Source organism: Phyllostomus discolor, chromosome 7 (assembly GCF_004126475.2).
Source record: "Phyllostomus discolor isolate MPI-MPIP mPhyDis1 chromosome 7, mPhyDis1.pri.v3, whole genome shotgun sequence".
Classification (NCBI taxonomy): Eukaryota; Metazoa; Chordata; class Mammalia; order Chiroptera; family Phyllostomidae; genus Phyllostomus; species Phyllostomus discolor.
This window is the reverse complement of record NC_040909.2, coordinates 107,457,296-107,529,384: the sequence shown is the minus strand read 5'-3', so window position 1 is coordinate 107,529,384 and position 72,089 is coordinate 107,457,296. Positions and strand designations below refer to the sequence as shown.

Below are 72,089 nucleotides of genomic sequence, written 5' to 3'. Positions count from 1 at the left end.
GGAAGGTGGGGGGTGGGGAGAGAGAAACATCAATGTGCGGTTGCTGGGGGTCATGGCCTGCAACCCAGGCATGTACCCTGACTGGGAATCGAACCTGCAACACTTTGGTTCGCAGCCTGTGCTCAATCCACTGAGCTACACCAGCCAGGGCGGTTATCATTATTTATTCATTCATTCATTCTTTTTCAAACAATGAATGTTAAGGTATTAATAATAAGAGCCCACTGTGTACTAGATTCTGGGATACAATGGCAAACAAGTAATACCTTTTCTTTACCCTAATGGAGCTTACAAGAAGATCTGTTTGGGGTACAACACAGACAATTAAACAGGCAATAACACCACAACAGGAAAAGGAGGAAGGGCAATGTGCCTTGAAGCATTCAACAGGGACATCTAATTGCTTATAGGTGCAGATAGCACTTATTAATACAGGAAGGAAAATTCTGATGGTGGCATTTCAGGCAATGCAATAGACTACTGTGGGAGAGGTTCGTGCTCTGAACCATGGGTTCCTGGCCCAACCTTGTTCCTAACTAGTGGAGTGGCTTTAGAAAGTCACTTTACTTCTTCACCTTGTTCTCCTTCTCAGTACAAGGGCACTGGTCTCAGTGGTTGCTAAGGTCGCTGCGAATGCTAAAAAATTTGGTAGGGCCTGGTAGCATCTGATGTTTCTTTAGGAGGCTGATACTTTGTAAATTTTATTTTATTTTTAATTTTATTGAGGAATAATTTACAAAATAATTTTATATATTTCAAGTGTGCAATATAACATGATATATATACATATACATATATATTTACATTATAGAATGATTACAAAGATCAAGATAATCAATACATCATCTCATATAGTTAACTCTTGTGTGCGAAAATGCTTAAGATCTACTCTCAGGTGTACAATACCATTTTATTAACTATAATGGATGTGCTGTACATTAGATCCTCAAAACTTATTCTTATAACTGCAGACCAGTACCCCATTTTCCCCTTCCCTCAGCCCCTGGCTACTACCATTCTATTTTCTGTATCTACGAAGTTGGCCTTTTTTTTTTTTTAGATTTCATATACAGGTAGTACCATCCAGGTTCATCCATTCATCATGCTGTAGCAAATGACAGGAGTTCCTTCTTTTTATGACTAAGTAATATTCTGTTATGGTGTATAGATACAGATATATCACGTAGTTTTTATCCATTCATTTATTGCAGGACGTTTAGGTCGTTTCCATGTCTTGGCTATTGAGAATAATGCTACAGTGAACATGGGTGTGAGGAGGCTGGTTCTTTCCCTTTTGGATAACAAGATCTCATGGAAAACTGTTGTGTTTATCCCAGGGAAAAAGTCCTGAAGCTATACAATATTTTGCATATAATTTCAAGGAACTCTCTTAGCGTCAGGCAATACCTGGTGAATTTCCAGTGACTTTGACACAAGGGCAGTAGAAGCACGTGAGTTTGACTCCATGGAATGTAGACACCAGCCCTTGGGCAGCCAGAGGGGTGCTGGAGCCTCTCAGGAATAACCCTGGGGACTGCTTAGAAGGACCCTCCCTACCTGTGTGCTGGGGAGCTTCTTGGCTTTCCAGGGCTCTTGAAATTCTCCGAGGAGTTGAGTGGCAGTGTAGAGGAGTCATTGAAATGTGGGCACTGCTGTGACCCGGGGCGGGGATGCAGAGCCCGCCTCTGCCGAGAACTGGCTGAGCGATCTTGGGCGAGCTGTTTAACTTTTCTGTGCTTTGGTTTTCCCATCTGTAAACTATTGAGGATAATAACGCCACTCACGGGGTTGTTAGGAGAATTAAATAAAGTGAACCCAGGGTCTGGCACATAATAAGAGCTCAGTAAATCAGAGTGACCGTCTACATTAAAGCAAGCCTTGTGTGTTACTCTTCTGTCTCATAGATGGAGGAAAAAACCTTGACTGAGACGTGGAGGATAGATCTAGAATTGTCACCTCCATATTGACTCTATCAGTATGGAAAGACCATATGAAAGTGTGGAAAGACTCAACAAAGAAAATGACTTACACAAATAAGGACATTCAGTATTTCATAGGAGCAGAGGTTTGGAGTTGGTCGTTCCAGGGCTGGTTAATTTGGAGCAGGATGGGGTTAACTGTGACCTGGTCTCCACCATCTATGTTCTCAGGGGTCTTGGGACATTGGCCTGTTGTTGAGTCTGTCTCTTCAGAGTCAGAAGATCCTGCTGCTGCCTTAGGCACCAGGTGTTCTGGGTTGCCTACCTGACAAAGAAGGTATTTCCTTCTGTGGATCTCTTTTAATTGGAGAGGAAACACCCTCCCACGAAACCCCTCAGGCCCTACTTCCCTCAGCAGAGTTCCCTTCAGGACCCTCTGGCCAAGTCTGGACCCCAGGCCAGTGCTTGTATTCCAAGGGAGGCTGCGAGGGTCTCTGTAACCTGCAGCCGCTCCCTCGGGTAGAGGCAAGGCTGTGTGTGAGCTTTCAGTGCCATCCGCTTCACTGACACGGGGGTGGCCTTGGCCCAGACGTCTCTCACATCAGCATTCCAACCCCATCTCTGCATGTCTCTTCCACAGCAAACCTGTCTTTTTTTTAGTGTAAAATGTATTAAAAATGAATAGCATCCAGCGAAACCAATGCTTTGGGAAGATGCACCTGGGGTAGCCTGTAGTTTCCAAGTCAGTAGGTCCATGTGGACCCCAGTTTGAGAAACCCAGAGGTAATAAATTTTGGTTAAAATACACTGCAAAATTCACTGAAAAGCTTTTCAAAAAATGGAGGGATTCCAAGAGAAAACTGTGAACCCTCAGATGTCTAGGTTCCACGCTCCTTGGATAGAGTTGGTGGTAGAAAGTGTGGTGATGGCAGCAGGGGCAGGACTTGGTCTGGATGTGGAGAGTGGTGGGCACGGTCAGCCCCGGCCTGGGAGGCCAGAGTCTGTGTCACAGAGCCCCAGTCCTACTGCAGTGCAAGTGTGGCAGCTCAGCGGCCCAGGGGCATGGGTGCGGGTGGCATGCTGGGAAGGCCTCTTTTTTGCTGACCGGAGAAGGCTACAGTGCACATCTGGATTTACTCAGCTGTCAAGTGGGTAATAAATACTAAAGTGCCCACAGAAGATGTCTTTGGTTTACCAGTTTACAGCTGCGTTAGAGCTGCACGTGTTTTGCCACCCCGGGGCATGACATTTGATCACGAGGGCTTTGTTTTTCATTCCAGAGATTGGCTGGAGCCGGCTTTCCAGGGGATTACATTTTTTTGACTTTGAACCAAGTGGTTCTTTTCATAAAAGTACCTCCTCATGGCCAGGATTTCTCTCCTCTTGCCAAGGGAATGTCTCCTTCCAGGGTTCCTGACAGGCCCCTCCTGTATATGCTGGGGATGAGTCACGGGAGGGTCTGGCTCCAGGGCCAGGAGTTTGGGAGTGTGCGGCCAGGGGAGCTGGGCTGGCAGCTCTCGGGAGACAGGCCAGGCTTCACCCTTCTGCTGCTAAAGGGCCTCTGTCTTGTGGGGGTTTTTTTCCCTCTAGATACCTTGTGCGTGTGTGTAGCTGAGAGGGGCCTGATTGCCCAAGAATGTGCCATTTCTCAGTTGTCTTCCTCTCAGTGTTTTCTAGAGTGTGTACAGGTGCAATGCTGCATGCCGTGGGGATACTGGGAAGCAGAGGACTGAATCCCTGCCCTCTAGAATGGGATAATCCAGTCCCGAGGACAAGACATACACATCTACAGTAAACAGACAAGACTTAGAGCTAGAGCCATCCCCTGCTGGGACACACTTCACGGAGGAGAAGCCGGCAACTCTAGAAGGGAGGCTGTGCTGACTGTGGGTAGTGAGAAGCAGGGAGGTGGAACAGGGAGGGCTTTCGCAAAGGGACCAGCTGTGCTGGGCTTGAAAGACTTGCAGAATTTGGACAGCTGGGTAGAGTAGTAGTAATGATGGCAGCCGATGAGTGAGCCCCCACAGGTGCAAGCATTCTGCTCAGCATTAAACAGATACTATTAGTTCAGTCTACAACAACTTTATGGTAGATACTACTGTATCTATTTAATGGATGAGAAAACTAGTTCAGAGAAATTAAGAAATATGTCCAAAGTCACACAACTAGTAGGACAGGGCTCTAGGATTTGAACAGAAGTGAGTCTATCGCCAAAATATCTTGGTATCTTAGGAGGTTAGTGGGAGTTCCTTATGTATCTCCTGTGTTTCTGCATGTCTTGTGAGTGGGGACTACTCACTCTTTGTTTGGCACTATCTTTTCAAAGCTGTCTGTACAGCAAACAGTCCTGGAAGGTAACAGTGATGCCTCCTTGCAGAACAAGACATGGCCATGCTCACTGCTCCCTGTAAAAGTTTCAGGGTCTTGAAGCATTGGGTTCCTTTCCTGGAGCGCAGTCCCTGTGTGAGCAAGTGGCCCACTTCACGTTGCCCTCTGGGAGCTGGGCTTGGGAAACCTGTGCCGAATATGCACATGGTGCCACTTGCTGCACCATGAGTGGTAACGTCCTTTGTCTCTGACCCAGGAGTCTTGTGTCTTGTGCTAGCATCCATGAATCTGCGGTAGAGTCAGTTGTTAGTTTGCAAGTAGGACACAATCTCAGGTACTTCGTAGTTCTTGATAGTGGGGTGTGTGTGTGTGTGTGTGTGTGTGTGTACGTGTGTGTGTGTTCTTGCCTGATGCACGGGAGTAAAGGAAAGCGCTGGGTAGAACTTTGCAGGTCAAGCTGTGGAGGCAGGAAATGGAAACCTTTGTTGAGGACCAGGATGCACGTGAGTGTGCCCAGCATGGAGAGTTTATGTGAGGGAGAATGAGAGATAAAGCTGAAGGAATAAATACAGATAGCTTGTGAACTTCCTGCAAACTGAAAACACAAGCACATGAGGAAAAACTGCCAGAGACAAGGTTGGTGCTGGAAATGTCTTTTCAGCATCCCATAGGACTGAATTTTCGTGTAGCCTGGCAACAGTCACTGACAGGATACCCTGAGTACTGGCTACGAGGACACCAGCAGCCCATACCCAGTCCTGCCTTACTCAGCTGCCTCACAGCTTGTGGACCAGAGAAGGCCCTGATTTTTACAGCTTCCTGCTGGCCCATTTCTCTGTTCCCAGACAAATTTGGGCTTCAGCAGAAAGCACTGAAGCAGCCTCAGCTCCCCAGCTCCTAATGCAGGGTGAGTGTTCAAAAACCTTTGCTTTGTCTAGACGGCTGGTTTGCCTGAACTGTGTCTGGGGATGGTGGCCTGCCTGGTACACTTTCCCTGGTCAGCCAGGCTGTTCCTTGCCCCTCTGACTCCTTCTAGCTTTCCTCATCCTAGTTCACAGACCTAGTCAGACCCTGGTTATTCTCCTTGGGTGCCTTGTTTGCATGTAACCTGCCAAGCATCACTTGTCAGTACTGGGGAGGACAGTGACAAAAATGAAGAGGTCTTTGTGTGGCTGACCATCCAGTGGGAGTGGAAGGCAGCTAGGGCTATTTGTACAGTCACCTCCATGGCATAGCTGACCCCTAGGAATATGTCTTCCTTTTCCCTTTCTTCCTGATTTGTAGATGCATTCCTTCTGTCCCTGAACCTACTGAAGGCACGATTCTTGACCTCAGTGTGAAGATGCACTTGGTATCTCAATTGACTATGAAGTTGGTGTAGAAGCTGTGGCAGGATCTGGAACTAGTTAGTAGAAGGAAGTGTTGACACAGAGCAGCCATTGGGGCTCTGCCTGTATCTCCTTATGTCTGTCCATTTATGTCTGTCCTACTCCCAACAGCCAGCACCACATCTCTGGCCTGAGGACTGGCTTTGGCCACTAAGGCCTACTTTCCCCACTCACCAGGCAGCCTGAAAACCCCAGCACACTGGTACCTTCGGAAACACAGACAGGCAGGAGTGAGTATCAGTGAGTTATGGTACAACTCGAGCAGTGTATAAAATACATGTAATTGTAGTTTCTGAAAGAAGATGGGGCAGAAAAGCATTTGAAGAAATGGCTGCATCGTAGTTCATTGTATAGTTCAATGAATGATAATTTGTTCAATCATTTTCTATTGTTGGGCTTTTCAGTTCTTTCCAATTTTATATTATTAGAAGTGGAATTCTAATGAATATTTTTGTATGTAAATATTTTCATATGTTTCTATTTCCTTGGGATAAATGCTTACGAGTGTGTATGTTGGGCCAAAGAATATAAACATTTTAAAGGCTTTTGAGACTTATTTTCAGGTAACTCTGGGAAAACATGGATCCACTTTACTGGCCCACAGGAGCTCATGGGGGCTGTTCCCCTCTGCCCACACACATTGGCTGATCTTCACCCATCTGATAGGCAGTGGTGCTTCTGTTATTGCAAAACTACATTTCTTGGATTATTGCTGAAGCTGAGCACCACTTTTTTTTTTTACCATTTACAGAGCCGTGGCAGATGTCCTCTGCCCACTTGAGCATTGCATCCGTGCTGTTCTCACTGACGTGTGGTCTTTCTTTGTATGTTGACTTTTATCTGTCATATGCTTGCAAATATTTCAGTTTTTCATATTTGTTTTTGGCATTTTGGACCATTTGCCATTGCAGTTCATTTCTAGTCATCTTTTGGATGGGTAGCACCTGTTAAAAGATAAACTGAGGCATATTAAAAATTTTAAGAGTCCATTGAGCAAAAACTAATTCAGATGGGACAGCATCTGATCTGGCCCATAGTGGCTCTGAGAGCTGTACAAAATGAAAGACTTTTATAGGCAGAAGGGAGTGGAAACAAGGACGTTCTACCAGACAAAAAAAACAGGTGGTCATTGCAAGGTTGCCTTCCTGAGAAAATGGCGGAGCTCCATCAGGCAGGTGACCTAACCAGTTAGTGCTGATAGGGCGACTCCTGACTGACTGGTTTAAGGTTCCATTTCTGGGAGAACCAAAACTCAGTTCAGATTCAGTTTGGTGACATGAGAGTTAGCACATTTATCCATTTTGGGCCTGCTGTCTTATTATTTTTAAACAATATCTGTACGATTTAGGGGTAACTGTTTTTATTCATCTGTGTAGTTCCAGTACTTAGCATGGTTGGTGAGCCACAGATATTGAATGAATGAATAAATGAATGAGTGAGGGAAGATTCACTGAAGATGTTCAGATCCTATGGATGCCTGAATTAGGATCAGGATTTAACGTAATCCTCTGAATGCAAGCCCTGTGTGCTCTCTCCTGGATTTGTTACAATTTGGGTTTGTAGAGGTCGTCAGAAAGTTTGGTCATTCTGGAATTGTCCCCAGACCCGAGGCTGATTCCTTCCCAACCTGGCTCCCGATACCAGCCAGGCTCTAATTCCACTGTCTCAGGGCTGTTTACCAAGCCAAGTAGAATTATCCCTTAAACAATCTCTTCTTTAAAATCTTCCATAATTAACAATGGAGAGGCTACTGCTCGGGGAAGGACAAGAGTTCTCAAGGGCTGTGCTTTGGCTTGCCTGTCCCGAAGCCTGGTGGTGGAGAGAACGCCAGGAGGACATTGCCAAGAGCTGGGACCAAAACGAAGGTAATTAAATAAAATCTCAGAATCTCCCTCAGGAGCATCAACAAAAAAACCCAAACAAACCTTTCATAAGGGACTAATTGTTAGGAAATCTGTAGGTACTTTGCAAGTCTTAGCTTGGGCTCTTTAATTGTTTCCCTTTGAACATACTGACTGTTTGTACTCAGTCTCCTCTGCCTCCCTTCTTTTTCTTCACTCCGGTAGCTATAGTTGATTCAATTCACTTAAAATTTTTACTGAAAGTCTGCAGAATACTAGGCTCTTTGTGGGAACATAAATATAAGTTGTGGCCTTGCCCTCAGTGTAATGAGTATAATAGCAAATGACTTACAATGCTCCAGGCAATATGCTAATAACAGTTTTACATGCATTATTATATTTGCATTTCACAATGATTCTAGGAAGTAATAGTCTTACTGTTTTCACTTTACAGACAGGAACACTGGATATGGAGTTCCAATAACTCACCTCAGTCACACAACAGAATTCAAACCCACATGTGTACAGCCTCAAAGCCTGAGGTCTTAGCTGCTGCATTGCATTCCTCTCTCATGACCTGCCCGATCATTTATACAATGAGTGTTTATATATGAAATCTTAGAACATAAAAAGCCATAAAATAAAGTATTAAGTCATACCTCAATGCAGAACTATTAACAGATACATCTTTATAATCATGCATAGTTGTAGGTACAGAAGGTTTTCATTTTCAATTATTTGTATTTTTTTTTCAGTTACTGTTGACAATGTTATTTTATATTAGTTTCAGGTGTAGAGCACAGTGGTTAGACATTTATATAATTTATGAAGTGATCCCCTGATAAATCTAGTACCCACCTGACACCATATAGTTATTTCAGTGTTATTGACTGTATTCCCTATGCTGTACTTTACATCCTTGTGAGTATTTTGTAACTTCCATTCTGTACTTCTTAATCCCTTCAACATTTTCACACAGCCCCCAACCCTCCTCTCACCTGGTAGCCATCAGTTTGTTTTCTGTATCAGTGACCTTTGCTTCTGTTTTGTTTGTTTGTTTTGTTCTTAGACTCCACATATGAGTGAAATCATTAGGTATGTGTCTTTCTTTGACTTATTTCATTTAGCATATTATCTTCTAGGTCCATCCATGTTGTTGCAAATGGTAAGATTTCACTCCTTTTTTTGGCTGAGTAATATTCAATTGTGTATATGTACCACATCTTCTTTATACAATACCATTGTTATCAAGAAGATGCTCGATATGATTTCAATCTTCTTAAATTTATTGAGAACTGTTTTGTGGCCTAATATGTGGTCTGTGCTGTAAAATGTTCCATGTGCACTTGAAAAGAATGTATATTCTGCTGCTTTGGGATATGATACTCTAAAAATATCAATTAAATCCCTCTTGTTTAATGTGTCATTTAAGGCTGCTATTTTTTTCCTGATTTTTTTTTTTGTCTGGAAGATCTATCCATTGATGTCAATGGGTGTTAAAATCCCCTACTATGTATTATTGCCAACCTCTGTCTTTATGTCTGTCAATATTTGCTTTATATATTTAGGTACTCCTATGCTGGGTGAATATATGTTTACAAGGGTTTTATCATCTTGTTGCATTGATCCTATTATCATGATAAAATGTCCTTCTTTGCCTTCTATTATAGCCTTTGTTTGAAAATTTATTTTGTCTGATATAAATATTGTTGCCTCAGCTTTTTTTTCATTTGTATTAGCATAAAATATTTTTCCCCATTCCTTTACTTTCAGTCTATTTGTGTCTTTTGATCTGAAGAGGGTCTCTTGTAGACAGCCTAAGTATGGGTTTTATTTTCTTATTCATTCAACCAGCCTGTCTTTTGATGGGAACATTTAATCCATTTACATTTAAAGTAATTGTGGCTATTTTATTATGTAGTTATTGCTATTTTATTATTTTATTTATGTTCTTTTTTTCCTTCTTTTTCTTCCAGAAGAAGTCCCTTTAACATTTCCTGTAATACTGGTTTGGCAATGATGAAATCCTTTAGCTTTTTCTTGTGTGGGAAGCTCTTTACCACTCCTTTAATTTAATTTAATTAAAAAAATTTTTTAGATTTTATTTATTTATTTTAGAGAGATGGCAAGGGGGGAAGAAAGAGAGGGAGAGAAACATCAATGTGTGAGAGGCACATTGATTGGTTGCCTCTTGCATGCTCCCAACTGGGGACCTAGCCAGCAATCCAAGCATGTATCCTGACTGGGAACTGAGCAGGCAATGTTTTGGTTTGCAGGCCTGTGCTCAATCCACTGAGCCACACCAGCCAGGGCTCTCCTTTAATTTTAAATGATAGCCTTTCTGGGTAGGGTAGTCCTAGTTGTAGACTTTGGTTTTCATTACTTTGAATATTTCGTGCCAATCCCTACTGGCCTGCAAAGTTTCTGTTGAGAAATCAGCTGACAGTCTTATGGAGCTCCCTTGTAGGCAACTAACTGCCTTTCTTTTGCTGCATTTAAGATTCTTTCTTTGTATTTAACCTTTGGAATTTTAATTATGAGTGCCTTGGTGTGGGTCTCTTTGGGTTCAACTTGCTTGGGACTCTCTGTGCTCCTGGTTAGGAAATAGTGGTTTTCATCACTATTTCTTCAGATAGGTTCTCAATCCCTTGCATTCTCCCTTCTCCTTTTGGTATCACTAGATGCAAGTGTTGTTATGCTCTCTGTTGTCCCAGAGGCCCATTGAACTGCCCTCATTGAAAAAAATTTTTTTCTTTTTGCTTTTCCCATTGGGTGTTTTCTGCCACCTTTTCTAACAAATCACTGATTTTATCTTCGGCTTCATCTAATATGCTGTTGATTCCTTCTCAAGTTTTCTTCGTTTCAGATATTGTATACTTCATTTCCAACTGGCTCTTGTTTTTATGATTTCTTTGTCTTTTTAAACGCATACTATCCTTTTCTCTTTTTTTATCCTCACTAGAAGACATATTTTTATTGCTTTTAGATAGAGAGAAAGAGAGAGAGGGAGAGAGAGACAGAGAGAGGGAGGGAGAGAAAGAAACATCAATGTGTAAGAGAAGCATCAATTGGTTGCCTTCTCTTACATGGCCCTACTGGGGATCAAACTTGCCTCCTGGGTATGTGCTCTGACTGGGAATTGAATCCACGATTTTTCTGTCTATAAGTCGACACTCCAACCAGCTGAGTGACACCAGCCAGGGCTATGCTTTCTATCTCTTTGCTGAAGTTCTTACCACCTTTCTTGAGCATCCTTATAACTGTTTTGAGCTTTGTATGTGGTAGGTTGCTTACCTCAATTTTGTTTATTTTTTTCTGGAATTTTGTTCTTTCATTTGGGGCATGTTTCTTTGTCTCCTAACTTTGGCTGTCTCTTAGTGATTGTTTCTGTATATTAGGTAGATCTGTTATGTCTCCCAGCCTTAGCAGGGTGGCCTAACATAGTTTCTTATTTGGCCCAGTGCTTCAGTCTCCCTGATTACCTGAACCAAATGCCCTAGGAGTATTTCTTGTGTGGTGTTTGTGTGCCCTACTGATACCAAAACCAGACAAGGATACCATGGAATAAATTACAGGCACATATCTCTGATAGATATAGATGTAAAATTCCTTAACAATTTATTAGCAAACTGAATTCAACAACACATATAAAATGTTATACACTAAGAGCCTGACTGGTGTGGCTCAGTTGGTTGGGTGTCATCATGCAAAGTGAAAGATCACCTGTTTGATTCCTGGTCAGGGTACATACCCAGCTTGTAGGTTCTATCCCCGATCAGTGCATATACGAGAGGCAAGTAATTGATGTTTGTGTCTCACATCAATGTTTCTTTCCCTTTCCTTCTCCCTCCCTGCCCTTCTCTCTAAAAAGAAATAAATAATTAAAAAAAAACCTTACACACCATGACCTAGTGAAATTCATTCCAGGATGCAAGGATGTTTCAACATCTGCAAATCAACCTTCCAGATATACCAGATTAACAAAGTGAAGGCTAAGTATCATATAATCATATTATATATGCAGAAAAAGCATTTGACAAAATTTAATAACCATTAATGATAATACTCTCAACAAAGTGAATATAGAGGGAATGTACCTCAATATAATAAAGGACATATGTCATAAAACTCAGCTATCATCATACTTAATAGTGAAAAGCTGAAATCTTTTAAACTAAGATCAGAAACAAGACAAGGATGCACACTCTTGACACTTTTATTCAACATAGTATTGGAAATTTTAACTACAGCATTAGGTAAGAAAAAGAAATAAAGGTATTAAATAAAAAGAGAAATAAAAGTCTTCAAATTAAAGAAGTAAAATTGTCACTATTTGCAGAGGACATAAACCTATGTCCTCATAGAAAATCCTAAAAACTCTACCAAAAAAATGTTAGAACTAATAAATGAATTCAGTAGGGTTTTAGGATACAAAATTTATAACATAGAGAAATTTGTGGCATTTTATACACTAATAACAAACTGTTAGAAAGAGAAATTAATAAACCCATCCCATTTCTAATTGTATCAAAAGAATAAAATACCCAGGAATAAATTTAACCAAGGAGGTAAAACACCTGTTTCCTGAAAACTGTAAGACATGATGAAAGAAAGTGGAGGAGACACACACAAAAATGAAAGATATTCCATGCTCATGGACTGGAAGAATTAATATTGTTAAAATATCCATTCCACCCAAAGCAATCTACAGATTCATTGCAATCCTTATCAAAATTTCAATGTTGTTTTCCATAGAACTAGAATAAATAATTCTAAAATTTGTATGGAATCACAAAAGATCCTGAGTAGCTAAAGTAATACTGAGAAAGAAGAACAAAGCTGGAGGTATCATGCTCCTTGATTTCAAAGAGCACTACTAAGCTATAGTAATCAGAACATTATGGTATTGGCATAAAAACAAATGCACAGATCAATGGACTAGAATAGAGAACCCAGAAATAAATCCACACATACACATAAAACTAATGTATGACAAAGAAATAAAAAATATAAAGTGGGGAAAAGACAGTTTCTTCCATAAATGGTGTTGGGGAAATTAGATAGATAGAGGCAAAAGAATGAAACTGGGTCCCTATCTTACATCTTATGCAAAAATTAACTTAAAATGGATTAAAGAATTTAATGTAAGACCAGAAATCATAATATTACTGGAAGAAAACATAGGCAGTAAGCTCCTTGACCTTAGTCTTAGTGGTGTTTTTTTTTTTATCTGACTTTGGAGGTAATGAAAACAAAAGCAAAAATAAACAAATGGGACTACATCAAACTAAAAACCTTCTGCACAACACAGAAAACCATCAACAAAATGAAAAGGCAACCCATCAAATAGGAGAAGATATTTGAAAATCATACATCTGATAAAGGGTTAGTACCCAATATATGTAAAGAACTCATACAATCTAACACCAAAACCAAAGCAACCATACAACTAAAAAATGAGCAGGAGACTTGAATAGAACTTTCTCTAAAGAAGATGTGTAGATGGTCAACAGACATGAAAAGATGCTCAACATCACTAATCGTCAGGGAAATGCAAACTAAAGCCACAATGAGGTAGTACATCACCTCTGTCAAAATGGCTATCATCAATAAATCAATGAAGATCAAGTGCTGGTGGGAATGCGGAGAAAAGAGAACCCTCATACACTGTTGGTGGGAATGTAAATTAGTGTAGCCACTATGAAAAACAATTTAAAGATTTCTCAAAATCTAAAAATAAAAATACCATATGATCCAGCTATTTTACCTCTGAGTGTTTATCCAAATGCATCTAAAATACTAATCTGAAAAGATATATGCACCCCTATGTTCAGCATTATTTACAATAGAGAAGGTATGGAAACAACCTCAATGTCCATTGATGAATGAATAGGTAATAGATAAAGATAAGAGATGAATGAATAGATATATGTATATATGTGGTGATAAAGTGATATATATGTATATATATGGTGATAAAGTGATACATATATAATGATAAAGTGACATATATAAAGTGATATATGTAAATATAATGGACTACTACTCAACCATAAAAAAGAATAAAATCTTATAATTTGCAAAATCCTGAATAGACCTTGAGGACATTTTGCTAAGTGACGTCAATCAGACAGAGAAAAACTAAAAACAAATACCATATCATTACACTTATATGTAGAATCTAAAAAGAAAAATAAATGAACAAACAAAACAGAAACAAACTCATTGATATACACAACAAATTGGTGGTTTCCAGATGGGAAGGGGGTTAGAGGGATTTGCAAAAAAGGTAACAGGGATTAAGAAGTGCAAATTGCCAGTTATAAAAATAGTCATGGGGATGTAAGGTATAGCATAGGGAATATAATCAATAATATTGCAATAACTATGGGTGTCTAACCTGCAGCCCATGGGCTGCATATGGCCCAGAATGGCGATGAACGTGGCCCAACGCAAGATCATAAATTTACTTAAAACCTTTTTTTGCTCATCAGTTTTGTTAGTGTTTGTGTATTTAATGTGTGACCCAAGACAACTTTTCTTCCAGTGTGGCCCAGAGATGCCAAAAGGTTGGACACCCCTGGGTACTAGACTTGCTGGACTGATCACCTCATAAAGTACATAAATGTCTAGTCACTACGTTGCACACCTGAAACAAATATAACGTCAACTGCAATGGAAAAATCAATTTAAAAACAACAACAAGAACAGGGTCAGAGTGAGCGAGTATAAGCAAACAATTTTTAACTGTTTTCAATATCTGCGGCACAGGGTCATCACTGTTATTGGGAGATGTGTCAGAAGCACACAGGACACTGCTTGATGAGGCTCCCTCTGGCCGAAGAAGTATGATTTGAGCTTGAAAAAGATGGATAGATGAAATTAACCAAAACCTATCAAATATATTTAAATCCAAGATTTCTCAAAATCTAAAAATAAAAATACCACAAATAAGTAAAATATTATTTTATTAAAATATTATTTTATTATAAATAAAAATATTTACAAATGTATATATGTAAATGTCACTGATAACTGTTGGAAGGTGACAGAGAAATAACCTATGTTGAAAACTTGCAAAGGACAGGAATAAATTGAGCACTTATCCTGCCCACTCTGTTAGAACTGCACTGCCAGGAAACCATGTAGTGGGAGAGGGATAGAAGCTCTTTATGTACACACTAAAGCTGATCAGTTGAAAAAAGGACAAAATCAGATCACCATTTTTGCAATCATTGATGTATTAATAGCTCCAGGCATGGACCCCCAACATCCTTTGATATCAAAAAAGAGTGAAATCTGGACATTTTGGGTCTCCTGATGAAAGAATACATCACTGCCTTGGAACACATTATGCTAAGAAGCCAGTCACAAAAGACTACATATTGTTTAATTCCATTTATATGAAATGTCCAGGATAGGCAACTCAGCAGAGACAGAAAGTAGATTAGTAGCTGCCTCTGGATGGTGAGAAGATTGTGGGTTTAGAGGTGACGGCTAGAGGGCATAATGTTTCTTTCTGGAACTATGAAAAATGTTCCAAAATTAACTGGTTGCACAACTGTAAACATACTAACACCCACTAACATCCACTTTAAATGGGTGAACTGCATAGGGTGTGAATTTTATCTCAGAAAAGCTGTTACAAAAACAGAAAGGATGAAAAGAAAGAAAAAGAACACAGCACCACCTGTAGTCTTGCTAGAGCCAGGCTCTGGGCCAGTCTCCGGATCCAGGTGCCCATTTGCAGGATTACAGAGAGGATGAACAGCACGAGTTTGCATTCAGCGAAGTCCAGACTACATGTTCTTCAATAGACAGGGCAAGAAAAGGAAAGGAATGGAGGGGAAACCTTTCTAAATTTAAAATACCCTTAAATTTTTTTAAAATTATCAAGGTCAAACTGTAATGTTTAGGGATGTACTTTTGGGTGATAAAAATGATTAAGAAGCCAAGGAAATGATCACTTATGATTGCCAGGCGTGTTGAGATCCAGATGGGGAGAACCGAAGGGGTTCCTGTGGTTGGTGTAAAAGGTTTATTCCTTGAGCTGAGTGATGGTTAAATTGGTGGTGTTCTCTCAGGTATTCATGAAGCTGCTTTTGTTGGGTGGGTTTCCTGCCTCTTTCTTTACAATAGAATGGGACACTAGTGAAAAGTGTTTACAATATTTTGATTCATGTAAATATGACTTTGTGTAGGACACTGATATGCAGTTGAAAGGAAATGTAGTCAGCCCTGACCAGTGCGGCCCAGTTGGCTGGGCATTGTCTCATAAAACGAAGGGTCATGGGGCTGATTCCATAGGGCACATGCCTATGCTGTGGGTTCAGTCCCTCTGGTCAGGGCTTATACAAAAGGCAACCAATAAGTGCTTCTCTCTCAAATCGATGTTTCTCTCCCTCCCCTGTCTCTTCCCCTTTCTCTAAAAATAAATAAATAAAGTCTAAAAAAAGAAGAAAAGAAAGGAAATGTAGTTATATATCACAAAAACTGAGCTTCGTAATGTAGAATGTTTCAAACATCAAGGTCAATTAAAAAAACATTTTTTCTGCAATAGCTCAAAATCACCCTGCGTTTCAGTTAGCTTCATATTTGGGTTGTGCCTTTTTTATAACTTTCATACTCTCCTTGTTCCCCCACCTCCATTTTCTGTTTTTTTTTTTGTTTGTTTGTGAACAAAAGAAACACATAACTTCACATTATCACCAAGACATCAAGCTGCTTAATCAGACTATTAATGTGACTTCATTTCTTTTTGAAGTCTTATTCTTTGAGCTCTTGAATTTATTGTTTTAATTTGGGACTGATTGCTTCCTAAGCTTCTGCACAACTATTCTCCTGGGCGTTTTTTTTTTTTTTAATTGAACTTTTGGGTTAGGTTCTCTGTTTACTGTGCTCCATATTTTCCTTTTCCTTTTTCTTTTCTGGGTTCCTTTTTTATCTTTTTGATTACTGGTTATTTTTTTTAAAATTTAATTTCCAAAATGATTGTCTAGGAGGTCATTTTTTTTAGTTCTTGCATGACCAACAATATTATTTTGACCTCACACTTTACTGAGATTTTGGCTATGTACAGAATATTAGGCTCAAAACAATTTTTCCCTTAGAACTTTGAAAACTATTTTCTAACAACTATTGTTGCTGATAGGTGACATCAATCTAATTCTTATTTGTTTATAGTAAGTCTTTTCTTGGGTCTCGGGACAAAAGGATCTCCCCTTTGTCCTTGGTACTCAGAAATTCACAATGATGTGTGGGTCTTTTTATTTCTCTGCTCAGGACTTGCTGAGCCCTTTTAATCTGCAGCCATATATCTTTCCTCAGCTCTGAGAACTTCCTTCTGTTATTTTCTGTTTTCCACTCCTGTATCTTTCCTATTTCCTTTCTTAAATTCATATGGAGGATACTTCCTGGATAAGTCCTCAAGTATGACAACATTTTGCTTATATTTTCCATTTCTTTGACTTGTGGTTCATCTTCCAGGAAGTCTCTTAATTTTTTAAAGTTTATTTTTAATTGTTCCTTTTCTCGAACAAGCCTGCTCCAGGTGTTTTTTTTTTTTTTTGAATTCTTAAATCTCTCTGGGCATACTAATTAAAATTATTTTATGGTTGGGGACTTCCGGCAAGATGGAGGAATAGGTGGATGCACCGTACCTCCTTGCACAACCAAGAACAGAGCAACAATAATTTACAACAATGATTTGCAGTCATAATATCAGAACTGTCAGAGGATTTATCTAAATGGAAGTCGGACAGCCAAGAAGTTGAAGTAGACCCGTACATCCAGACTGGTAGGGGACGACGAGCCGAGCAGGCGCAGGGCTGGCGTGGGTTGCAGGCGCGCGTAGGTCGGGGGAAATTTGGCGCAAAATCGGCGCGACAGCCATCCAGGGCGCAGGAGCGCAGTGGTGCAGCGGTGATCCCTGAGTATGCAAGCAGTGGCTGGGGGAATCAGTGAGGCAGCAATTTTGGACCAGGGCAGAGCTCACGGCCCAGAAGCCCAGGGAAGTGTCTGACTCCAGGAGAACGGAACTGTCGCCATTGATCCCTCCTGTCCCCGCTCCCGCCCCTGCCCCCACATATAACGTCACAATCTAGCGACTGGGGCGCCAAGCCCCGGTGAACACCTAAGGCTCCGCCCCCCACCGTAACAAGAGTGACCAGACCGGAGAAAAATAAATAAATAAATAAAATAATAGGAGAGATAGGGAAAGACATAAGATATGTTTCCAGCAGAACAGATCAGTCCCCCAGGACTCATCCTTTTGAGTGACTAAGAAATAGCCAATCTATCAGATGCACAGTTCAAAACACTGGTGATCAGGAAGCTCACGGAACTGGCTGATTTTGGATGCAAATTACATGAAAAAATGCAGGTTACCATAAAAGAGATGCAGGAAGATATACGGAGGAGAGCCAATAGTGAAAGGAAGGAATCTGAGTCTCAAAACAATACAGTGGACCAGAAGGAAGATAGAATCAACCAAGCAGGAAAGCATGATGAAATAAGAATTCAAAAAATCGAAGAAAAGCTTGAGACCATCGAGGACACCTTTAAATGTTCCAACATCCGAATTATAGGGGTACCAGAAGGGGAGGACCAACAAGTGGAAAAGTTATTTGAACAAATAATAAAGGAGAACTTCCCCAAACTGGCAAAGGGAACAGTCTTTCAAGAAATCCAAGGAGCGCAGAGAGCCCCAAAGAAGTTGGACCCAAGAAGAAACACACCAAGGCACATCATAATTACATTAGCCAAGGTAAAAACAAAGGAGAGAATCCTAGAAGCAGCAAGAGATAAGGGGAAAGTCACCTACAAAGGAGTTCCCATCAGACTGTCAGCTGATTTCTCCAAAGAGACCTTACAGGCAAGAAGGGGCTGGAAAGAAATATTCCAAGTCATGAAAGACAAGGACCTACATCCCAGATTGCTCTATCCAGCAAAGCTCTCATTTAGAATGGAAGGGCAGATAAAGTGCTTTTCAGATAAGGTCAAATTAAAGGAGTTCATCATCACCAAGCCCTTATTTTATGAAATGCTAAAGGGACTTATCTAAGAAAAGAAGATAAAGAAAAGACATGTATAGTAAAAAGACAGCAAACTCACAATTATTAACAACCACACCTAAAGCAAAACCAAAAGAAACTAAGTAAACAACTAGAATAGGAACAGAACCACAGAAATGGAGGGCACATGGGGGGCTAGCAGTAGGGTGGGGGAGGAGGAGAGAGGGGGAAAAGGTATAGAGAATAAGTAGCATAGAATGTAGGTTGAAAATAGATAGGGGGAGGGCAAGAATAGTACGGGAAATGTAGAAGCTAAAGAACTCATAAGTATGACACATGGACATGGACTAAAGGGGGGGCACATGGGTGGGAGAGGGGGTACAGGGTGGAGGGGAGTGAAGGGGGAAATGGGACAACTGTAATAGCATAATCAATAAAATATAAAAAATTTATTTTATGGTTGTCTTCTTACTTATTTTTTTCCTTTGAGGTCTGATGTTTGGTCATCAAGGTTCTTCTAGTTTGTGCTTCTGTTTTCCCACTATTGTGTAGGTCTGTGGTTCCTTTAAATGGAAGCTCTCATCGCCAGCCTGAAACAAGTGTGTGTGGACTGGAAGCTTTTGCTATAGGGTAGATGGGCGAGGAGGCAGATGCTACCTGAGAAAAGCTGGATTCTGGGTTTATATATTAGCCATGGTTATCTGGATGCAAGGGAAGACATGGAGGAGCATATAAAGCCTAGGGTAAAGTGGAAGAACTAGGATCAGGAGAGGACAAGGGCTAGGACGCATAGGAACCGGAATACTTCTGAGGCTTTACTTTCAGACAAGAACCAAAGTTTAGGAACTGTGGACCCTGAGAAAGAAGGTACCTATGGAGAAAGGCTTTTTGTGGTGGACTGGGCTCAAATTTAAAAGCAGAGCCTAGCGGCATTTTCTAAACAGCGGCCTCTCATGCAAACTGCACTTTAGGGAGAAGCCTGCACTAACCTGCCTGCCTCCTGCACTGAGCTACCCACCTATGGTATTTCTGCCACCTGAGCCAGCCCTCCTAAAGGGGTTCCTAAAATCATATTTCAACCAATAGGATTGAGACTGTCTCTGTCCAATTGGAGCTGTGCCGCTATATCATCCCCCATGAGCATCTTCACTGACCAATCAGAGCAGTTCCATTCTGACCTATTAGGACAGTGCTTTTTGGACTAAACTGTGAGGATGGACCAGTCAATGACCAGGGGCAGGGACTTCTGTCTTTATAAGTCAGCTCTCCTCTGACTCTGAGCATGCCTTTTCCCTTCTCATAGAAGATTGTGTTTCCCTATTTGAAACACTAAAGACGTGTCACTGGGGCAGGTGGAGCACATAAGACCAGAGCAAAGCTGCCTAACAGGAAAGGGGCCTGGCCCCAGGGCTGAGTGCCCCAGGGTCTCTTCACAGCTGTGCTGTTTCATAGCCTTGTTGCTTCATAATGGAGCTGTAATACTATTAAGCTTCTCCACAGCTGTGCCATCCTGACAGTCATGCTGTATCACAGTTGAACTGTTTGCACTGAATAGAATTTCCTTTTCAACACACCCCAAGCTGGGGATTCCTGTTGGTGTTGAATCGGTGCCAACAAGCTGCACTTGATAGAACCAACAGTTTCTTCTGGTGGTAGGAAGTTACACATTTAGTCTTTGTGTAATCTGTTAGAGAGATGATTTGATTTGCCTCATTTGGGTCAGGTGTCCACTCCTTCTAAGAGAGGAAGGCAACTTGGTCCAAAGTTTCTTGATTGACCAGGCCAGTGCAAGATGGGTGGTTTCCCAAAGCAAGATCAGGGTTCTACAAGAAAGAGGCATGAATGGAGAGCAGGCAAAATGATGGCTACCCACCGCAGGTTCCAGCACACGAACCAGCAAGCTTGATCCTGCCTAATGAGCTCATCCTCTCTCTTTAGTAAGTGTATCTTGTTTTGTTTTTTTTCCCAGTAGCCCTCCAGCTGACAGTTGTTTTCCAAATGTAAGAGTGGGGATGTTCCTACCTAACCAACTATTCCAATGATAGGCCTTCAGTTCCTCATGCTGATTTCTGCTCTACATCCCCCTTCCATGTTGACCCTGCTGATCTTGAACTCAGACTGCTCCAAAATGGCTCCAACCTTAGCTACAGCTTTCTTTGCTAAGCCTTCTGGGATCTTGCTGCTTCTTCTCTGTTTTATCTGCTGGCACAATTTCACCTGTTGCCTTTATTTCCAGAAATTTGACAAATGTCTGACCTATTGAAGGGTCCCTGCACGTGATAAATTTCCTTTTTTCCTTCTTTCCTGACATGTCAATGTGATTTTAGTCAGGAGAGGAATGAAAGGTCTGTCTATCCCACATGAAACGATGTTCAATATCGTTAGCTATCAGAGAGATGCAAATTAAAACCACAATGAGATACCACTTCACACCAGTCAGAATGGCCATCATAAACAAAGCAACAAACAACAAGTGTTGGAGAGGTTTTGGAGAAAAGGGGTCCCTAGTGCACTGCTGGTGGGACTGCAGACTGGTACAACCACTATGGAAAGCAGCATGGAACTTCATCAGAAAACTAAAAATGGATCTGCCTTTTGACCCAGCAATTCCACTGCTGGGACTCTATCCTAAGAACACTAAAACACCAATCCAAAAGAACCTTTGCACCCCAATGTTCATAGCAGCACAATTTATAATAGCTAGGTGCTGGGAGCAACCTAGATGCCCATCAGTAAATGAATGGATCAAAACACTATGGTACATTTACACAATGGAATTCTATGCAGCAGAAAGAAAGAAGGAGCTCCTACCCTTTGCAACAGCTTGGATGGAGCTGGAAAACATTATGCTAAGCGAAACAAGCCAGGCAGTGAAAGACAAATACCATATGATCTCACCTTTAACAGGAACCTAAACAACAAAACAAAGAAACAAGCAAAATATAACCAAAGACACTGAAATAGAGGACAGGCTGACAGTGACCAGAGGGGAGAGAAGAGGGAATTTCAGGGGACATTGAGAAGGGTTCACGGGAACAAACTTAAAGGACACATGGACAAAAATTAGGGGGAGGGTGGCAATGGGAGGGAAGTGGGAAGGGTTGGGAGGGGTGGTGGATTGGGAGTAAAAGGGAGAAAACTGTATTTGAACAATGATTAAAATAAAAAAAAAGAAAGGTCTGTCTATCCTGCCACCTTGTACCAGAACACTTAATATATCAATTAATCTCTTCATTTCTTTGAATATTTCCATGGACACTAGATTTTAAGGGCTTTCTCGTTCTTGGAAAATAACCCACATTTGTCAAAAGTTAGGTGGGAAGCCCCTAGAATTTTCCTTGCTGAAGATGTAAGGAAGACTTACTGTTTATTCAAGGCTCCACATCTTGTGGGCTGGTGCTCCACAGATGCAGGCGCCAGGTGCCGTTGCAGCTCAGCTGTTCTCCGCCAGCTGGGCTGAGCGTGTTGCTGACAGAGCTCCCCACGTTCACCTTCTCCCTGGATTTGGGTGCTTGTCTGGACACTAAATTTTAAGGACAACTTTCTCCCCTCATCTTTTAAATTCTCAAAAGATTAGGTTCTCTCTATTTTGATAACCTTCCAAAATTTTTCATTTATTTCTGAATCAAATTTTAGCTTTAGAAAATGGGGGAGCTTACAATAGCTTTTAAAAAAGAAACAGAAATCAGAAAATGGAAGATTGTAGCCCAGACCCTCTCACTTACTAGTGTGGGACTTTCAGGAGGTCTTTGGAGACTTGATTTCAATATCAGGAAAATGCCTTAGTTTTTTTCACCTGGATGCCATAAAGGTACTATTTTAAATAACACTTTGTAAATATTGTATCAATGAAAGCTATTGTTTTGAAGGGTCAGCACTGTTGAATCAACTCTTACAATCACCTTAAGCCTATGGGCTCTCGAAACTAGATTCTAGCTTGCTAAAATGCAAGTTCCCGCACCTCAGACTGGAGCGTCTGTTAATTTAGGTCTGAGCAGGGCCCCAGTGTGTGTTTAAAATAAAAGTTTAGGCTATTAGATAATGTGGTTATCTACCCAACAACCACCCCTCCTGCCTTTTTTTAAACTTTATTTTTATTGTTGACACTATTATATATGTCTCCATTCCCACCCCCCTTTTCCCACGTCCTGCTAGCCCCTGCCCCTGCTTCCCTCTGGCCAATGCCACACTGTTATCCACGTCTGTGAGAGATGCATGTGTGTTCTTTAGCTGATCCCTTCATCTTCTTTCATAAAGTCCACCCTTCTCCCTCCCCTCTGACAGCTGTCAGTCTGTTCCGTGTGTCTATGCCTCTGTTCCTATTTTGTTTGTCAGCTTATTTTGTTCATTAGATTCCACATATAAGTGAGATAATATGGCATTTTTGTCTTTCTCTGATTGGCTTATTTCACTTAGCATAATAGTCTCCAGGTCCATCCATGCTGTCAGAAAAGGCAAGAGTTCCTTCTTTTTTATAGCTGTGTAGTATTCCATTGTGCAAATATACAGCTTTATTATCTGCTCATCTACCAATTGGCTATTGTAAACAATGCTGCTATGAACATAGGCATGCATGTATTCTTTTGAATTGGTGTTTCAGGTTTCTTAGGCTATGTTCCCAGCAATGGTATTGCTGGCGAGGATGTGGAGAAAGGGGAACTTTAGTGCACTGTTGGTGGGAATGCAGATTAGTGCTGCCACTGTGGAAAACAGTATGGAGTTTCTGTAAGAGTTTTTTTTCTTTTTAAGTTTCATTTTTTTCCATTACCATTTAGTCCCCTTATACCTCCCACCCGCAATCACCACACCGTTGTCCATGTCCATGAGTCCTTTTTCCTTTTTGCTCCATCCCTCCACCCCCTCCCTTTCCTCCTAGTTGTCATACTGCTATCTATAAGTCTGTCTTTATTTTCTGCAAGATTTTTTAAAACATGCAATACCTGACTATTTAGTCAAAAGCACTGACCTCTTTTCTCTTAGATCATCAAATAGAAAAATGACAACAGCCAATACAACATTAGTTGCCCAATATGAATGAACCAAAATTATACCTAATTTTTGGGGGGTCGGATTGGCAAAAACTAGAATATATTTTTTGGTATGCTGCAGAATTGTCATAATTAGTTTATGTGTACCACCAGAGATAGAAAAGGATGAAGATCGCTGATATAGGGAGGCCCTTACCATTGACTGGATGCTTTAGGCCATAAATGAATTGGGAGCTGGGCTTGTATCTAGGAGATCAAAATATTTAGTTCCTTTTGTAAGACCCTACACACTTTGTGTAACATGATGTATCTGTCTCTTTCCAAAACTCCCATTGGTTCCCCGTGATATATTTTTTTGTTCTCAGTGATATTTTTTCCTCTTAGTTCATTTTTGTGTATTACTTTTCCCCATCATTTCTGGGAAGAGTTGAAACATTTTAACATTTAATATTTATTAGCTCATGTTTCCCAGTGCAGGGCAGGAGACAGATACTGCTTGTGTCTACTTGTTTAAATAAACAATTTAAAGAGGATTTTACAAGAAGAATCACAATCTTATCACCCAGATCATAAGATCTTAGTCACCAAGAAGTACTATAGCAGTTTTAATAATTTTATGGTACTGAGGAGTTTATTTTTTTTTAAGCTATCAATTGCTTGCCCTTTTCACCTTAAGTTTCTCAGAAGCTGGTAATTGAAAAGGATAAGGCTTATTAAAATACCAGTTGAGGGTACAAGGTATACTGAATAGTTCAGTAGTAATTTTAGTAAATCTATAAGAAATACTAAACTAGTTATTGTTTGAAAATTTAAAATGTTCATAGAGATTCTGAAGCAGCTCATTTTATGGCCAAAGAGTGTTTGGAGATAGAACAGGTCTGTTATAGTGTCAGTCCTAGAAGCTCATTGTACCTGTAGGGGAAGACTGCCAGGACATAGCTCTCTTCTAGGAAGAGCGGAAGCAGACAGTTCTTTCTTTTTTTTTTTTAGTTTTTTTTTCTTTTTTATTTAATTGTTGTTCAAGTACAGTTTTCTGTCTTTTACTCCCATCTCAGCCAACCCCCCCAGCCCTCCCCACCTCCCTCCCATTCCCACTCCCCCCTAGTGTGCCCTTTATACTTGTTCCTGTAAACCCTTCCCCTTTTCCCCTGAAATTCCCTCCCCTCTCCCCTCTGGTCACTGTCAGCCTGTTCTCTATTTCAGTGTCTTTGGTTATATTTTGCTTGTTTGTTTGTTTTGTTATTTAGGTTCCTGTTAAAGGTGAGATCATATGGTATTTGTCCCTCACCACCTGGCTTATTTCACTTAGCATAATGCTTTCTGGTTCCATCCATGCTGTCACAAAGGCTGGGAGCTCCTTCTTTCTTTCTGCAGAAGCAAACAGTTCTTTATTCTCAGTTTCTGCTCTGTAGCCGCATAACCCTACCACCTTGGCCACAGTTGATAGGACCAGGGATTGATGGTCTGATGGATTAATGGCTAATCCAAAGAGAGCTGCAGGTCAATTGAGCTCCAATCCAATCCACATTTGGGGGGAGTGAATTCCATTCACTTAGAAAGGTGCTGGCAGTACAGTGGTACAGAAGCAAAGAGACATGGAGACAGGCAGTGAGTAGAAACAGTTGTAGCTGTAGGTCAGCAGAAGCCATGCGGCAGAGAATATGCGAGGGAAGAAACTCAGTGAATACAGTCGAGACTATCAGTCCCTGAGTCACCCACCGTAAAGCAGCACCCAGCCCAGGGAGCAAGCGAAGCCTTCTGTGGAGAGATGATGAGATACCCAAAGGTTAGTAAGTACCTTTTGTGGTGTTGCTTATTCACAGCAACCCCTTTCATCTGGGAATGCCCTTCTTTCACGCTATTAAGGCTTCTTAGTGGCAGCCATGGTTGTGCCCTATAGCTCCACTTTCCAAGCCTCAGCTGATTGAACCTAGGATGGCAGTTTCATCCAACCTGACCCAGTCAGATGTTCTTTTTTGGGACTTTGGAATTGTGTCTGAGAGATTGTCTCTGCCTGTGGCAATGGGTGAGGGGGCAAAGCCAGTGTGTGGAGAGAAAAGGAGAGGCAGAAATGCATTGAGAAGCAGACATGGAAAAGCCATGTGGAGAGAGCGAGGAAGACAGTGTAAGAGTCTTGGTTTCTGGTTTCCATTTCCTGTCTTTGAGCCCTCAAAGAAGTCCCTCACTGCCTTGAGATACCTGTGTTCCTACAATATCTACCACTACTTTTTTTATTAGGGTAGCTTAAGGTAGTGTCCAGTGTTTGCCGTGAAGAGTCTCCAGGAACACAGAGCTGGTACAGTCACCTGTATGAAATTGTGTTCCATGAAGCCCAGCAGGGCAGCTGTCAACACTGTTTCTTTCCTCTCTTGCAATAAGCTCCCAGCTGAGCATTCCTAGTTTCTTGTAGTCTAGAAGGGACTAGCAAACAAATATACCTAAAGAATCTGACATAATGGAATGAATGGAGTTAGATCTTCAAACACCAAATGCCGATTTCTGATTGAGGCTACTTCTGCTTGTCTCTCTCCTCATTACCTTGGCTTTGTATATGGCTGTGCTCGTGGAAGGTAGGGGCTGGCTTGGCGCAGCAGGAATGAGGAGCCCCTGCTCAGTTTCTCAAGCTTAGAGGTCCCTCTGTCCCCATGTGGAGTCTCACTATGATCCTGCCCATCCACGCTGACAGGGCTGGCCTTCTTGGTGAGCAGGCACTTCTGTACAAAATGTTGCTTCAGTGATTGTGAGTTTGTGGAAGGCAAGGATTGTGTTGCTTTCATTTGTTTTCCCTGGGGCCTACACCTGGCCCAGTACCTAATAGTCCATTCTTCCATCAAAATTTATTGATTGAAAGACTGAATAAATTGCTTTTTTCAATGGCAATTTGAAGGTACAAAAAAAGGGACTATAAAACCTGAAACCCAACCATGTAGTAAATTATATAATCTCAGCATGCAAATGGGTAGATGCCTAATAAAATTCTTTAGGGTATTTATTACGATGATAGTATCTTCACTATGCAATTGCCTAATCCTCAAGGTGTGAATCCCTCATGTGGGAAATGTAGATAAGAATATTGGGTCTATGTGTCATTTGCAGGGAATTTCTTTTCCCTACCCCAGACTGGGCTTTAATTTTGAAAGAAAAATGGCAAGCTCAGTTGCCCCTGGGTTATGTATCACTCCTGCTGAATTCCCCAAGGGAGATGACGTCACAATTTCCTGGAAGCTTCTACTTATTTCACTTATCAGAGGAACGTTTATATTTTCATATAAATTTTAATGGGCAGAAACGTCTGTTCCCCATCCAACTGTGATGTTTCATGTAGGGTATAGATGAGAATTGCTTGGCTGAGCACCAACCATATATGCTGTGTATTGGATACTCAGAAAAATAATGTAGACTGAGGACAAAGATGTGGAGAGGAGTGAAGAGCCTGAGGAGGAGATAGTAGAAGTGGGGAGTAGAAGGTGGGTGTGTGGGCAGGACACCTGTGCAGCTGTCCCTCCTGGGTGGTCTCTCTGGCACTAGTGGGTCCCAGGCTTACCCTCTTCCTCAGGGAGCACAGCCAGCGGGCCTTAAGAGCCTCTTTGCTCCATTTTATGGAGCTGTTCCCTCTTGAAATTGTGTTGCTTCTTGTCCTGTGGATGGGAAAGGGCAGATGTGCAAGAGCCGTTGTGGCTCCGGTACCCATTTGGCCCTGAGGCCAACACAGCTGGCTTCCTGTTTGCTCCTGTACCTGGAGAGGTTTCCCCTCCCTCCCATCACCTGAGCTCCTGAAGGAACTTTTAGCTCATGGGGTTGGACTAAACAAAGCTTTAGGCTTGTCCCTCTATAGTGTAGAATTCAGAGGACCCCCCGGCCACCTTTTGGGCCATCTCTCAACACCCCATCCTCTTTCCATATTTTCCAGCCTCCCCAAATGATTTGTAGTCCTCTACATGCCTATACTCCTGAGCTTTTGTGTTGGCTATTTTTTAAGACTGGAATAGTAATGGATTGAAATGCTCAGCTTCTCTGACCCCATCTTGTTCAAGCCTGCTTTGTTCCCATGACCTTCAGGCTGACAGCTTCTGCTTAGTTTTGGACATAGACATCTAATCATTAAAAGAATTCTGCTTGCTGCTTGAGTTTTACTAAGGCAGCTTCTTATCAGAAGAATGCCTCTCCTGAAGAGATAAGGGAGGTATGAATTGTTCATCAAACATTTGCAGGAACCTTGGGGTGGGAATCACATCAACTAGGGTCAAAGGCCTAGGCACAATCCTCCTAGACCCCTGCTGGCACCCAGATGTCTGTGGTTGTCAATCACCACTTGTCCTTCCTGTTTCCCCTTCACCTTCCTTCAGACAAAAAAGAAGTCTGAGCTCTGTACTTCCTTCCTTAAGATGGATTTGAGGATTAGGTCACCTGTCTTCTTGGTTGGCTCCTTCTGGATTCACGAGACTTTCCTTATTTGCAATTCTGACTTTTTGAGTTTTGGGCTTTTGAAGCATTGGGTCAAGGACTTTGGATAGGTAACAGAATGCTTTCTGTTTCCCGGCCCCTGGCCATGTGGCAGCATATGCACGTGTACAGAACAGGCATGTGAATACGCACACGTGCCACTTGGCTGGTTTCTCTCCGTTCTTCAAAGCTCAGACTGGAGTTTCTTCTGTGAGGTGTTCTCTGACCCACTCAAGCATAGCTCATCATACCCCTCTGGCTACCTCACTGTTCTGCACACGTGCTCTCTGACAGTGTCTGTCATGTCACTTGGATGGTTTTGGATAGGAAGACTCTGGCTCTGAAGTCAAGTTGATTGGCTGCAAATCAAAGCTCCATCACTGGGCTGTAAACCTGGCAAAGTTACTTAATATCTGCATGCCTCAGTTTTCTATTTTGTAAATGGGGATACTATTAATAATAATGAGATAGTGTTGTTGAAAAAAATTAGATGAGATGATACATGGAAATCACTTAGCAAAATACCCAGCTCAATAAAGGGAAGCTATTTTTTTTAAAAGCAAATGGATTTTTTAAAAGATTTTATTTATTTATTTTTAGGGAGGGAGAAAGAGAGAAAAAGAGAAACATCAGTGTGTGGTTGCTGGGGGCCGTGGCCTGCAACCCAGACATGTGCCCTGACTGGGAATCGAACCTGCGACGCTTTGGTTCACAGCCTGCGCTCAATCCCTGAGCCAGTCAGGGCTAATAATGGGAAGCTATTAATGTTAACTCCTCAGTTTCTCTTCCCAACCATCTTATACAGGGACTATTGTGTACCCTGTGTTCCTAGAGCCTGGCATGTAATGGGTTTTTCATCTGTTTGTTGAGTTGAATTGTAGAACTGGTGGCTCCCAAGAGCCTCCTGGATTAAGTCCATGTTCTCCGGAATCAGAAATTGGAGTTAAAATCTTTATTACTTTCTAGTTATTGGGACCTTGGGCAAATTAAATTTTTCATATTTCAGATTCTTCATCTGTAAAGTGGTAGTTATAATAGTACCTAGAGCTCATAGGGTACTTGTGAGTATTAGAAGAGGTAATCCACATCCACAGAGCCTGAAATATGGAAAGATTTCAATGGACGTAAGTTGACACTCTTCTCATTTGTGTTGTGAGTATATTATTACATTTAAAGGCTCATCTTAAACATTACTACTGTGAACTCTTTCTCAACCACTCTAGGTGGAAGTAATCCCATTCTTTATTCAGTCATTTAAAGTAATTATTAAGTGTCAGTGCTAAGCCTGGCACCATGCTAGGCACTGGCTGTGCAGTGGTAAATGAATCAGATATGATCTCCACCTTCATACAGAAGTTGGGGTTTGAGGGAGCGATAAACCTCAACTTGTTCTAAAGTCTTAGACACACTGAGATATAGATTCAGGAGACAGACAGATGGTGATCGAAATACCGGCTTTACAGCTGATTTTGCTGGATCGGAGAACATGAGGTGGTCTGCCAAATTCAGTGTTTCTGTGACTTCCCTTACAGAATTAAACTCACCTGTCTGTCTGAAAGTTTGGGTTATATTTAGTAGAAAAGTTAATGGGTAGTAGCTTATTATCTGACAAAAAGTCTGAAGGCGGGTACCTCCAGGATTCTCTGCAGCTCAGTGATGTTATTAAAGATCCAGGCTTTGCTTTTCATTATCTGCCTGTTGCCGGTGGTCTCAAGGTGGCAGCTCCAGCTCCAGGTTGGAGCTATCCTCATACCTGTATTTTCAGGAGGATGGACAGATGTACAGGATGGCAAAGAGGGCTGTCTTTTTATTAGTGAGGAAAGTCTTTCCCAGGAGCTTTCAAGCAGACATCCCTTTACATGTTATTGGCCAGAACAGGATGACATGCTCCTATCTAGACCAATCCTGGCAAAGAGGGTGAGGTTACCTTGGCTTAGACTACTTCATCCTCTAGTAGTACCAAGGAGTCCTCCATCTGTTCGAAGGAAGAGGGGAGAAAATGCTGCCAGGAGGTCATCCACAGTGAATGCCACACTGTTTACAGAGAGCACCTGCAGGCCTCTCCCCACCTCAGCTGTGTGCTGCCTGAGGACCACAAGGGATAGAAGCCACCCAGGAAGGAACATGTATTGGGAGGAGACCAGGGCAGAGGTGCTTCCCGGCGCAGTTCATCCCAAGGGACAGGAGAGTAGAATTAGGATATGTACAGCCTGGACCCAGGCAGGCAGGTGGGAGGGGAAGGGAAGGCTCCTCTGCAGCAGAGGAGCCTGTGTGGTCTGGTTCCCGTTTCTCATTCGCTGCACTCACATTTATCATACCCTCCCACCTCCTTCTGCATCAGCTCTCGCTTTGTGTCTTCCTCTTCTTATGGGTTCCATGCTCCTTAGGGCTGTGGCCTTGTACTCTTGGCTGTGTACTCATTTCACTTACATCCTTGAACACACTGAGGGTTCAGCACATGGTTGTGGGTCACTCAGCTCCATTGCCTTGGATGGAGGCCCACTGCACTGAGGGGTGTAGAAGGAGGCATGGCTTGCCAAAGGGTCACAGTGTGATGCCATCATCAGGGAGGTGGTGGTGGTGCATGCTCTTTATTATTCAGTTATTAGTCAACAGCCACATGAAGTCCCTGCTGCATGCCAGGCTTACTCTTTGGAGCTGGGTAAAGAGATGGACACAAGGTACTGCCTGTGTTCACACAGCTCCCAGTGTGAAGGAGGCTGCCCTCTCCATGCCACCTCTGCATATGCTAAAGTAATACTGCCCAATTCTGTTCACTCACTTCCCGCTCCCTGTGGGGGCGGGAGCAGTGCCATGGCTGTCTTCAGGAGCTGTGGAAAATCTCATCACAAGGGCCACAGTGGTAGATGAGAGGCAGACTGAATGTGCCAATTCCAAGCCATGTAACTTTTTCTGTAATCTTAGTTTCCATATCTGCAAAGTGGGAAGAATAGTGGTACCTTACTTCATAGAATTGTTGTTGTGAGGATTAAGGTAGATACTGCACGTCTGTGCCTGACACACATGCTAGCCACCGTTATCATTAATCCATCCATTAGCTTTACCACCTCCAAATCATGCACCATTCTGGGTTGAAATGATACCTGGATTGTGCAGAGAAAACAGCATATGTTTGTTAGTTGAAGACTTGTCAGATTTTAAATTTTGAAGGAATCTTTTAAAAATAATAGTAACTTAGATATAACTTTTCATCAATTAAGGGCTTCATTCATTTTTCTTTTTTAAAAACATTCTGGCTAATTGTCATTGTAAGGCTGAGTTCAAAGCATCCTACCAGTACCAAAAGTCTTGCTCCCTTTTAAGTGCTGGAGAAACAATCTAGTCGTTTAATAAGAGCTAGTAAATCAGGAGGATGTGAGATCGGACAAAGCAGGCCAACAGGAGTACTTATAATCATGGATGAAAGATGTGAACTCTCATGTCCTCAACCCAACTGTTCCTTCTTTGGTTCTCACTAGATTTATTACTGTAGAATTCTTGTATCACTGTAATGGCCTGAATCAAGGCCCTTGTCTCAGTGTGGTTTTGAGGTGTTAGGTTAAATAGCTTCACTATTTTTTCTGTTGCTGAAGGAAGGGACCCCAGGGAAAACATGGCATCGGCTGGGAAACCAAATATACAGTGGGCTGGAGTTGTTAATGCAGCTCTTGGATGATCCTCTCGTGAATCTGGTAGTGTGGGTGAAAAAGGGGCCATATCGTACTAAACCCGACAAGCTCAGGGGAGGCCTGCAAAGCAGCCTTGCAAACTCAGAGACCTAAAGTAACCACATAGGATGGTCTGAAACGGAAACTTCCTAACTAAAAGTGAGTCACGTGATTTAGTCATGTCCTAGGCCAGTATCTTCCTTGACAAAGGTCAATCTTTACCTTAACTGAGCCTGTCTGTTGTCTTTTTGCATCTACAATAACATACCTTTGGAATGTCAGAGTGGTCCCCCTTTTTCCAGACATCTCAGGGCACAATATTCCACTACAGCAGGAGACCACTGAACCCCTCATTGTTGTCTTGTTACCCCAGTACCAACTCTATGTGCTGTAAATGTTCATTGTTAACTATCTTATAACCACCAATGTAAGAGAAGTATTTGTCTTTTCACTTTGTCCAATCACAGGGGTTTCCCCACTTTACTTTCTCTCGCCTCCCTAATCTGCCATCAATGGATTTCAAGTAACTCTCCTCACACCTCTTCCTTTTATTACAATGTATGAAATAAACTGCCAAACTATCATTCTCTGGAGCATTTTCTCAATCTGTTAAGATTTCGCTTCCTGGCAATTGTTGTCATTTTGGTTTACATGAACTCATAAAAATTTTCTACAGGTTTGGATGTTTCTTATGTCTGAGATAGGATATGTGTCAAAATGACTGTAACTGATAAAAGCTACAGGAATTATTAAGACAATAATGAACCAACATCCAATGGATTTACAGCTTGGAATTGACAGAAGACCAGCTCGATCCAACACGGTGACTAATTTCACCTATGGTGACCTGTAGCCTCATTATACATTCATTGTAATGCACTAGCATTCTAAGTGACACCATTAGCTGAAACGGAAAGCCCAATAAGGACACAAAATGGCCAGCAAGGCTCTTTTGAGAAGTCTCCACCCCCTTTCTAGAAAATTCCTGAATAATTCTCCCTCTTTTTGAATTACCCCTCGATTAAATGAGCCTCAATAAAAGAAGTAAATCCCACTTGGGAGGGTCTGCTCTGTCTGTGAAGTAGCCACTTTCTGTCTTACTGTTTCACTAGTAAACTCCTCCACTGCAAACTCTACGCTGGCTCATCTATGGATTCTCTCCTGCACAAAACCAAGAGCCCACAATGAGTCACAGACATTTGGGTCCCTGGATCCCCAGAATACCTGCTTCCCATCGATAGTAGTTTCTGGGGAAAACAACACCAGACTTTATGTTCCTGGAGGACAGGAACCTCATCTTAAGTACCTGTTTCTGGGGTATTGTTAGACTTCTGAGTGGGCATGTCCTGGAACCTAACTTTGCACGCCCTCTCCAGTATTAGCATTCTCTTGTTCCAGATGAGAGAACTGATGCTCAAGAGCCCTGTGCTCAGATAATGAGTGAGTGAATGAGTGAATAAATATGGTGATACTTTGTTTATTATTTTTGTCAATGTAAAAAACATTCAAACCTGTAGAGAATTTTTGGTGAGTTTGTTTGAGCCAAACTCACTACAATGGCCGGGAAGCAATATCTTAACTGATTCAGAAATGCTCCAGAGAATGGCAGGTTAGCACCTTATTTTATACATTAAAATCAAAGGAGGAGCCGTAAGGGGGTTACGTGAAGTCCATTGGTGATAGGTTAGGGGACACAAGAGAAAGCAAAGTGGGAAAACCTCTGGGACTGGAAAAAAGACAAAACGATAGGTACATACTTTTTTTACATAGGTGGGTGATGGATAGTTAATAATTAACAATTAACATGGTAACAGTAACAATGAGGGGATGTGTGGTCTCAGCTTGTGCCCAAGGGGTTTGGAAAAAGGGAGGTTACTTTGACATTCCAAAGGTATGTTATCATAGATGTAAAAAAGAAAACAGACAAACTTAGTTAACATTGACCTTTCTCAGGGAAAAATACTAGCCTAGGATGTGACTACGCACTGTGAACCACTTTTAGTTAATAATTTGTAATTTCAGACCATCCTTTGTGGTTACTTTAGCTCTCTGAGTTTGTAAGTCTACCTTGCAGGCCTCCCCTGGGCTTGTCAGGTTAATATGTGGCCCCTTTTCTCCCACAGTTATTCCTACCAGACCCTATACTCTACGAGTGTAAGTACCTTACCTTCAACCCTTAGAACATATCCTGGCATAAGGAGATGTCATTAGAGGCTCAGTAGTCATTGTTGCTTAATGGATGAAGGAACGGAGAACCTAGGCAGAGAATGTCTGCTTTCTTCAAGAGGTTCCCCTTGGCCTTTTGAGATGCATTCTGCACTTCCCTGAAATACTTTAGAAGGACCCCTAACAGCCTGCAGCAGGCTGGGCTAATGGAGTGGAGGAAGGGTGACAACTACAAATTTTGTCAATGGAAAATTAAATCTGTTCAGCAAGAGTCTGATGAGAAACTGGGGCTGGTGGAAAAGAGGCTGCAGCTGGAGGGAGTGTCCACTGGATTCCACAGGCCTCTGGACGTTGAGAAGTTATTCTTAGCCATCTTTTCTTCAGTCTTTATTTTCTCTTAATCAGGGCTGTCTTGATTTTGCAACTGGAGCTTTTTTCCCCCCTTCTATAAAGCGATGATTTTCCATATAGTAATTCTTTCCTTCTTTAGACTTCCCAGAGGGGGTGGGTGGTTCTCTTTGTGCTCAAAAGCTGTGCACATTGCCTCCCACCCAGCTCCTCACCAGCGCCTTTGTGGCTGGTAGAGACCTATTCTTTGTGCTGGGGGTTTGACCCCAGCTCCTTGTTTGTCTACAAAGAGCTTAACTATACCATTCATGCTTCTTGCAATTATTTTTTCTTACTAACAGCAGTAGGAGTACATTTCTTGCCCTCTCTCCCTCTGCTTCATGTGTCCTGAATTCTGCTGGATTAATTTAACTTCAGTTTTATTTAACAGGCAGCAAAACCCAAGGCAGGTGGCCGAGCTCCAGTCCTCGGCTCCTGCGTCATAATCATAATCACTCTCGTTGACACAGTGCCCTGTGGTTAACAAAGCACTTCCACACTCAGTAGCTGTTTGGTCCTCAGAACAACAAAGCCAAGGTCTCCAGGGTTGGGCGACTTCCCTAGCATCACGTTTCTAGGAAGAGGAAAGGCCTAGGTTTGAACTTGCTTTTCTGATGCTAAATCCCCCACATTGATTTGCAGCCCTTTCAGGGATTACAAAGTCAGATTCTCCTGGGGCTAGGTAGGTAATGTGCATGAGAGAAGCTGACTGGAGTATCATGCTTTAGCAAGTAGTGAGGACTATGGGGAATTGGAGCACTTGCCTTGACTGAAGGCATCAAAATGCAAAACATTTAAAAGCAATTAAAAACATTTAATATATCCCCTATTCAGTGCTCAGTCTGTAACCTACCTCTTTGTTGGTGGAAAAAGGGAGGCCATGTGAATGGTGTCACCTTTACCACTGAGTAGCATTGATTTGGTGCCATGAGTGATTTGGTGCCATGAGTGATTTGGTGCCATGACAAACCTGGGCTCTGCCACCTGGTGCCTTGACATATGACCCAGCAATTAGTGTTAAAGGAAACAGGTTTTTATTAACAGGGTTCCAACCTCAGGGTGGGGGTGGTGCAAGGGCACTCCCGCTCAGAGCCCTCCTTTCCCACAAGGCCCAGATCCTCCCTTGCTTCCCAAAAGGTTACAAGCCAAAACCATGCCCAGAAGTTCCCCATATCCTTACCCATCCTTAAGCCTGTCCTAAAAACAGGTCTCCATCCCCTCTGGAATGTGCACTTGTGGGTTTCAGAGTCACCATCCTCTCACAGCAGCTCCCTCCTTCAGGATCTGGGGTGTGCTGTTCTCAGCCTCCACATAGTGGTTCAGAAAAACACATGCCGTGCTACACTGGATCATGGTGGAGTCCAGCAAGGCACACGATCCAAGAGAGTGGCTTCTTCATATGTCCTTCAGAGAAGCAGAAGTACCTCCTCTCTCACTACAGACCACACAGCTTCTCCCCTCTTCTCTTTCAGCCCACCCACATTTTAATGTGTGGCCTGGAACTTCCTGCATGACCTCCTATCCAGCCCCTCCTATGATGTGCTAGTGTCTGCCATTTTTTGCCACTTTCCCCATATCTTTTACCTTCTTTTGGCTGCCATCTTTAGGGCAAAATTTCCCAGTAACTCACTGACATCCAGGGTGGGCATCCACCCCCAGCTTCTCCTGCAGGTGCAATATATAAGCTATTCTTCCCTGCCCTACCCCCCCAGGCCCTGCTATGTCACAAATCTCTGAGCGGTTTCACAGTCACACACACAATTCACCCTACTCTTCCCTTCCAGAAGTCACAGCTAGTAACTTGCCATTGTTATACAAAGTATCTTAAACACTGCACCATCAAACTCTTCCCCCAGTCCAGGATTATGGGGGTTTTCTCCTATTTTCAGGGAACCCTGGTTCTGCATGCTGTTACACAAATATGATTTGGTTTTGGGAGTCTACAGTATAGATGAGGCAGCATAGCATGTTGAAGATTACGTGAGTGACTCTAATGCCTTTGGGATAGTATTACAGATGTGCAGATCCTGGGCCTAGAGTTTTCAAGGGATGAGATTCAAAGTAATATTGTATTCATGGTTGTGTGAGTCTCTGATGTCTTAACCCACCTCCTTCCTCTCAATCATGCTTTTTTAAATTTGTGAACGAAAAAGGTGCTATGTAATAAACCTGACAAGCCCCGGGGGGCCTATATGGCAGGCCTGACAAACTCAGTGACCAAAAGTAACCCCACAGGATAGTCTGATGACAAATTGCTACCTAGACAGGCCATGGTGGGTAGTCACACAGTGGGACGTGACTGTGTCACATAGTCATCCCACTATGTGACCACCCACAGGCCTCTAGTTTCCTTAGCAAAGGTCAAGCTTTACTTGTGTGAGCACCGTCTACTGTTCCTATGAACAGTACCTTTGAAATGTTAGAGTAATTTTCTTTCCCAGACCCCTCGAAGGCACGACTGCAGGCCCCAGAGCCCTCATTATTATCTTATTCCCTATATACTATCTCTGTGTGCTGTAAATGTTAACTGTTCTGTACCCACCAATGTATAAAAGAAGTATTTGTCTCTGCATTTTGCTTTTCATCCAATCCTAAAGATTTTCCTGTTTTGCTCCCTCCCCTGCACTTATTCTACCACTAATGGATTTCAAGCTACCCTCCTTATGACTTCTCCTTTGATTCTAAATGTATAAAAGGAACCACAAAACTGTCATTCTCCAGAGCATTTTTTCAATTCATTGAGATCTTGCTTTGTGGCATTTCCTTGGTGCAGATAAATTCTTTTTTTAAAAAAATTTTTAAAAAGATTTTATTTACTTATCTTTTAGAGAGGGAAGGGAGGGAGAAAGAGAGAGAGAGAGAGAGAAACATCAATGTGTGGTTGCTGGGGGCTGTCGCCTGCAACCCATGCATGTACCCTGACTGGGAATCGAACCTGTGACACTTTGGTTCACAGCCCGTGCTCAACCCACTGAGCTACGCCAGCCAGGGCTGGTGCAGATAAATTCTTATAAAACTTTTCTATAGGTTTGGATGTTCTTCTTTTGACAAATTCATGGGACTTGGTTGCTCAGTACTATATGTTGAGAGAAGAGTGACAATGACAGAGACTGTAGTCAGGGTCCTAAAGGAACCCCAAGTTCACTTTCTCACCCAGGATATGAGGCCTGGAAAAGAGAGAGAAGAGCCTAGATAATACCTTTAAGGAGAGAAATCCCACCCATCAGTGAAATGTGGCCAGGTGAAGGTCATGGGCTTTGGACAACCAAGTAAAAATTTCTCTTGTGAGACGAGATAGGGAGTTGGCTGTGGTGGGGTTAGCATGGGAACTGGGTTGAAGTGTATCCCCTACTCTAAATGGAACAGTGGTTAAGACTGTGGTCCCGGAGAGCACAGCTCTACTACCTTCCAGCTCTATGGCTTTGCACAAGTTATTTCACCTCACTGCTCAACATCTTCATCCATGAAACGTGGGTAAGTGCAGTGATGATGAGAATTAACTGAGATGAGGCAGGCATACAATTCACTACATGTTTTTGCTGTTTTGAGTTCTGTCTTCTAGCTGTACTCTCCTTCATGTTAGCTAGAACCCGAGGACGCCTGGAAATGCTGGCAGAAGAATATGAAGAGGGTAATTCGTAGAACAAGAAACTACAATATTCTGCCAGCTTTTCCTCTTAAGAACTTGCCACTTGTCCAAATGCCCTGATTCCACCTCCCACCCCACCCCAGTTTCATACCCTCAGACGGTCCCAGGGAGCTGGAATCCAGGATGAGGTAGCTGGAACTCCGCTGGATAAGATTTGGCTCTCAAATACGCTCTTTGCTGGGTGTGACTGCGATTTTTGTCTAAATACTCAAACTTAACTGTTATTCAGTTGAAACTTTTCCTAAGTAGTTTTTTTTTCTCATTTGGCTTCTTGTAGGACAGAAAATTTAAGAAGATTCTTTTATTCAAACCCAATGTGGCTGTACTCACCCAGTCAATACTGGGCTGAATGCACCCTTCCTCCCCAATCTTTATGGAGTTTGTTTTCATTGTGTGCCTCACGAACACCAATGAAAAATAGTTCATAGTGATTGTTGTCTAGGCATAGAATTCGGCCCTTGTTAGTGTGAAGAATTGGGCTCTTGTCAATGGACAAAAGTGGAATTGAGAGGCTATATGATATGCTTATAAACTCTGATTTATTCTTAATTTTTACCCACATAATGCTTCTTTTGAGACCAGTTGGCAGAGTAGGAGGCTCAGCATGGAAACAGTATGGATAATTCTGAAATGCAGTTAATTTACAAACTACCTGTGTTTTAGCATGGAGTCATCAATACGCTCTTTGGTGATTTTTCTTTCTCTCCCCTCGACTTCTCCCCTCCCCTTCTTTCCCCACATCTGTTGCCATCCCTTCCTGTCTAAGCCAAGAAGGAAAGCTTGATTGAAGTGAAAGGCACCATCCAGGAAATTACGATACCCATGTTCCAGCTCCAGCTCCAGCTCTGCCATCTACTAACTCAGTGGTGGTCATCCCTCTGGGTCTCAGCTTCCTTTTGCATAAAATAAGCAGAAGGTTGGGGTTAGGGCACCTGGAACTAAAGGAGCTCTAAGTCTGTGGATTCCACCTTTGCCACCTTAGGGCCTGATAGGTCTCAGCAGCTGTAACAGGGATAGTCCCCAAGCAGGCAATTGCCTGCAGGATAATAAAATGGCCCATCCTCACAGCAGTCCGGGCACTCTCAAATGATGCTGGTGCCTTTGGCTGCTTTTTGGAGCCACCAGCCAACACAGAGGTGAAGCTGGTGGAAAAGAGGATGGAAGTGCTGGAAAGGCCAGTGTCTTCCCCAAACACAGCACCTGGGGGATGCCCATGTCTCCGGGAGGAAGTCACTGAAATCCTTCAGCTGGTGGCACAGTGCAAACAGGCGCACCAGGTTTTCAATCTTGATTCTTGCCACTTATACAAGCTGTGTGACCTTGGGCGAGCTCTCTGGCCAAGTGTCATTTGTCTCCTGTGGGGAATGGGGGTAGCGATATATCCATCTTGCAAACTGTGTAAGGATTGAGGCACTGCAGAGGGCTAACAGTGCCTATCGATAACAGGTACTCAGAGGTACTTAGCAAATGGTAGTCGCAGTGGTTGTTACTATTATCCTGTGCTCTTGCACAGGAACTCTCGGTAGACAGTGGGCCCCAGTGTCTAGCTCAGGGATCCTCCCTGTGGCTAGGAGGCACCAGCTGGCTCCATGCCCAGGACCAAGCTCCAGGCACAGAGATGGTGCTGATTTGAATACTGATTATATTCCCTGCTTGAGGAGCCTCAGTATCCTGGCCCAGAGCAGGAGGGCTGACATTTAGCACAATCTGGTGGAGCCTAATGAAGTTATTTTTCAAAGCTGTCCCTTTCGAGGTCTTGTCGCCATTCTTCACCTCTCTGGTCCATTCTTTCTGCATCCCTGTCAGAAAAGGGCAACAAAAGGTAGTGCAGGGCTCCCCTTCCTCCCCTTTTCGTTGAGAAAGTGACAGGGACTGGCTCAGGCAGTTCTCCTTGCAGAAGATGCGGCTCACACAGTCTGGGCCACTCATGGTGGGGGCAGCCCCATCCTAGAAGCTGACATCTCCACACCCCTGGCTGATCCCTGTTTTCTTTTTCTTTTCTTTTCTTTTTTGTTGTTGTTACTTGTTTGTCTGTTTGTTTTTGGCAAAGCCAGGCTCACAGCTGAAACCTGCCTTTTCCTCCATCCTTTTCCTGGGCAGTTTGGAAGTGCTTTGCCGGTAAGCTCGGAGAAGTGGCACTTAACTTGGTGTATTTTTCCATCTCCCTGAGTCCACCAGATAAAATAAAATAAAACAAAATAAACTGCCAGCCTGGGATTGCATTGTTATTTTTCAAAAGGGGCTAGCAGTCACATGACTGCGAGTAACTGATTTAGCAAAGCGGCTGCAACTTGGAGTTTGCTGCAGAGCTGCCCCTCCCGCCTGGGGCACTGACGTCACGGAAAAGCCCCGCGCCGGCTATAAACGGGGAGCAGCGCGGCTGCGGGCCTGAAGCTGACTTGTCTCTGCACGAGTATCCCGCACTCTGCGGCCCTGGATCTTGGCGCGCACCGTGCGTGGACGCACAGATACGCGGATGCCTACCTGGCCGAGCCAGGTAAGGGTCGCTTCTGGAGGGGCCTCTCACCGCGCCGCGAGGGAGTGATTGGGGAGGGAGTGGGCGTTCCCAGCCCCAAAACTTTCTAAGTTGAGAACAGAGCCCCTGGAACATGCCGTGGGCTCTGGTTTTTCCGGGCACAGGCAGACTTTAAGGTGCAAAGGAAGCCAGTGGTTATCAGCAGGTTCTTTAGTTCAATTCCGTAGGAGGGTCGCCTCCTCCTAGAGGCAGCCGTCAGTGATACTCCGTGCCTTTGTTGTTTAGATAAAAGCGTGCCAACTGAGGCGCTGCTTGTAAGATTAAGAAACCGGCGGGTCGTCCTGGCTAGAGGCCGACGTGTTGGGGTGTGGAGTGTGGGGCGAGGGTGCTGGGGGAGTGTCTGTGCTCTTCTTTCGTGAGTGGGTCTGGCTGATTAAAATGAAAATGCTTGTGCTTTATCTCCAGTAGCCTGGCAGAAGAGACCTCTGTGTCAGGGGAGGGAGACTTGCAAAGGGAAAGCTGTTGCCAAGTTGTTGAATGTCATTTAGGAGAGTCTGTGGCCCTCCGGTTTGCTCCAAGGTGGAAATCTGAGTTGAATTAAGGAACTCTGGGAGAGGACGTGGTGTAATGAGAGGAAAGCATTTTCTCTGCAAATTTGATAGGTCTGAATGGGAGCAGGTCATTTCCCTGCCAGAATGACAAGGCTTGAGGCTGGGGTTTTTACAATGTGGTATCTGTGGGCAAGAGGGCAGAGCTGAGGCATAAACCTCAAACAAATTCTTTATCACTTCCAAATAATAGCTTATTCAGGCAGTTGGAGAGTATTAGGGCAACTTGACTAAACATGGAAGTTCCAATAAGTGCTTGTCTAGTCCAGCCAGGGGGAGTGATGTCATTGCCACGTGTTTCCCACCAAGGCACAAAAGCCTGCTGGCTGCTGGTGCAATTAAGAGCCATGTTTAGACAAGAGCAGCTAACCTGGCCCACTGGTTCCCAGCTACATTAGCTCGTGGATTTTCAGGCCATTCCTGGAGGCTGTGGTTCCTTCTTGCTGCCTCTGTGTCCGCTCTGAGTGGGGGTCCCCAGGCTTCCTTGAGGATGGAGGAGGCTCCAGGGCAGTGGATGATGCTAACGGTGCTTTTTCTCTTTGCAAATGACAATCCGCTAGAGGAGCTAATTACTAATTTTGTGTGTGTATGCTTGTGTGTATGTATGTGTCCATTTGAAAGCCTGTTGGATTTGGGGACTATTTCACTGGTGTACCTTATGTACGGTAGGGCTACTTGGATCTCACTCCACTTAAAAGAATGTCACTGATTGCTGACTGTATGTTTGAGACTCCCGAGCTCTTGCTCAAGCTTACTACTGCTAACATTTTGGCCACTTTGCTCTCCAGGGCCCAACAATGACTCTGAACAATGTCACCATGCGCCAGGGCACTGTGGGCATGCAGCCACAGCAGCAGCGCTGGAGCATCCCAGCGGATGGCAGGCATCTGATGGTCCAGAAAGAGCCCTACCAGTACAGCCAGTACAGCCATCACCCTGCTGCCCCTGACGACCACTGCCGCCGGAGCTGGTCCTCTGACTCCACAGACTCAGTCATCTCCTCTGAGTCGGGGAACACCTACTACCGGGTGGTGCTCATAGGGGAGCAGGGGGTGGGCAAGTCCACTCTGGCTAACATCTTTGCAGGCGTGCATGACAGCATGGACAGCGACTGCGAGGTGCTGGGAGGTAGGTGGCTCAGCCCCAGCAGGCTTCTGTCCGTCAGCAGTGGTCCAGGCAGAAAGAACAAGTGGGTGGGTCATCTATCCGCAGAGCTGAGAACTGCGATTATGCATTCTCGGCACTGGCCAGGGAGAGAAGTCCCCAGAAAAGCCCTGGCACAGGCCCGTGGGACAATAAAATAAAAATGCTTATAGATAAAACTGTGGGCCAGAAGGGGAATTTCTTAGATTCCAGCTCTAAAGGGACCAGGGGCACTGATTAAAGAGGGTAGAGCGAGTGGGTCAGGCTCCCACGTCTGGCGTTTGCCAGTTCTGCCCTGGACCTTTCAAGAGATCAGTGTAGACGTAGCTTTTTTCCATGGTTAGTCCTAAAACCAAACTGAAAAGTGGATGGATCAGTTCATTTCCACCAGTGTTGGAGGTTTTTGAGGGTGTAGGAGAGTTTTTAGTCTGTATTTGAAATAGTACAATATTTTTAAAAGTTTGTTGAATGATAACAATAATGATACATATATTTGTATAGAGTTTTACAGTTTTTCAAGGTGATTGTCCCTGTACAATCTCATTTAAGATACTTACTACTTAAGCCCTGCCTACTTCCAGAACTGATTTGAGGTGGCATAGTCTCCAAAGTGCACAAATGCCTCAAATATACGCAATGTGTAGCGCTGTATTCTGGGAAGTGATGTGAAGATCCTGTCAGTGGTATTCATACTGTGTCTTTCAGCCATGGTTTCCATCTTAGCATACATGACCAGGGTGGTTGTGTGTCCTTATTCATATACATGACCAAGGTGGTTGCAGAATATCCCTATTTGCAGCTGTAGACAAGAAGAACCTTCCAGTGCTTGTCCAGATGGCATGGTCTGTCAGTACACTCAGTTGCGACTCACCGTTGAATCACCGAGTTCTGCCACATACTTGTTGCATAGGAGTCTTGCTCCATGCTTAGTACTGTCTCCCCACTTCCACTAACTGTTTATTATTCTTGACTGTCTCCAGTGTCAGGGAATTCACTGCTTCATAAGGCAAGCCCCTGAACTGGGCTACAAATGATGACTCAACAGAACATTGATTTCTTATGCTGGAATCTCAGGAACTATAGCTAACCAAGAATCAAGGGAGGGATGGGTATCCTGTATTTGCTGTTGTTGATTTTGGCCCTCACAAAATTTTGTGCTCATGCGAGTAAACCGTGCCTCCGGGGTACCAAGTGGGTTAGCTGGGATTAGAACCTGGGGTTTTATCATCTTAGTTTGGCATTGTTCTCATTCTGCCATTGACGGAGAACCTATGTGCCAGGCACTGTGCTAAGTACTTCCCATAAGTATTTTTGATAATGTTTGTAAAATTGAACCAATTTGCTACTTATTATCCCTGTTTTACAGGTGAAGAAATGGAAGCTTAGGAAGTCAGGTGACCTACTCAGGGTGAAAAAGCTAGTCTATGGTATAGTCAGGACTCAAACCTAGTTGTTGACCCCAAATCTTATGTCCTTTCTCTGTTCCCTGCAGCCCTTGGGTTAAGCATCCAAATGCTATTAAGTATGACAGCATTTTGGGCTGGGATCAGCCACATGCCTGGCTCTGTCTGAGTCTGTGGTCACCAGTGGTGACTAAGGTACCGCCTACCCTCTTAGGAAGCCACTAAATGTCAGTGGCTATAATTCAGAGCAGGGTGAAATTCATGAATACCTTAAGAAGTAACAAAAAAATCCCTTTGGGGATTGACATAAGGAAGAGATTAACAGAAAGTTTTTGTTTTTGTTTTTTGAGAGGGAGGAATTGTAAAAGTTAGTGGATGGCAGGCTTTCAAAAATGTCAGTCAGTCAGAGTGGAATGGTATTTATGTGGAAGGTACTGTTCCCGTAGGCGTCACAGAGGGTTAAGAAGACCGACTCATACCTGGGCTTTGGAAGGCAGGCTTCTGTTTGGGAAACCTCTTTGTTTAATGGAGGGAGAGGAGGGAAGATTCCTTTCCATATCTCTTCAAATAGAGAATCTTTTTTCCCCTTTTTATTTGGATGACACTGGTTAACAAAATTATATAGGTTTCAGGTGCACAATTCCACAACACACCATCTATGCACTGTACTGTGTGCTCACCACCCCAAGTCAAGTCTCCTCCATCATCAGTTATCCCCCCATACTCTCTTCTACCTCCCCCTACTTCCTGCCCCCTGCAAACACCACAATGTTGTCCAAGTTCATGCATTTTTTTTCCAAATAGAGAATCTTTGACAACGAGAAGCTTCTCAGGTGACCTGTCTAAAGTGTCCTCCTATTTGAGTAACCTAATTTATACTGTATAGGATTGCATCCCTTATTTGTAGATGGCTGTTGGAATCACTAGTTGGCTTTATGTTTCCCAATGAGGGGATTTTGCAAGGCATACCCTACACTGTTCTTTTTTGCAGCATTAACCTTAAGCAAAAAATCTACACAATACTCTCATCACTATTTCTCCTAATAAAGATGGATGTTGTACAGATACATTGCAATAATCTTATGACTATGTACACAGTTAATGCCATTCAGTTATTTATTCATTCATTCATTTCTAAACAGTTACTGAACAGATACCATGGACTTGGTGAAGCACTGTGGGACACGTAGGGTCATGGGGCTTCTTCCCCAATGATACTTACAGTTTATGCAATGGAGATCAGATACACACCAACTATAACTCAGGATAGAGTGTGATAAGTGTCTTGAAAGAGATACAAGGACAGTGCTGTGTGAATTCAGAGGAGAAAAGAGTACTTCTGGCTATGGAAATCAGAACGGGTTCATGGAAGAGGTGGTCTCTAAAAACAACCAGGATGTGGAACTTTTCAGACAGGTGAGAAGGCAGCACACACACACACACACACACACACACACACACACAGAGGAAGGGCCCAAATGAGCCCTGGATGCACCGTCTGATGAAGTGGGCTTGGATCCCAGCTTCCACAGTGAATGAGCCGGGTGCTCTTGCATGAGATATGCTCTTTGGGCTTCCTCATTAGTAAAATAGGGACAACACCTACTTCACAGGTACTAAGAGGATTGAAGGAGATAACATCCTAAGCACGTAGCATAGTGCCTGGCACATAGCAAGTGTGAAATGAACATTAATTAAAGCTGATTCTGAACCTACCATTCCCTCTCCCTGGGCCTATCTTCCAAAACTGGCACTTTCATTGCTCATAATCCCCATCCACTTTGGTCGCTCCTAGCAGGGGTCCATGAGACACACAGGAGACATGAGCCACTAAAGGAGAGGACAATATTCTTAGAGCAGGTGTTCCTTCCAGGGTTTCTTAGGACCCCTTGGGCTGTGAAAGCTAAAAGCAGGTGAGAATTTGCGGGGAGAGGGATGCTGGAGCCTCAGAACCTTTGAGGGGCTGCAGGGCCCGGTTTGAGAGCTGTGCACGTGTTACACACAGCACTCGAGCCAGTGTTGGGCAGGAGGGTCCTCCAAGTGCAATGGGGGTGACAGGAGGAAAGACAAATCTAGGTGCACCTCCTGGGAAATGTGGCTATTGGTCGCAATTACCCAATCATAGAAACTCCATCCCACCCCCATCAGTTTGACCTGTCTTGATACACTGAGTGGGAGAGCATACCCTCAGGGGCTTCCATGGAGAGCACCTGAGAACATCCCCGACCCAGGTTACTGAAAAGCCTGAGGCACCAGTGGGCTTCAACCTTTTCTCCACACACCTGAACCCAGGTGTGTCCAGAAGAGGCCCAATTTCAAAGGTCTCTTCTGGAATTTCATATTCTTTCATTTTTCCTCTCTTCACCTGATTAGCACTTGAAAAATCTAAAAGGTGAGTGACTAAGGGAGGAAGAGAAACTTGAGCTTAGCAAGTTAGGGAGAAGGCTGTCTGGCAGGACGCTTTGTGTGTTTGAAGACTCCTTGGGGTATGTAGCTAGAGGCAGAATTTAAACCCGTGTGGGGCAAATGCACAAAGCAGGGTGGAGATGTATCGTTTTAGGCTCCCGAGTTTCCCACACAATGATTTTCAGGCAGTGGGAAGTCCAGACAGAATGCTGTTGTCAGGAACCTTCCAGAACAGCAAAGCAGATTGGCTCTGCTTTTACAGATGCAATCCTTAGTCCATTTTTTTCCTCAACTTGTTCTGATTCCTCTCAAGCCAAGAGATGGTTTGTGTGCTTTTCTCTTAGCTGTTGGAATACCGTATGCTTTATTTCAACTACTAGGGATTCAAGTGAGTCCCTTGTACCTGCTTTTGAGTGGTGGGTGGAAGGCAGAGAAAGTGCTTTTGTGAGTGTCCTTTGCTTTAGAGAAAGCGCCCCACCTGCCCATCTGTTCTGCTCAGGCTCTGAGTTATACAGCCGTTTGGTTATATTGGTTTGCCTGTTGAGGTCATGAAGCTCTGCTCCCCAGGAAGGAGGTCTCAGGTGTGCTGAGTATTGTGGGAAGCAAACACGGTGGGCAGTGGGTGTAACCAACGTTTAATGCCCCAGTGGGAAACAGTTACCACCCATGAGGGCAATGACACCTAACTGACAGAAAGAGCCATTCCTGGTTAACTTTCTTCTCATCTGTCCACGTCTTCCTTTCTTTCCTTTTCCTGATTCTAGTTCCTAGAGATGAAAAAACAGTAAACCAGGAACACTGTTTTTTAGAACCCCTCACTATAATAAAAAAAAGAAATGGCCTGGTTTCCCTAAGGCAGTGCTTTTAAGCTAGGATTTACTGACAGCAGGAGTATGGCAAGAGCCAACTGCTGGCATCTGCAGGAGTGATGATAACAGCTAACACGTATTGCATTTCTACTTTGTATGTAGTTGCCACACAGCCCTAAGGTGTGGATACTCTTATGAGTCCCATTTCACAGCTGGAGGCCCAGAGAGCTTACGTGGTCCAGAACCACATAGTTAATAGGGGATGGCACTCAGAGTCTAATTTAGGTTTGTCGGTGCTCACAGCCACAATGCCATATTTATGATTCATTCATTCATTTGATAAGTTTTTACACAGCACTCGCAATATAGCAGGCACTGCACTGAGTGCTGGGCATGATAGCAGTGAACAGTGCAGGTGCCCATCTATGCCTTAACAGTCTGGAAGTGAGGGGAACATAAAATAATAAAATAAATTAAATGGGTTGCATGTTAAATAGAGATGAGCACAATAACGAAAATAAAACAGGAGTAAGGACTATGAGTGGCGAAGAGGTGTTGCACTTTTAAATAGATGGTCAGGGAACTGCCCCATGCAGGAGCAGGTAGGGGAACAAGTCTTTTGGACATTTGAAGGAACAGATTCCAGGCAAAAAGAACAGCAAGAAAAATGGAAAAAAATCATTGTAAAAATTACAAGTTTCAAATAATGAAATTCAAAATAGGAAGCCTCATTGTGAAAATAAAGTGGGGCAGGCTCAGTTTTGGAGTTGATGGGAATCTTGCAAAGTTTCCAGTTCGCGCAGTCCCCCGCCCGGTGCACTGAGTTTTCTGGGCTGGAGCTGCTCTGGCCCATGGCACTGTGCTCGCCCTTCATCTGCACTCAATCTGGGCTTAAGTGTAGAAAGGAAAGTTTCCATTACCAAGTAGAGCTGGAGGCTGTGCTGTTCTTAGAGCGAAAAACAAGCCTGTTTATTCCGAGGGAAACATATTTTTTTTAAGGAGGAAAATTTTAACCAAAACAGGGGTAATCTCAAGATTTTTTTTATTGCATGCCTCAAAAGAAGAGAAATGTCTCTGAGCTCAAAGTTCCTGAAATTGCTGTGAATGTTCAGTAATCACCCCACTGACACTGAAAGGTATAGTGGATTTCCTTGTAAGGCTTACGAGCGGGGCTCACAGCTCCACTGGGCAGCCAGTGTTTTCTCGTGGCATCGGAGCTTGAATCCGAGTCAAAAGCTCTAACGTGAGTTTATACTCATAATGGTTTTCCTGTATCAAAGGTCCAGGAATGATGAAAACGAGTGCCTTTCACTGCAAGGCACTGGTTTAGTGATACATATCCAGGGGACTTAGGCGTTCTGTTTATAGTACTAGAGGAATATGTGTAGAGTATTGTTCCAAGTGATAAAGCATCGTCTGCCTTTATGAATCTCTGGTTATTTATAATTACTTACATATTTAGTATGTTTATTTTCTATCATATTTTTTACATATCCTCTTATATAAGAATGTTATTATTTGTCTGACTCAAAGTCACTGTTCTTTCTTTTCTAGAAGATACATATGAGCGAACACTGATTGTTGATGGGGAAAGTGCAACAATTATACTCCTGGACATGTGGGAAAATAAGGTATGGGGAGCCCGGAGCTCTCTGTATACTCCTTCGGGGTTTGCCTTCCAACAGGCTGTTGGGTATGAGGGGTGACCTTGGCCTTCTTGGTGTTCCAGATGAGGTAGGCTCATTTTCTTGATTAAAAGCTTTTCCTTCTGAAGTATGAGACTGTTCTCAGGAACAGGTCATTCACAAATGAGCTTTGAATAATAAGTGAGTTGCAGTGATTTGCCCCTAGTTATATTAAAAAATACAAAAAAAAGGATATTTGTTTTAGGGAAAGTGCTGACAAGTATGAATAGTAATTTAAAACTATGTAAAAGCACATTATATGAAGGTGACAGTCTCAATCCTGGCCTTCAGCATTTGCTTTTTAAAGATGTGGGGCTTCTGTGCATATACTCGTTAGCTGCACTTTCTGTCTGTTGAGAACTCTCCTAGTCTCACAGAGGGTTCTTAATTTTACCACTTGGGAAAGACAAAAAGGAGTCTTTTGTAAGTTGGAAAGAGCACATTTTTAGTAGCGTCTGTAGAAAATGAAAATAATGTTTGCTAGAGACATTGTCTAATTTATCAACTCAAGCTGTAGGATGAACTGGACAGTAAAACCTCCTTTTTGGCATAAGTACTTCAAGGGCCAGCAGTCTTTGCAGCCACCAGACATCTGCAGATGTGGAAGACCAATGCATTTTGGGAGTTGGACTAAGTTTTCTTTCTCATATCAGCAAGGGTACTTTAGGATGCACGTATTGTTTCTTTGCAAACTGATGCTTCATTTACCGGGCCAACCTGCGCTCACCAAAGGTCTTCTCTTTTCATTAGGGGGAGAACGAGTGGCTCCAAGACCACTGCATGCAAGTTGGGGATGCCTACCTCATCGTCTACTCCATCACAGACCGAGCCAGCTTTGAGAAGGCCTCCGAGCTGCGAATCCAGCTCCGCAGGGCCCGGCAGACAGAGGACATTCCTATAATTTTGGTTGGCAACAAAAGTGACCTTGTGCGGTGCCGGGAAGTGTCTATTTCAGGTAAGAGGAGTAGTACTAATACCTAGAGACAATCTCTGGGTCACCTGCGTTTTCTTTCAAACAGCTATTCTTCCCTTCCTCTTTCATGAAGTTGGTACCAGGGACTCATTCAAATGCTCTGTAGGGTTTTATGTATACTCTAAGACTCCTATATCCCCAGTCAATGACCTCTGCTGGGTGCTGCTCCCTTGTTCATCTGGTCTACCTACAGAATTCTAATCTCCCCACTCCCAAAAGTTTGCCTGGAATTCCCTTAGGGAAGATACCATACTTAAGGGTTTACTGAAGTCTCAAACCTTTTCTCCTGATCCTTTCTATTTTCCAGGGAGACTCAGAGGTTCAGAGAAGTAGAAATAGCATCTTTATGCAAGAATAATGGGAACTCTGATTTAGGGGAACTGTGAGAAAGAGTTTCATTGAGGATAAGAATTCTACTCAGGCTGCTCCTACCCTTTGCTTCCTAAATTTCAGTTAAGACATCTTTTATTGGGTTTGGTACAATGGTTAAAAATAGAACACCACATTGCAAGGCTCTGCTCAGGAGAAAAGAAACCTGTTAAAGGCTTAATGGACACAGCTCATTTGGGAATGTCTTACCCTTAGGAAACGAGTGTCTACAGTAATCATTTTTTCCAAACTAAACCTTGGATACGTGCTCATTAAACACAATGGAACATTTACAATTGAGACTTTTCCAGAAAAGCTCGTTCATATAGTTTGCTGTAACTATTATCATATATTTGTGAATTCCTCAATATTTTTTAAAAATAGCCCTTCAAAACTTCAAAAAGTTATTTTTTTAAGAGAGAAAGCCAAGTAGTAGGATTCTTATTTTTCAATTCAGGAAACTGGGTCAGGAGAAAAAGTTAAGAGTGTGAGCTTGGGGCGGAAGCAGGCCTGGACCCACACGTGCCTCTTTCGGGTCGTGCAGACTGCCCCCGGGTTTTAAAGACCGCCCTGCTCCCAAGTTTCTTTACCCGAGGGGGGTAGCGTATTTTTCAAGATTGTGATCATTAAAAATATTTATAAAGCGGTTGCCAGTACATAGTAAGTGCAATAAATTAAGGCTATGATTTTTACTGTTATAATAAATATTACCCTTTTGATGAAATGGGACCTTCATCCAGTAAATTTGGTGGACCAGGCCTAAAGCCCATCTCTCCTGCTTCCAGGAATCTCCTTGTGAGACTCTCTGCTTCTGTTTATTCTGTTTGTGCCCTGGGAGGACATGTGGCACAGGGGCCTCCCGTGCTCACTGCATGTGTGACTGCCTTTGAGTTACAGTGAGGACCATTGAAAAGCATGAATCCTTCAGCTTGGCTTTGTGCTATGTGAGGTTGTACTCTGCAGCCCCCCTAACTTTCTTCTTCCCTCCGTCTTCCCCTCAGAAGGGAGAGCGTGTGCGGTGGTGTTTGACTGCAAGTTCATCGAGACCTCCGCGGCTGTCCAGCACAACGTGAAGGAGCTGTTTGAGGGCATTGTGCGACAGGTCCGTCTTCGGCGGGACAGTAAAGAGAAGAACGAGCGGCGGCTGGCCTACCAGAAAAGGAGGGAGAGCATCCCCAGGAAAGCCAGGCGCTTCTGGGGCAAGATTGTGGCTAAAAACAACAAGAACATGGCCTTCAAGCTCAAGTCCAAATCCTGCCATGACCTGTCTGTGCTCTAGGCACCCAGAGTCACCCAGATGTCTCCCTGATGGACATCGTTGAAGGCCATTGGGACTGATAATCTATATTAGATTGGATCATTAAATATTGTTAGATGTGGCTTCCCCTACTGCAGCAGGGAATTAATGTGTTAGCCTCATGGGCAACAAAATGCATGGGAATTGAAAGATCTTTGTCAAGAGTCAGTATTTGCAGGAAAGGCCTGACCTTTCTATCTGAGCACCCGACTCATTAGAGGATGTGTTTGGTGTTCACACGTGTTTCCTCTTTCCTTTGGATGGTAGAGAATTGAAGCGTATAAAAGAATGCCTAGATAAAGAACTTCACATTATTAAAATTTTCCCCAGTGTTCTGATATGTGAATTTGAGGCCAATGGGTCATGAACAAATATAAGAACCTGTCAAAGGGTTTATTCAAATGAAGGAGAACTTCTTTCTCTGTACCTTATATTCCCGAAGCCAGGACCGTGGCATTGGGCTCATCGTGACTGTTGTTGCTCCATCGGGCTGTGAAAAGAAACCGTGGAGCTTGCTGGAAGCTAAAGCTTGCAAACCATTTTGTTCAGTGCCCACAGCTGGGGATCCAGAAATTTGTAGAACTGGGAACTGATACATGTACCACTATGTGTTTCAAAAAAGTATATGTGTACTTCTGTATCTTATAATTTTTATTTTGGGGAATTTATTTTAATCAAATTCAACTTAATTAAACCACCTTTTATGTTTCATTCTTTTTACACTCATAAGGCCATATTTAAAAATATTTGTAACATCCGGATTATTGGTAATCTGGAGTGCAAAAAGCCAAAACTTTAAATATAATCAAAGGTCTGAATTTTTATAAAACACAAAACATAAATACTTCCAGTACTTTGAGTTGACACTTGTATGCTACAGCTCTGCTCTATTTATTGTTATTTTGCAAAACATAACCATTTTAACATTTGATAAAGCATATTTATGACATATTTCTTAATAAGAAAAATGTCCATTTTATTACCATTTTCTATCTTTTTCAGAATATGCAAGTTTTTACTTATATGTCTTATAATAAAAGAAATAAAATCTTTGAAAAAAGGTATTCTTAAATGTTTTTCCTTCCCAAACAGGATGATTATGATTACATATTTTGATACAACTTTTAGAATAAGCACATTCTAAAGAAATATACCTATCATTTTATTTCTTCTTTTCATTAGCCATAGCCCAGTATTTACCTATTTTAAAGAGTACCCCTGACGCCTCTCCTTTTGGAGCCATGAGTCACAGTGATGCAAAGTCATTTTTGGCAGATACAATTGGGAAGTATTAGGGGGAGTCATCTAAATGCTAAGTTACAGTAAAAGCCAGATTGGTTTTTTTACATTGGCAAATTCCTGGCTGGACAGATGGGCCTTGCTTTGCTCCCTGAAGGCTCACAGTCCTAAGCTTGACTAAAGCATTAGAGGACATTATAAAGGATTAGGGAAAAAAAAAAAAAAAAGAAACTGATGATTTTCAGCCTGAGATCTAGCCAGGCACGGCTTTAACCAAATTCGCCTCTCTGGTGGCATTTTGGTGTGACATCCATCCAGTGATGGTGTGTAACCCTCTTGCTGGAATGGAATTTGCTTGTGTTCCTTTTTCACATCTCTGGCTCTTACATGTTCCTTCTCTCACTCTCACCTCCGAATCTTCCTGAGTTTGTCATCAGATGTACTAATAGTGACAATCATGGGGCCTTGCCTATTGACTGAAGTGACACAGTTTTGAAAGATGTCTCTGCTGAACTTCATGGGCCCATTCTCCTCCTTTCCAAAACTGAGAGCAAGGGTGCCCATCTGTGAACGTTACTTCTCTGAATTGCACAAGGAAATGGTACAGGGAAGTGATGAGGAGTGATTCAGGTTACACAGGCCTCGGGGAGAGCTTGGCTGGGCCATTTAGCATGAGTGTATCTTTGGAGTAGTTACAGGTTAAACCTTTCTGGCCCTCCGTGTTTTCAGCCACAAATAGGGTTGCTAATAACACATACCTGTTAACCTGCCATACTGTAAAGAGGCCAAGAGATGTCAGTTTTCATTGTTGCCTGTTTCCATTGTGCATAAATTAGAGTCTGCCTCCTTCTGTTGGAATGGAAGTCCTTAAAGTGGGGGCCACTACTTATGTCCTGTTTTCTCTCTCTACTCCCTTCCCCCTTCAGTGCAGTGCCTTGCATCTGTCAGGGTTTTTATAGTGCTTCCCCTTGCATGGACTCTCTCAATGGGCCCATGGGGTTGGTGGGCCATTTTACAGTGAACATTAAAGGACAAATGACTTGTCTAAGTTTGTTCAGATGTTAAGTGTCTGCGTCAGGACCGGAGTCCAGATGTGGCTCCAAGTCATTTGCATATACTTACAGAACTGTTTCTCATAGACACAGCCCTTTTAATGCCATGTATTCCCATACACACTACACACACACACCAGCACACACAAAGCACAGGCATAGCACAACCTTCCACACAGCACACACATATACACATAATGAATAAAAAACACATACATCACACACCAAGCATACCACAAACACCCTACACATACCTATTCTTTATCTACAGTATTCTCTGTTGTCAGATTTGACCTTCCTCTTCACTTATTTCTGACCTTCACAGTCAATGGCCAACAGCTTCCACACCTCCCAAGCTTAAGGACGAGTTCAGGATTGTTGCACAATGCTCCCTCAGCTTGAGCCAGGGCAGAACAGTGCAGGCCGTGCTATAACCCGAGAGGCTTTTTGGTGAAGAGCTACAGTTCTGGAGTCAGACAGACCTGGGTCATAATCTGGTTTCATCACCTACTAGATGTGTGACCAAGAGTAACTTTCTTATCTTTTAGCTTCTGTTTCCCCACCTATGACATGGTAATAGCAACAAAGTCTATTTTGCAGGGTGTGGGAGGGTAATGTGAGACCTGCAGAAGTATAAGTTATCGTCCTAGGTGAGCGCTGACCCCTTCTTTCAAGTGCAGCACTCACACCTTCATTTACTTGTGCATTCTTCAGGAGTTATTGGGCATCCGAGCGCCATCAGGTATTGGGTCCATAATGATAAGTAAGATATTGTTCTGGTCCTTGGCACCCTTGAGAGTAGTAAGTTTATTCTGAGAAGTCAGAGAAGGTGGCATTGGACACAGGAAAAAAATATAAACTCTGGGGGAAATACCTGGAAGGGACTGGATTTATTGCCATTAGCTAAAACTCAAATGAAAGAAAAATTGCTATTAAAATGTTTGAATTTGATATGGAAAAGTAAATTGGGCTATTTTTTAAAGTTCCATTTTGAAGAAGTAGGAACATGGAGGAAAGTTTTGTTCTTAAGCGTCCTGTATTTTGGTTTACTAATTCATGATGAACTTTTTAATACGAAGAAAGAGACAGGAGGTTATGAATTCACTTGGCTAAATTTGTGGAGCCACTGCTTGCACAAAGTGCTCTGCAGAGTGCATAGTGGGAGGAGGCAGTTTTGCCATTAAGAATCTCATGATATAGCTATGATATAGTTAGCTTATGACGTAGTTGTGAATAGTGGTGAAAGTGGGCATTGTGGGAAATGGTGACAACTGCACAAAGCCTAGAAAATGATGTAGATGTTAAGGAGGGCCAGCAGAGACATGTGAAGTAAGGCAGCTGAAACTTGGGTGAGAGAAAGAAATCCTTGCTTGACTTCCTCCTTGGAGGAAGTGACATTGAGCTGGATCTTGGAGGCCACTTGAGATTTCAACAGGTAGGGTTGGTTGAAGGAAAGAAAAAGGGGAAAGGGTGGTCTATGTAAGGAGCAATAACATGAACAAGGGCAGAGAGGCAGGAGAGAGAAAAATCTGTGTTGAAAACTGAGAGAAGTCCAATCTGGCTAGGATTTTCCGGGAGGTGGTTAAGTGAAGTGAAATGTGTGAAGCTTAGAATCAGATAGACATAGTTTCAAATCTTTCTTGTTGGGCGTAGTAAGTTGGATTGTGCCCCCAACCCAAAACATGTCCACCTCAAAATGTGACCTTCATTTGGAAATAAGATCTTTGTAGATGTGATTAGTTAAGGATCCTGAGATGAAATCCTCCTGGGTTTATGGTGGGCCCTAAATCCAATGAGCTGTGCCTTTATAAGATGAGAGAGAGAGAGAGAGAGAGAGAGAGAGAGAGAGAGAGGGGGAGAGAGGGAGAGAGGGAGAGAGAGAGAGATTTGGACACAGAAGAGACGTGTGGAGAAAAATGTGCGAAGGCAGAGGCAAAGATTGTAGTGATGCAGCTGCCAGCCCAGGACTGACTGGAACACTTGGGACCATCAGCAGCTGTAGATTTCCAAGGGAGTATGGCTTGTCGACAGCTGATTTTAGATTTCCAGCTTCCAGAACTGCAAGGGAATACATTTCTGTTGTTTTAAGCCACCAGATTTATGGTAACATCAGGAGCCCTAGAAAGTGAAATGCATCAGGTTATTAAGGGCAAGTTACTTAGCCTCAATAAGCCTCAATTTCTTCATCTGAAAAACAAGGATTATACTCATCTCAAAGGATTATAATGAGGATTAAATGTAAAGTGCTTAATTTATTCTAAGAGATGGAGAGTGAGTAAACCAGAAAATAAGTTGGAGAGCAGCTGTCGAATATGGCAATTTGCAGGCTGAGAGGGTTGGATTTGCTTAAGAAGTCTTAGATGTTTTCAAACAGGGATGTGACAAATGAAGAGCTGCTGCTTCAGGACATCGCCTAGGAGAGCTGCTCTGGCAGGAACTGGAAGGTATGAGATCCCCCATGAGAAGACCAGTGGAGAAGCTACCAGAACAGCAAGCCCAGTGTACTCAGTAGCAGACTCCATGCAGAGAGAAGGAGGTCAACAATGCGGAACCCTCCCTTCAGGAAGTCCATTTGAGGTGCTCACTGGACTTACAGAGTGCATATATCTGGCAGTGCTCAAAGTTTTGTTCAAGGAGAATTCACAAAACAATGTGGCCTGAAGCCTCAACAGCCAGATGGTGGTGCAAATGACAGAGCAAGAGAAAAGCAGAAGAGTTGGCAGACCTGTGTTACCTGGGGCCCTAATAACAAGATTACACTAGGGTGAGGGTGCAGATTCCAACTTTGTGACTGCCTAGAAAACAGCCACAGAATAGCAAGATATTCTAACCATTAGACTCTAACCAATTATCAGTCTAACCCCTGGGGAAATAAGGAGGTTAATATCACTTACCTGCTTTTCTTATAATGTGGCTAGGGAAAAAATGTATGCAAACTAAGGACTTGAGGCTTTTAGCAAAGGAGTACTGTCGGCATGGGTGTCTCTGCATGTACATGCATGTGCATGCATGTGTGTGTGTGTGTTGGGGAGGGTTGAGGTGGGAAAGACAGGACTTTCAGTTAAAGGAAAAGTATAGTACTGCACTTAGAGTAGCTTCAATAACCAATTAGACTCTCATCTCATCTTGTTCCACCTTCCAGTATATTCCAAAAATGGGACTGCTGTCCGTGATATAATTTATTTTAGCATATACCGAGGACACGGAGTATCTAAGTGGTACATGCCTTTCTGAAACTCAAGACAACTGGTAACTTACGTTTGCTGGGATTGTGGTCAAGTCAGTCAAAATAAAAGTGTGCTGGCATCTTCTGTTTTCCTGAAGTTTCTACCACTGGTTTGAAGTTTTTTTTAAAAAATCAAAATGCAGGAGGACTGAGAGTACTTTCCCTAGTATCATCTGGAGGTCCTAAGAGAACTGTTCGACCTGGAGAGATCTGGCTGCCTTTTGGGTAATTTGAAACAGCTTTGGAGCGCACTTTCTTGACAGGTACAGGGTGAGCCAGAAAGTTTATTTGGTTTTTACTGTGTGACGGCTCTAGTAGCGCTTAGTTGCCTTTAACTTCATTTGAAACAATTTTGTTAGATTGTATTGTGACAGCTGTCATATCAGTGTGCATTTTAAAAAAAAACTTATCAAAACTGGTGAATTTTTATGTAGCCATTTGAATACTGAAGATGGAAGAAAATATGCAACACGTTTGGCATATTGTGTTTTCTTATTTCAAGAAAGATAAAAGCACAACTGAAATGCAAAAAAAGATTTGTGCACTGTATGTATGTAGAAGGTACTGTGACTGATCGAACATGTCAAAGTGGTTTGAGAAGTTTTGTGCTGGAAATTTTTCTATGTACACTGCTTCACGGTTAGGTAGACCAGTTGAAGTTGATAGCAATCAAATTGAGACATTAATTGAGAAAAGTCAACATTATACCACACTGGAGATAGCCGACATACTCAAAATATCCAAATTAATAAAGTCATTGGTGAAAATGAAAAATATGATTTTTTATTCCATGGAAAAACCACACAGACTTTTTGGCCAACCCAATATTTGCAATGTTATATATGTACACACACATGTACATATACATACACACCTAAACTTGCATATACACTATATGTGCACACATACATATATTTACACCAGCCTCATTTAAAGGCAGGGAATAATTATAAAGATGGCAGATGTCTTAAAATAAATATCTGACGAGGGGATTATAGTCCCCATGTGAATGTTGGCACAGGACACCTTATCATGAGTACCCATGGACACAAAACAAGAGCAAGCATGCCAATGTCAGAAACTGGGCAAGGCGCAGAGCTGTGAGGAGTGCTGTGCAAGCAGCCAGCTCTTACTTTACTAAAACACACAACCAAACAGACTTGAAAGCAATAAGGGAAGAGTGGAAATCTTATTAAAAAATCCAGAGGAAATTGCCTTGTGATTCCTCTATTGGATTATGAGATGGAGCTGGTTGCCTAACATTCTGTGTTCCAATATTTGGTAACAGCAATGTGAGGAGCTTGGACTATTTGAGAAATGATTGGGCAAAAGTGGTTTTGAGCTGAGGTGGAAAATGAAGGAGTGGCTCTAAGGTGTCCATATTCATTCTGAATAAGAACTGCAGCACCATGAAGTGCAACCCAAGGAAGCAGGTGAGTGGCCTGAACATAACTTCACTTTGCACTGGGTGAGGGGCACATGGTGACTGTCATGTGTGAATTATTTGAGTCACAGTCAAGATTCTTGTTTGTAAGGATGGCAGTAGCTAATTGTTAAGGATATAATAAATGAACATTTGTTAAGTGGAGTACAGGGTGTGGGATGGTAAGTGATAGTTCAAAAAAGACGGCAAGAGAAATGGAAATAGAGAAGTTTATTACTCATGGGTGCTGGAGAAAGCGCACCGCACACTTTGAGAGAGCACATGGGGAGGTCAAGGCAGGGTGCAGAGGCAGGACCTGGGGCACATGCCTTTATTAGGGTCCTGGGTGGAGTGCTTTGGGGTTCTCTGGCTAAGACAGGATTTGTCAGTTCAAACCAAAGAGAGCAGTGGTTTTGGTAAACTGCAAGAGGGTCTTATTTAAGAGGCAGGGTGGTAAGAGGGCTGGAAACACTGTTGTGCACAAAGGCTGCTGGGGAAATTATACCAGGAACTTCTATTGGCTTGTGAGACTCTGTGGGCTGTTAACCCAAGGCACGCTCTTGCATGAGGGGGCTAGTGTCAGTTTAAGGCCTCCAGCTGGGCACTTGGCCAAAAATGGATGGAGTGGCTTAGCCAAATTCTTAACAATAATGTTAGTTGATTATTCTTGGTCCCACGGCAGCACATGCAAACCCATTCACTCCAAAAGATGACCAATTTAGAGCTTCCAAGGACCTGGAATACCAGGCCTCTGTCTGCTTTTTGTACAGAGAGAAGTTGAGACCCTGGATTTGCTCAGGGTGACTTAGTGATCCAATTGAGTTGGAACCCAGGCCTCCAGGTCCCAGTTCCATGATTTTGCACATGCTCTGCACCTGGGCTCATCACAGGAGTCAGGCAGCTGCCTGTCTCCTGGGCTCTGAGAGGAGCTCTGCCACCCTGCCTGGGCCTTTCTCCTTCCTGAGGCCATCCTCCAGACTTGGCCCTTCTCAGAACACTATCGAAACTTCCTTGTCTTGGGCTCAGGCTTCTGCCAGGTGAAGGAATTGTGGAAGAGGTGTTGATAACTGCAAATATCTTAACATCTAGAGAACACTGGGCTTGGAGTTCAAAGCCTTAGACACTAGTCCTGGTTTAGTTAATCACTAGTGAGCTTTAAAGTCCTCACATGTAAAATAAGAAAACTGATACTAACCCCACAGTGTGTTTAAGATGACAGGATGAGACAAGTAAAAGTGCTTGGTTGTCTCTAAAGAGTATTCAGGTCTTTACAGGGTTATTAACAGGCTATGCATGTATGAAGGGGTATTAATGATCCCATATGATATATGTGGGATTGCTGGATCATATAGGAATTCTATTTTGAATACTTTGGGGTAACTTCCAGACTGTTTTCCACTGTGGCCATACTAGTTTGCATTCCTACCAGCAGTGTACAGGGGTCCCTTTTCTCCATATCTTTGCCAACACTTGTTATTTCCCGTCTTTTTAAATTTGGCATTACAGTTGACATTCAATATTATTTACATTAGTTTCAGGTGTGCAGCATAGTGGTTAGACATGTAATTTATGAAGTGATACCCTGATAATTCTAGTACCCATCTGGCACCATACATAGTTATTACAATATCATTGACTACATTCCCTATGCCATACTTCACATCCTTGTAACTATTTTGTAACTACCAATTAGTACTTCTTAATCCCTTCCCATTTTTCACACAGCCCCACAAGTCCCTTCCCATCTGGCAACTCATCTCTGAATCTATGAGTCTGTTTATGTTTTCTTTATTGTTTATTTTGTTTTTAGATTGTACATGTAAGTCAAATCTTATGGTATTTGTCTTTCTCTATCTGACTTATTTCACTTAGCATAAAACACTCTGGGTCCATTAAATTGTGGCAAATGGTAAGGTTACATTCTTTTTTATGGCTGAGTAATATTCTATTGTAAATATGTACCACAACTTTCTTATCCAATTTTCTATGGAGTACTCTATTGAGTACTATTGAGTACTCAACATATTCTATTGAGTATGTGTTGTTCCCGTATCTTGGCTATTGTAAATAATGTTGCAATGAACACAGGGGTCATATGCCTCTTCTAACTTGTATTTTTTATTTCTTCAGGTAAATACCCAGAAGTAGAATTGCTGGGTCATAAAATAGTTCTATTTTAATTTTTTGAGGAACCTCCATACTTTTTTCCAAAGTGGTTGCACCAATTTGCAGTCTATCCAAGCACGGAGGTTTCTTTTTCTCCAAATCTCCACCAACAGGTGTTGCTTGTTGAATCACTGATGAAAGTCATTCTGACAGGTGTGAGGTGGTATCTCCTTATGGTTTTAATTTGCATTTCTCTGATGGCTAGTGACATTAAGCATCTTTTCACATGTCTGTTGGCCATCTGTATGCCGTCTTCGGAGAAATGTCTATTCAGGTCCCTGCCCACTTTTCAGTTGGATTGTTTGTTTTATTGGTGTTGAGATGCATGGGTTCTTTATAAATTTTGGTTATTAACCTCATATTGGATGTATCATTGTCAAATATCTTCTTCGATTCAGTAGGCTCTCTTTTCATTTTGTTAATGGTTTCCTTTGTGTGCAAAAACTTTTACTTTGATAAAACTTTGTTTACTTTTTCTTTTGTTTCCATTGCCCAAGGAGATATATCAGAAAAAAATATTACTAAGAGAAACATCATGAAGTTTACTACCTATGTTTTCTTTTAGGAATTTTATGGTTTTCAGTCTTATATTTAAGTCTTTAACTCATTTTGAGTTTATTCTTGTATACACTGTAAGGTGATCTAATTTCATTTTTTGCATGTATCTGTCCAGTTTTCCCAACACCATTATTAAATAGATAATCTTCACCCCACTGTATATTCTTGCCTCCTGTGTAATAGATGAATTGATCACACAGGCTTGAGTTTATTTTTGGTCCTCTATTCTGTTTTATGGATCTATATATCTGTTCTTATGCCCAACCATGCTGTTTTAATTCCTATAATCTTATAGTAATTAAATAGTTTGATATCAGGTAGCTTTGTTTTTCTTTCTTAAGATTGTTCTGGCTATTTGGGTTTTTTCATGGTTCCAGAGAAATTTTAGGATGATTTTCTCTAGTTCTGTAAATAAAAATGCCATTGGTATTTTGATAGTATTACACTGAATCAATATGTTGCTTTGGACAGTATGGACATTTTAATGATGCTAATTCTTCCTATCCTTGAGCATAGTGTATGCTATTATTCATTTATTTGTATTTTTAAAAAATTTTTATCTTCAATGTCTTACAATTTTCTGAGTACAGGTATTTTACCTCCTTTGTTAAATTTATTCCTAGGTATCTTTTTTTTATGCAATTGGAGAAGTGGGATTGTCTTTTTGATTTCTCTTTCTGAGAGTTTATTATTTGTGTATAGAAATGCAACATAATTTCTAAATATTAATTTTGTATCCTGCTACTTTGCTGCATTCATTTGTTAGTACTAGTAGTTTTTTTGGTGTTTCATTGGTTTCATGTCATCTGCAAATAATGACAGTTTTACTTCTTGCTTTCCAATTTATATGCCTTTTATTTCTTTTTCTTGTCTAATTGCTGTGGCTGGGATTTCCAATACTATGTTGAATAGCAGTGGTAAAAATGGACAACCTGCTCTGGCTGGCGTACGTAGCTCAGTGGATTGAGCGCGGGCTGCGAACCAAAGTGTCGCAGGTTTGATTCCCAGTCAGGGCACATGCCTGGGTTGCAGGCCATGACCCCCAGCAACCGCACATTGATGTTTCCCTCTCTCTCTCTCTCCCACTCTCTCTCTCTCCCCCCCTCTCTCCCCCCTCCCTTCCCTCTCTAAAAATAAATAAATTTAAAAAAATCTTTAAAAAAAATGGACAACCTTGTCTTGTTCCTGATCTAAAGAAAAATGCTTTCAGCCTTTTCCCATTGAGTATAATATTAGTCGTGGGTTTGTCACATATGGCCTTTATTATGTTGAGGTATGTTCCCTCTATTCCCACTTTGCTGAGAGTTTTGTCATAAATGGACATTGGATTTTCTCAAATGCTTTTCCTGCATCTATTGAAATAATTACATGATTTTATCCTTTATTTTGTTTACATGGCATATTACATTCATTGATTTGCAGATATTGAACCAACCTTGTATCCCCAGAATAAATGCCACTTGATCATGATATATGATCTTTTTAATGTATTGCTGAATTTGGTTGGTTATTATTTTGTTGAGGGTTTTTGCATCTACGTTCATTAAAGATATTGGCCCATGATTTTCTTTTTGTAATGTATCGTCTGGTTCTGGAATTAGGGTATTACTGGCCTTGTGAACTATACTTAAGAGCTTTCCCTCCTCTTGAATTTTTTTGAATAGTTGAAGAAAGATAAGTGTTAACTCTTCTTTGAATGTTTGTTAAAATTCACCTGTGAAGCCATCTGATCCTGAACTATTGTTTGCTGGGAGTTTTTTTTTTTAATTACTATTATTATCTATTTTGTTAGTAGTACTTTTTCTATTGGGATTTTGTGTTTCTTCTTGATTCAGACTTCATGCTTGGTGTGGTGCACTCAGTTTGGTTTCCTAAATCTCTTAGCATCCACTCCTGGCAAACCCAAACTGAAGTTTTCTTGCCTGTGGGTGGCATGGTGGCAGCCTGTGATAGCCCTGTCAAAGTCCCACCCCCTTCCCAGGGTCTGGGACTACCACCACCTTTGGCATCGAGTCATTCCTGTTTCTTATCTCAATGCATCAATGCCTCCATCCTCTCCTTCTCTGGTACTTAGTGATCCAGCACCAACTCTTGGGGTAAGGGCAGTGCAGACCCGTTATCAAAGTTCAGTTCCATGGGAAAAAGGGGTTGAAGAACCTAGGGCCCTGTCCCAGAGGTTCTGATTCAGCAGCAGAGTGGCATCCAGAACAAGCTTCCTGGGAGTATGATACTGTTAGTTCTGGCTATGCTCAAAGCCAGATAAGCATAGCCTGAGACAAAGGCCTGATAAGGCTCCCTGGGGTAGAAAGAGCCCAGTCTTTTGAAAAGCTGGCCTCTCAGCTTCCAAAACTGGACAGTGTTTTTCTAAAGTAGCAAGACATAAAACATAGGTTGTTCAATTTTCATATCTTGATTAAATTTGTCATGACTCGCCATGCAGAGCTGTGTTTTAGAAGTCCCTGTGAACACGGAGGACAGAGTTTGGCTATTGCAGACTGGCAGGTATTGCCATGATTTTGGCCAGGTGCCTGGTTTGTTAATTCTTGGTGCCTGAAGGCTTCTGGCTTGAAGTGGTTGGGAGCAGAAAGACATGGGGGCTGGGCAAGGGCCTGTGTTCATGGGGATGGCTTACCTTCCTTAGGGCATAGTTACAAATCTGTCATTGATTTGAGGGCCTTTTGTGACTTTCAAAATGAGTGTCTTTTCATTTTCCGTGGCCAGTTGCCCCCTCTTCCTGCTTCTCCAAATTCCATGAAGGCAACTGTATTTCTTATCATCTCAAATCCCAGTGCTTGGGAAATGAATGACTGCCCACCAGGACCATAGCAAACCCATCAACTCCAGGTAAGGTGGGAATGACTACTTTTTAACTTAGTAGGGTGATCTGGGGCTCTCTGAAGACTGGTTTTGGGAGGGCTCTGACTAGCCTTGCTTCCCAGAGGGTCAGGTTTGGGGATGAATGACCCATGTGCTGAAGGCCACAAGCTGGAACACTGAGGATGAATGGGCCGTGGTGATACTTCTGGTACTGAGGATGGTGTTTTCAGAATGAAGCAGGAGGCAAGACACTGGAGATCTGAGACCAGCCTCCCCTCTTCCACAAAGCGTAATGTCACCACGACGCTTCAGGATTGTTTCCTGTGTACACTGGAGAGGGTTGGGCTAAAACTATTAACTCAAAAATAAACATTTACCGAGCTTTGATTATATAGCAGGGTCTATGGGAGAGGGATGTGACGTTACATAAAGCATTACATGACCTTGTGAAGATGATTTCCAAGGTTGCTTGCCACTCAAACATTCTGTGAGTCTGTGAAATGAGCCTGACTTGCAGCAGCCTTTGACCGCTGTGCTTTCTTTCCCACGAGTTACTGCTACTGCACTGCGAGATGTTGTCCTTCCCACCGCGTGGGGGTCAAGTGACTGGTCTAAGGATGCACAGCTACTAAGCTGCAGAACTGGTCTAAATCCAGATTTTCCGATTCCCAGCCCTGTGCTCTCTGCTCTGGGGCTTGCTGTCTAGGACTCTGCTCCCTCCTCGCAGATTTTCCCATGCAGTGAAATAGTAGCTATCATTTGCCAGGCACTTACTGCTACACACATTGTCTCACAGACTCTTACAGAAATCTCACTTGGTGCTACTATTATTGTCATTTTACAGGGGAGGAACTGTGGTTCAGAGCAGCTGAGTGCCTTGCAGAGAGTCACACAACTTGTCACTGGCATTTGATCCTAGGCCTTTCTGGGCTGCTGTGCTGCACTGCCCTCTGGGATCATTGACAGAGATCACTGAAAGGACAACGGACTGTGTTGTTTTTTGGAGAGCTGACGGTTGTGCCTTTGGCAGGGTTCTTCCTGGGCTTCTGCTGGAGGAAGAAGGGAGAGCCAGAGGACTTCAGGGAGCTGGTTGTGAAGATGCCTTGGCCAGGGCCTGCTATGGGATTGAAGGCCCAAGGTTGGGGCCTTCATGTGGAAATATGACAGACTTCCAAGCCCCAGAGACATCCTAGGTCCCTTAGACCCAGAGGCCCCAATCGGAGTCAGCTTAAAGGCAGGAGCCCCCTGTTATGTTGCAGAAGGGATGCTGCTGACTGGCTGGCATCGCTGCCCTGGAGGTGGAGGCCCTGCTTTCCCCTGTGCCTGCTCTCCTGGGCTCCTTCCTGCCACAGGCCCCTCAAAGGCCTTTCTTCCTAAAGCCTGCCTCTGACGCTCCCTTTACCCAGCACTTGGAGGTTCTGAGAACAACTAACCTCTTGGCTAGGAAATGCTCCCACCTCAGGGATTCTGCTTAGCCCCATGCCACATAGGAAGGCTGAAAAAGTGGGGTGTGTCCCTGCTACGCAGATGGGGAGTGTCGGTCTAAAGGTGATAGAACTAGCTCCCCTAATGAACCCCTGACAGAGGGAGTTGGGCCTGAAGCCCGACCTTAGTTCTGGAGGGCAGGGTGCAGAGCTGGCCCAGCAACATGGGGTAACCATTACTCACACCTGTAGTTTGTTTTAGGCACTTTATCTACAACGACCCCATGAGGCGGGCGGTAGGATCTCTATTCTACAAATGAGGGCAGGTTAGGTAACTAGCTCAAGGCCACTAACCTTCTGGATCCCTCCAGTGTGTCCACTGACCTCTCTTCCCCCACTCCCACCCTGTGATTTTCCAGACTTGTAAAGTTCAAAGTCAGGTTAACAGTTCACTGGATGTGAGTGAAGCTCAGATGATTCTTCATGGTGAGTGGCTGGTAACTGGGGCCCTAATCGCCCTCAGAAAGTTGACCCTCCAGGCCCTGGGTTTTAATTATCTTGCAAGCAGCCATGAAAAGCTCAGACTCAGTTGTTAGCAGGAAGTGTGTGGGATGTGCAGAGGCTCTGAAGGGACCTTTTAAGGTAGTCAACATCTCAGAAGCAGTTACAGGCAGAGTAAGCAGAGCAGCCCTGAGATAAATCCACAAGCTGTGGGGCCCCAGAAGAGGTAGCTTTGACAGTTGGTGAGGTCACCCTCGGGTAACAGACGCTCCTGGATGAAGGTCACGGCCTCCATGGAGATGGGTGTGAGGCATATATCTGTGAGTCACCGTGGGAGAGATTTGGAGGGGATCTGAACCAAGCTGTCTCTGTAACCACCCTTCCATAAAATACATGATTAATTACAATAAAAGCTTCTTACAAATGGGAGGCTCCAAACTGGGTTTGCAATTAGCATGAAGAGAAGGTGCTTCACATTCAGTTAATTGTTATCTGGCCTGCCTGATCTCCTAAGGCAGATCTCTGCTCAAGCTGTAAGGATTAAACTCTCTGCCAGGGCCAGAGGGAACTGCAGCTCAGGATCCTTCCACTGGACAGTGTATCTGTGAGCCCTGCAAACCAAGCAGATGGGGAAATAATGAGCTTAATTGCCCTTCTTGTATCCCCTGGAGACCTGGGAAGGTAAAATCAAGCCTATTCTTTTGGCCTTTGAAAGACAAATCAGGTGGCACAGTTTGTTTTTTTCCTCAAGGGAGCATAATTTTTAAGGAGGAAATTTCCAGTGTACACAGATGATGTGGACCCTGCATGGGTGGAGAGAGAGAGGCTGTGGACTTGGCTCCCCCGTGACCTCTGGCTGTAACAAATGTCTTGATTTTCCCATCCCGTACACACAGAGAAACATGCTGGAGTGTGTGAAGCTTGCTCTGACCTTCCCAGCCAAGCATAGGCTCTGGGGAGAGAGGCACCACATCTTGGGGTGGAATTTGATTGCTGGAGCGATCCTGGGCTGATCCCAGCTTCTGATCTTAGCGCCCAGTCCCACCAGATGGGGGAGGGCAGGGTGGTCACAGGAACGATAAGGCACTGGCTCTTGTGGAGAACAGGTGTATAGGGTGGGGGAAGTCAGGGGGCTGGTCACTGGGGTGAAGAGTCCCAGGTGGTTGGTTGGGACGACATTTAGATGGAATGGGAGGGTTTGAATCTGGGGATTTGGAGTCATTTTATTCAACCTTCAAATAAGGACAGGATTCAGTGAAATGCCACCACCTAGGAGGCCTGGGAACTTGGAGTTCAGGAATAAGTGTTCAGAGTTCTGGCCACCTAATTAGATTTACTCAGCTGGAGTCAGACAAATCCAGTTCTACCTCTTCCCTGTTGAGTCATCTTAGGAAGGTTATTGGACCTTTAGACTAGAATGTTTTCTCACTTATAATATGAGGGTAATAAATATCTCCCTGTTAGGGCTGCTGTGAGGATCAAATGGAATAATGCCAGCATGTCGAGGCTCTGCTGCAGGTTGTTCCTGAGCCCTCCCACCTGATGGAATCACCTTTTCACACCCTGACGGACCCATCCTCTCCCCTCCTTCACAGCTCTCTGAGTTTTGTGGGGGAATCTTTTTCTTCCTGATAATCTCTCACTCTGATTTCTTGCCTCTGCAGAATTTTCAAGTTCTCTCTTTGTTTTTTTTTTAATCTTCACCGAGAACATACTTATTGATTTTAGAGAGGGGAAAGGAGAGGGAGAGAAACATCTGTGTGAGAGAGAGATGTCGATCAGTTGCCTCATACATGCTGCACCCTGACCGGGCTACCAAACCTGTAACGGAAGCATGTGCCCTGAGTGGGAATCGAACTTGCAACATTTCAGTTTATGAGACTATGTTCCAACCAACTGAGTCATACTGGCCAGGGTTCAAGTCCCCTTTTCATCTTTCCTGCTATGCCTTCCCTCACTGCCTCCCAGCCCCTTTATTCACTAGGAAAAAATATCACTGAGCAAGGTGGTTGCATTTATTGGAGATGTGGGTCTAGTTGGGGTGGTTCAAGAGGGTTTATGGCATGGACCAGACAACAACCTAGAACTGAGTGTTTGGTGTTACCCTTCTAATGTCTCTCAGTCATTCCACAGGCCACCTCATTAGTCATCTGTATCAGTTAGCTATTGCCACATAACAAATCATCCCAAATTTAGTGGTCACAATTCTGTTCATTAACAACTGAGGATCAGCTATGTAGTTCTTCCGGTTTCAGCTGGACTCTCACATGGATCTTCAGTTAGCTGTGGGTTAGTTTGCTGATCTGGGCTGGACTCTCACATGCCTGGGGGCTTGCTGGGAAGCATAAGCTCTATTGTGTGTGTTCTTTCATCTCACAGGAGATTAACCCAGGCTTGTTCACATGGCAAGTGAGTGGAAGTATGCAGGGCCACTGGCACTCTGTCACTTCTACTACATTCTATTGGTGAAAGCAAGTCACAGGGTTAGCCCGAATTCAAGAGGAGGGGAAAAGGACCCTCCCATGGAAGACAGGAGCTGCCAAGTCATTTTGCAAAGGGTGTGCATACAGAGAGGAGTGAAGTAGTGTGTTCATGTTCTGTAATCTACCATACCATCTTTTCCCCTCAGCGTCTTGCCTGGTGTCCTATTGTTGGGTCTTCGATCTCTTCTCCTGGACTATCTATATCTCTTTCCAGATGTTTTCTCTCTATTCTAGCTAATCCCCGTCCCACCCGCCCCCATCACCCCAGCTCTTCTTCCTATTTGAAAAAGTTTCCAAATTCTGCCAACTTTGTTATGCAGAATGTTTACTTTTCTTTTTTGACATTTTTTTCCTTTCAAATCATGTTCACACCAAAAATGGTACTAAGTGTATTGATCAAAGTAAACCAGTGGTTCTCAGCCTGCCGGGCATCCGAGTCACCTGCAAAGCTTACTGATGTCTGAGACACAACCCCAGGTCTGGCGTAGGTTTTAGATATTAATATTTCCAAAAATCCCTCCTTAGGTTGTTTTAATATGTAGCTAGAGTTGAAAAGCCACTGAAATAAATAAAAGTACCATGTCTCTCTGAGATGAAGTTCACCCCTTTCTTAAAGCATAGCTATCTTAGAAGCTCATTTTTTAATTTCATGAGCAAATTCCTTCTTCATATTACATTTGTAATGTGTCCAGTGCATTGCAGGTGCTCATCACATGTGGACTATCATCCTATTGCTGTCATGGGCAAGGTAGTGGTAAGAAACATGAACTCTGAAGTAAGACCAACTAATCTTTCTCTGTCTTATTTTTCTCATCTGTAACATGAAGATAAATAAAATTTTTATAAGTAGCTGCCTTTGTCATAGGACTATTGTGAAGATTAAATATCTTGATTGCACTTAGACACAGAGTAACTAACTGCAATCAACGGTGAGCAGCATGTAATTCCTGTTTTATTCATTCAGCACCTCCTAGTTTACTAAGCTCACTCTCAGTTTGCTTTAAAATGTGTGATGACCGCGGAGACAGAGAGGCAGGAGTGCAGGTACACAGGACCACGCTAAGATGGGAGGCCTGCCGAAGAGACATTCGCATTGCTCGGGAGAGGCTGCAGCTCCGCCAACTCCAGATTATTAAAAGCATTAAGAAAATTCTCTGGAAAACTTGGGTATCTTTTTTCTTTTCCAAATTGAGTTTTCTTCAGCCCAAACGTCATTTTAATGGAGGCAGCCTCAGACTTGTGCAATTACTTGAGTAGTGCATAATTGGCACATAGCTCTGTTCAGATGTCCTGGAGATAATAGATGTGAGAAGGATGCAAAAATCTGGCAAGATCCTGAGTTGGGTCCAAGCACCAGCCTGGGCTGGGGGCAGACAGCACACTGAGTCGGGGTGGATGGGAGAGAGGACATCTTGGGATCATAGAGTCAAAGTCAACCGGACCCTTTGATACCTAGACTCACATACAAGGAGACCTTTAAGAGGTTATGATGTCACACAGTTAAGTGAAGAGTTAGGTCATAGCACAGCCATGACACCACAAGGACTGTTTAAGGCATTGGAATGACATTTTTTAAAACTCCGTAAAATTTCTATTCCCCTTGAAACACATTGCTCACCTGTCAGCAGATGCGGAATGAAATTATCTCCATGGTACAGGAGTTTAAGAAGACCCTGAGTGAAAAAATAGATACCATTTACAAAAAATAAAACCCAGAAAATCCAAATTTGACATGTTAAAGTAAACTAGAGCTCAATTTAAGGTTTTAATTTCTGAAAAAATAGAGGAATCATTTTTGAAAGCAGCTAAAACTTAACATGACCTGAAAGAAGAAACAACACAGTGTATATGGGAATGAGCAATGTGATATCACATTTTAAATAACCAATTTGGGTTAAAACTTGGCCATCTCAGCAAAAGTCCAGGGAATTCTGGAGGTAAGACATGGACAAGATCTTATTTGGTGAAAAACACTATTGAAATGATAAAATGCAGCAATTTCCCTTTATCCACAGTTTTGCTTTCTATAATTTTGGTTACTCATGGCCAACTGCAGCCTGAAAATATTAGATGGAAAATTCCGGAAATAAACAATTCATAAGTTTCAAATTGTGCACTCTTCTGCATAGCATGATGAAATCACGTGGCATCCCACTCTATTCTGTCTGGGATGTGAATCATCCCTTTGGCCAGTATATCCATGCTCTGTAGGGCTCCCTGCATGTTCGTCCTGTAGTAGCCCTCTCAGTTATGAGACAGACTGTAGCAGTAGTGCAGTGCTTGTGCTCAGGGGGCCCTTGTTTTACTTAATGATGATCCCGAAGTGCAAAAGCAGTGATGCTGGCAATCTGGATGCGCCAAAGAGAAGCTATAAGGTGCTTCCTTTACGTGAAAAGGTGAGTACAGTACAATATTTTGAGAGAGAACATTTACATAACTTTTATTATGGTATATTATCATTGTTCTATTTTACTCTTAGTTATAGTTAATCTCCTGATGGGTCTAATTTACAAATCATACTTTATTTTAGGCATGTACGTACAGGAAGAGAACATAGTGTCTGCAGGGCTCAGCACCACCTGCAGTTTCAGGCGTCCACTGCAGGTCCTGGAACCCACCCTGTGGCTAAGGGGGAAGACTGCTTATTTGGAAAAGATACAATTTTATTATTGTCTCTAGTATAAACCAATGTATATGATATTATGCAAAACACCATGAGAGAATAAAAAATGACAAATTTCAACAGCCCAAATAAGTCTCATAAGCATTAAGAAATTATAAAATTAGAATGAAGTCTAGTAGAGTGGTTACGTTTTTAGACTTGGGAGTCAAATTCTGGTGGAACCACTTTACTAGTTGTGTTGTTTTGTGCAAATTTCCTTATTTCCTTATTGAGAAAATAGCAATAATGGTATTATGTACATATCTCATAGTGTCATTTTAAGATCTGAATGAGTTAATACATTAGGTTGGCCAAAAAGTTCACTTGTTTTTTTCTGTAAGATGGCTCTACTAGTGCTTAGTTGTCTTTAACTTCATTCTAAACAATTTTGTTAGATTGTGTTGTGACAGCTGTCATATCAGCATGCATTTAAAAAATTATCAAAATTGGTGAATTTTTCTGTAGCCATTTTAATATTGAAGATGGAAGATATACATGACATTTTTGGCATATTATGCTTTATTATTTCAAGAAAGGTAAAAATGCAACTGCAACACACAAAAAAAGATTTGTGCAGTGTATGGAGAAGGTGCTGTGACTGATCAAATGTGTCAAAAGGGGTTTGTGAAGTTTCACGCTAGAGATTTCTCACTGGACAGTGCTCCATGGTCTGGTAGACCAGTTGAAGTTAACAGCAATCAAACTGAGACATTGATTGAGAATAATCAATGTTATACCACGCGGGAGATAGCCGACATACTCAGAATATCCAGATCAATAAAGTTATTGGTGAAAATGAAAACATGTTTCATTTATTTTATGGTAAAAACTAAATGGATTTTTTGGCCACCCCAATATTTTCTTCCCAGTGCAGGACTATCTTATTAGGAATCCTCTTCTGGTCACTGCCCTATTGCTAGCAGTGTGCTTTTTGAATTAAGACAACCACTTTTCTGGTTTCTGGTCATTTATTTTCACATTGAACTACCAAGATTACCTCTGGTCAGCAATAATTTACCACTAGCACACAGCTGCCTTGGTTTAGGACTGACCGCCTTTGCATTGTTTTTCAGATTAGCCTTGATTTTCAGAGGTTGGGCAAACGTGCAGACAGTGGCCCACTGTTTGCAGCGAGAGGCACTGCAGAGGGGAAGACAGATGCTCCTGTGTGAAGACAGAAGATGGCCGTGCCAGATCCGGCTTGCCCTGGATGTGCCTCTTGGGTCATACCCCATGGGCTGGCTTGTGATTTTCATGTCTGCATCTGGCAAGCCTGTGGCTCTGCCAAGCATGCAGCCTCTTCATCCCACCTGGAGATTAGGCCCTGGACCACAGCAGGACCAAGGTTGTCTGGAGGGCACAGGGAGAAGAAGGAGATAGGCTGCTCTTGCAGCCCAAATACCAACACAAACTTGAAAAGCAAACAGCACAAGTGATTCTATTATAATCCCTGTCTTATATTTTTCCAATTCAGTGTTTCCTCCCTAGGACACCCAGCCATAAATAAGGGTGGTTCTGAGCAAGAGCCAAAGACATGGTTTCCCAAGGACAGTGAGTGCTGGTGTGGGTCACCCAGGGTG

General features: G+C 42.8%; 1 protein-coding gene and 1 long non-coding RNA gene across 3 annotated transcripts; both read left to right on the top strand.

Moving 5' to 3' along the window:
- Positions 1-40,123: 40,123 nt before the first annotated feature.
- GEM (GTP binding protein overexpressed in skeletal muscle) lies at positions 40,124-51,304 on the top strand. Of its 2 annotated transcripts, none has more exons than XM_028534026.2 (5): positions 40,124-40,286; positions 41,662-42,001; positions 48,189-48,265; positions 49,070-49,274; positions 50,663-51,304. In XM_028534026.2, the coding sequence occupies exons 1-5, from the start codon at positions 40,266-40,268 to the stop codon at positions 50,938-50,940; spliced, it is 921 nt and encodes a 306-aa protein (XP_028389827.1). In that variant the 5' UTR covers positions 40,124-40,265; the 3' UTR covers positions 50,941-51,304. The 2 variants fall into 2 exon arrangements, with proteins under 2 accessions (XP_028389827.1, XP_035887145.1); XM_036031252.1 differs by lacking the exon at positions 40,124-40,286 and adding an exon at positions 40,780-41,399.
- A 4,085-nt stretch (positions 51,305-55,389) lies between these two features.
- LOC118501886 lies at positions 55,390-56,596 on the top strand. The gene is made up of 2 exons (XR_004904549.1): positions 55,390-56,019; positions 56,392-56,596. It is a non-coding gene; the product is annotated as an uncharacterized LOC118501886 (long non-coding RNA).
- The last annotated feature ends 15,493 nt before the right edge of the window (positions 56,597-72,089 follow it).

Coding starts and splice junctions, on each gene's coding strand:
- GEM (XM_036031252.1), top strand. CDS start 41,364: ATGGAGGAGGCTCCAGGGCAGTGGATGATGCTAACG. Junction 41,400..41,661: donor GGCAGTGGATGATGCTAACG/GTGCTTTTTCTC, acceptor TTTGCTCTCCAG/GGCCCAACAATGACTCTGAA. Junction 48,266..49,069: donor TGGACATGTGGGAAAATAAG/GTATGGGGAGCC, acceptor TCTTTTCATTAG/GGGGAGAACGAGTGGCTCCA.